The sequence below is a fragment of the Acinonyx jubatus genome, chromosome C2 (assembly GCF_027475565.1).
Source record: "Acinonyx jubatus isolate Ajub_Pintada_27869175 chromosome C2, VMU_Ajub_asm_v1.0, whole genome shotgun sequence".
NCBI classification, from domain to species: domain Eukaryota; kingdom Metazoa; phylum Chordata; class Mammalia; order Carnivora; family Felidae; genus Acinonyx; species Acinonyx jubatus.
This window is the reverse complement of record NC_069384.1, coordinates 71,888,272-71,959,382: the sequence shown is the minus strand read 5'-3', so window position 1 is coordinate 71,959,382 and position 71,111 is coordinate 71,888,272. Positions and strand designations below refer to the sequence as shown.

General features: G+C 46.8%; 1 protein-coding gene across 3 annotated transcripts; it reads left to right on the top strand.

Annotated features, from left to right (window-relative positions):
- The first annotated feature begins 16,580 nt into the window (after window positions 1-16,580).
- BDH1 (3-hydroxybutyrate dehydrogenase 1) lies at window positions 16,581-61,080 on the top strand. 3 transcript variants are annotated; one of them, XM_015073789.3, is made up of 7 exons: window positions 16,581-16,822; window positions 30,269-30,395; window positions 37,382-37,454; window positions 38,078-38,188; window positions 51,935-52,076; window positions 58,854-59,006; window positions 60,251-61,080. In XM_015073789.3, the coding sequence occupies exons 2-7, from the start codon at window positions 30,313-30,315 to the stop codon at window positions 60,718-60,720; spliced, it is 1,032 nt and encodes a 343-aa protein (XP_014929275.1). In that variant the 5' UTR covers window positions 16,581-16,822; window positions 30,269-30,312; the 3' UTR covers window positions 60,721-61,080. The 3 variants fall into 3 exon arrangements, with proteins under 3 accessions (XP_014929275.1, XP_014929274.1, XP_026916950.1); XM_015073788.3 differs by lacking the exon at window positions 16,581-16,822 and adding an exon at window positions 21,715-21,850; XM_027061149.2 differs by lacking the exon at window positions 16,581-16,822 and adding an exon at window positions 28,496-28,650.
- The last annotated feature ends 10,031 nt before the right edge of the window (window positions 61,081-71,111 follow it).

Here is a 71,111-nt window from a genome sequence, read left to right as displayed (position 1 = left end):
AGGTAGGGCTCTATCCTATGATCATGAGATCAGGACCCCCAGTCTCAATTAAGAGCTGGACACTCAATGGACTGAGCCACCCAGTAGCCCCTATATTCTTTTTTTTAAGGAAGATCTCCAAATTATATAACAATCAGGTCCCACAAATCTTAGATCTACTTCTGTCCCCCAGATATCTGCATGGTGTGCTACTTCACATCCTTCATATCTTTGTTCAAATATCACCTTCAGGGGCAACTGGCCGGCTGAGTCAGGGGAGCATGCGACTCTTGATCTTGGGGTTGTGAGTTCAAGCCCCACGTTGGGCCCAGAGCTTACTTTAAAAACGCAAACTCTTAAAAAAATCACTTTCCATGCAAAACTATTTTAAATTGTACCACCATCCCTTCATCTCTGGCAATTTCGCATCCTCTTTTCCTACTTTGTGTATATCCTTTTCCTACTTTGCACTTATCATCATTGGTAATACTAATGTTTGTCTTCTTTCCTGTGTCTCTCACTAGATTTTAGTGAGAGCAGGATTTTTATGTGTTTTGTTTTTAGATATATCCCCAGCACCTAAAGCAAATAGTGAGGGATCAATAAATTTTCCTTGAAAATAGAATAAAGTTCTACTTTTTAAAAAAAAATTTTAATGTCTGTTTATTTTTGAGAGAAAAAGAGAGAGAGAGAGAGTGGGAGAGATAGAGAGAGAGAGAGTGAATGAGCACAAGTGGGGGAGGGGCAGAGAGAGAGGGAGACACAGAATTTGAAGTAGGCTCCAGGCTCCGAGCTGTCAGCCCAGAGCCTGATGTGGGTTCAAACCCATGAACTGTGAGATTATGACCTGAGCTGAAGTCGGACGCTTAACCGACTGAGCTACCCAGGCACCCCTGAAGTTTTACTTTTAAAGTGAAAGGGTGGAATAAGATAGTTTGCATTTCTAGACTCCGAAAGAAAGGCAGCAGGACCTTGGGAGGAGGACAGAAGTAGGAGGAATGGAAAAGACAGGCAGCTCTGTGATCACCAAGGGCTGGATGCCCAAGTCCCCCTGACAACACTCCTAGCCTGGTGTTTGGTCTGGAAGTGCAGACCAGTAGCATAGGGATATTTCATAAGGGGCAAATGCCCAGAAGCAGGAGCAGGATCGAGGACCCATTCCTTCTCTATTGTCTCTAAGGCACCTCCCTGTGGAAGGATGCTCCACTTCTGAGCAGTGTCCCTGAAGTCCCTCTGCTTCTTCCATGATAGGAAGCCCCTGTTCCCAAGTAATGCTCCATGACACATGCTAGGACCACTGAACACCTAAAACGAACGAGGGTAGAATGAAAACAAAGATAAGAGAGTGTCTGCATTAGATTTATAAGGGAGGCAGATTAGCCCGAAGACAAGGGGAAAAAGACACAGTAGGGAAGTCCAGGACAGGTCAGGGTGCACTTGGAGATGGGCCAAGATTCCTGGTTCTGGACAAATGCCACGAACATGGAAGAGTTCTCCAGGCTCAGCAGGAAGTGGTATGAGCTGTGTGGTTCAGGGGCCAAGTGGCTTGGTGGCAGCTGGAAACACAGGTGCTTCTTGCAGAAGGAGCTGCTAAGGCCTAAATCTCCTGCTAGCTGTCCCTGCCACCAGGAACCTGTCATCAGCTGACCTGGATCTTTGACAGAGTCACTGCCTTTCCAGGGCAGTCATTTGGCCTGGGTCTCAAAGACCTGTATCCAGCTTGGATCATCCAAAGGACTTGAGAGACAGAGCAATAGGCAGGAAGGCAAGTTTCCTTGCTCTAAGGACTGAGGTTGCTACTGCTTTAAATGCCATTGAGCATTTGGGAACAAAAAGATGCATTTTTTATGTAGTAGTTTTATTAAGAGAATAAATATGTGCAACTTCATGGTACACAAAATGTTCAGCACTAGATTTGAGAGGGATCTTCCAAAATCTTTTATTTTAATTAATTATTTTTTTCTTAACTTGTTTTACTTTTAATTTTTTTAAATTTACATCCAAATTAGTTAGCATATAGTGCAACAATGATTTCAGGAGTAGATAATCCTTAATGCCCCTTACCCATTTAGCCCATTCCCCCCCCCCACAACCCCTCCAGAAACCCTCAGTTTGTTCTCCATGTTTATGAGTCTCTTCTGTTTTGTCCCCCTCCCTGTTTTCATATGATTTTTGTTTCCCTTCCCTTATGGTCATCTGTTTTGTCTCTTAAAGTCCTCATATGAGTGAAGTCATATGAGTTTTGTCTTTCTCTGACTAATTTCACTTAGCTAATACCCTCCAGTCCCATCCACGTTGTTGCAAATGGCAAGATTTCATTCTTTTTGATTGCCGAATAATACTCCATTGTATATATATAGCACATCTTCTTCATCCATTCATCCATCGATGGACATTTGGGCTCTTTCCATACTTTGGCTATTGTTGATAGTGCTGCTATAAATATGGGGGTGCATGGGTCCCTTCGAAACAGCACACCTAGATCCCTTGGATAAATGCCTAGTAGTGCAATTGCTGGGTCGTAGGTGGTTCTATTTTTAGTTTTTTGAGAAACCTCCATACTGTTTTCCAGAATGGCTGCACCAGCTTGCATTCCCACCAACAATGCAAAAGAGATCCTCTTTCTCCGCATCCTTGCCAACATCTATTGTTGCCTGAGTTGTTAATGTTAGCCATTCTGGCAGGTGTAAGGTGATATCTCATTGTGGTTTTGATTTGTATTTCCCTGATGATGAGTCGAAATCTTATTTTAATTAATTTAAGTCCATTAGATTGAATGTCTTAGTGTTCTGGCCTAAACTAAGTTGTCACACTCAGATTAATTACTCCTAGAAGAGAAGAAGGCAACTAGGATCGTAGACATGGTAAATCACTCATCACTGGCAGAGGCTATTGATTGATATTTGAGGAGTATTATTTACCTAAAATGTTCAGTGATACACTGTTGGATGATAATATTTAATTAGACCTTTAACTCAACACACAGTTTAATTCTTTCTCCACTAAATGGAGAGCTCCACCTCTAGCCGGTTTGATTCACTGCGGTTTTTCACAAGTGATGGTACCAATGTAGGGAAGAGATGTTGGGCTCTTATCTGGCTCTCCACCCTGTCTCCTGCTTGTGTGCCCTGGATCACAGCTCTGAACTTGAAAGAGCAGCGAAATTCATGGAGGAGTCAGGAGAGCATCACACTGGATAAAAATAATGGAACATCAGGACTCTTAGCAATCTTCAGCATTACCCAAGCCTCCCTTGTCATTCTACGTATGCAAAAATGAAAGTTCAGGCAGGAGAGGTTTTTTTCTTTTTTAACATTTATTCATGTTTGAGAGACAGAAAGAGACAGGGTGTGGGGGGGGGGTGCAGAGAGAAGGGGGAGACACAGAATCCAAACCAGGTTCCAGGCTCCAAGCTGTCAGCCCAGAGCCCGACATGGCGCCTGAATCCACGAACCATGAGATCATGACCTGAGCTGAAGCCGGACGCCCAACCAATTGAGCCACCCAGGCGCCCCATGATTCAACAATTCTATACATTACTCAGTGATCTTCATGATAAGTGTACTCTTTAAGCCCCACCACCATTTTACCCATCCTCCCCTCCCCCTCTGGTAACCATTACTTTGTTCTCTATAATTAAGAGTCTGTTCCTTGGTTTCTCTCTTTCCACTCTTTTTTCCTTTGTTCATTTGTTTTGTTCCTTAAATTCCACATGAGTGAAATCAAATGGTATTTGTCTTCCTCTGACTGACTTATTTCTCTGTCATACACACACACACACACACACACACACACATATGTATCTCTTCTTTATTCATCTATCGATGGACACTTGGGCTGTTTCCATAATTTGGCTATGGTAAATCATGCTACAGTAAATATAAATATAGGGGTACAGGCATCCTTCTGAATTAATGTTTTTGTATTTTTTGGATAGATACCCAGTAGTGCAATTACTGGATCATAGGGTAGGTCTCTTTTTAACATTTTGAGGAGCCTCCACAGTGACTCTACCAGTTTGCGTTTCTACCAATAGTACATGAATGTTCCTTTCTCTCCACACCCTTGCCAACACTTGTTGTTTCTTGTGTTTTTTATTTTAGCCATTCTGACAGGTATAAGGTGAAATCTCATTGTAGTTTTGATTCACATTTCCCTGATGCTGAGTGATATTGGGAATCTTTTCATGTATCTGTTGGCCATCTGTATGTCTTCTTTGGACAAATGTCTGTTCATGTCTTCTGCCTGTTTTTAAATTGAGTTATTTGGTTTTTGGGTATTGAGTTATATCAGTTCTTTTTATATTTCGGATTCTAACCTTTTATTGGATATGTCATTTGCAGATATCTTTGCCCATTCCATGGGTTGTCTTTTAGTTTTGTTGATTGTTTCCTTTGCTGTGCAGAAGCTTTTTATGTTCATGTAGTCCCAATAGTTTACTTTTGCTTTTATTTCCCTTGCCTCAGGAGACTCATCTAGAAAAATGTTGCTATGAAGTATGTCAGAGAGGGGGCATCTGGGTGGCTCAGTCGGTTAAGCGGCTGATTTTGGCTCAGGTCATGATCTCGCAGTCCGTGAGTTCGAGCCCCACGTTGGGCTCTGTGCTGACAGCTCAGAGCCTGGAGCCTGTTTCAGATTCTGTGTCTCCCTCTCTCTGACCCTCCCCCATTCATGCTCTGTCTCTCTCTGTCTCAAAAATAAATAAAAACGTTTAAAAAAATTAAAAAAAAAAAAGAATGTCCGAGAGATTATTGCCTGTGCTCTCTTCTAGGATTTTTATGGTTTCAGGTCTCACATTAGGTCTGTAATCCATTTTGAGTTTATTTTTGTGTATGGTGTAAGGAAGTGGTCCAATTTCATTCCTTTGCATGTAGTTGTCCAATTTTCCCAACAGCATTTGTTGAAGAGACTGTCCCTTTCCCACTGCATCTTCTTGCCTCTTTTGTCAAAGATTATAACCCATATAATTGTGGGTGTGTTTCTGTGCTTCCTCTCCCGTTTCATTGATCTGTGTGTCTATTTTTGTGCCAGTACCACACTGTTTTGATTATGACAGCTTTGTAATATAACTTGAAATCTGGAATTGTGATACTACTAGGTTTGTTTGTCTTTTTCAAGATTGCTTTGGCTATTTGGGGTCTTTTGTGGTCCCATACAAATCTTCGAATTATTTGATCTAGTTCTGTGAAAAATGCTGGTGGTATTTTGATAGGCATATCAAACATATCAAACAATATTTGTTCTTCTAATCCATGATAATGGAATGTCTTTCCATTTGTTTGTGCCATCTTTAATTTCTTTCATCAATGTTTTATAGTTTTCAGAGTTCAGCTGTTTTACCTCCTTGATTAAGTTTATTCCTAGGTATTTTATTATTTTTGGTGCAATTGTAAATGGGGTTGCTCTACTATTTCTTTTGCTTCATTATTAGTATATAGAAATGCAATGGATTTCTGTACGTTGATTTTATATCCTACAATCTTACTGAATTCATTTATTAGTTTTAGTAGGCTTTTTGTTTGTGTATGTGTGGAGTCTTTAGGATTTTCTATATTTAGTACCATTTCATCTGCAAATAGTGAAAGTTTTACTTCTTCCTTACCAATTTGGATGCGTTTTATTCCTTTTTCATATTTTATTGCTGTGGCTAGGACTTCCAGGACTACATTAAATAAAAGTGGTGAGAATGGACATCCTTGTCTTGTTCCTAGGTGGGAGAGTTTTAAGGTCACATGACAAAATAGTAGAAGAAACTGGATGCTGGTTTTTTGAACATTGAGAAGTGACTTGCTGAATTGCTAATTTCTAATTAGACTCTAGAGGAAGGGTTCTTCCCAGCTTTGTCATCTTGACACAGGCTGCCTTTGAAAATCCTATCTCGGGGCGCCTGGGTGGCTCAGTCAGTTAAGCCTCTGGCTTTGGCTCAGGTCATGATCTCACAGTTTGTGAGTTCGAACCCCACGTTGGGCTCTGTGTGGACACCTCAGAGCCTGGAGCCTGCTTCGGATTCTGTGTCTCCCTCTCTCTGCTCCTCCCTGCTCATGATCTGTCTCTGTCTTTCTCAAAAATAAATAAACATTAAAAAAAATTATAAGAAAAAATAAAGAAAATCCTATCTCTAAGAGCACTTTAAAAATGGAGAAAACCAGAACAAAAGTGGGCATCTGTTTTTCAGGACTCTCCTTTGGCTCTCTGCTCTCAGGACAAAGATAAAATGGCAAATAAAAGCAGAAAACCCTGCTTTTTGTTCCACCAAAACTCAGGAAGGAGAAACACTAGAGAGAACTCAGAAGATGAAGTAAATATGGACACAGATGTGAGTGGCTGTCCCCAGGGACCTCTCCATATTAGCTGTCATCATAGCGTCCCTTGGGTGATTCCACTTCTATCACCTCAGGAATCAGGCTACCTGATATCTCATGGGGGAAGTTCCCTTCAGTTTACTCTCTGCCTCTGGCTAAGACTGAGCAAACATTTCAAGCTGGTTTCAGAACAACTCTGCCCTCTTGGCCCCCATTGGAATTAGGGGAAAAGTCTGTGCTCATGCCCAGGTGGTAGGGTAAAGGGGAGTAGCTTTGAGGATACCCACGAAAGGAAGCCTGGAGGCAGGAGATGGGGCTGTGAGGAGCAGCTGCCCTCTAGAATGTTGAGATTCTCCCTTCTCTGATTACCTTGGAACGTCTTATTGGAATTTTTAGTGTGGAAGCAAGCAAGGGTAAACGGGCCTACTCAATGTAGTTATTCCTTCACTCATTTATGTAGCAAATTTCTATGAAGTACCTATTATGTGTCCAGAACTGCATATAATATCCCCTCCTATTCCCTCCAGTTGGCTTAGCCCTTCAACTAAATCTAGTACGTGATAGGTACCACATACTGCAGTGTGCTGCCATGTGCATTGGCCACATCTCTAGGGTTGCTCTTCTCTCTCCCTTTCCCCTACCTCCACTTATCTGCTTTTGGGACTGTGTCTTGCCCACCTCCACTTTTGGTTCCATATCTTAGTTCCTTGGATCCTGTAAGCTTTGTCTGTTTTTTAAAATATTTAAGTAATCTCTACATCCAACATGTGGCTCAAACTCACAACCCTGAAATCAAGAGACGCATGCTTTTCTGACTGAGCCAGTCAGGCAGCCCTCTGTTGTTTTTCAATCTACTGTACATTCAGTATTAGTCTACAATGTATGTTCCATAAGAGTGAGAATTTGCTGTATCCAATGTCTGCATCAGGGGCTAGCAACCCACATAGCAGGGGCTCAATACATATTTACACAATAAATAAGTTAATATTGGAGCAATTTAAAAAAAATGTATAGGGCAGCACCTCTATTCTCAGAAGTCTCTTTAATTTAAAAAGTAGTACACCAGGACTAGGAGATTAATTTCCTCCCTTTGAGCATGAGCTAACATAGTGACTTGCCTCCAACGAATGAATCTGGAAAAGAAAAGGCAGAAACTTTACAGGGTAGAAGAAATCTGGCAGACATTTCCTTAACCAGGTAATCAAGGTTAACGTCATCAGTGTTAAGTTATGTTGATAATATATATCCTTGATCTGATATGATGAGGAAGGCGCTTCACCTCTGGAATTCTCCCCCCAAAACCAAATCCCAGTCTAACCATGAGGAAAACATTAAACATTGAGGAGTAATCCACAGAATACCTGACTGGTACTCCTTATTTTTTTATTTTATTAAAAATATTTTTTAACATTTATGTATTTTTGAGAGAGAGAGAGAGAGAGAATGAGGAGGCAAGGGGCAGAGAGAGAGGGAGACACAGACTTCAAAGCAGGGTCCAGGCTTTGAGCTGTCAGCACAGAGCCCAACGCAAGGCTTGAAGCCATAAACCACGAGTTTATGACCTGAGCCGAAGTCAGACGCTTAAGTAACAGAGCCACCCAGGCATCCCGTGACTGGTACTATTTAAAATGATCAAGGTCCAGAAAGTCAAAGCAAGACTGAGAAGCTATCAAAAATTAGAGGAAGCTAGGAGACATGACATGTAAATGTGATGTGGTATTTTAGATTAGATCGTGGGACAGAAAAAGGACATTGATGAAAAAGATGGGTGACATCCAAATAAAGAAAGCCTGGAGTTTAGTTAATTGTGATGTGCCAATGTTAGTTTCTTGGTTTTGACAAATATACTATGGTCATGTAAAATATTCAAATTAGGGGAAGTTGGGTGAAGAGTACATGGGAACTCTCTATGCTATCTTTGAAACTTTCCTGTACCTCTAAAATTATTCAAAATAAAAGCTTATTAAAACACAAAAGAAGCGGGGTGCCTGGGTGGCGCAGTCGGTTAAGCGTCAGACTTCAGCCAGGTCACGATCTCGCAGTCCGTGAGTTCGAGCCCCGCGTCGGGCTCTGGGCTGATGGCTCAGAGCCTGGAGCCTGTTTCCGATTCTGTGTCTCCCTCTCTCTCTCTGCCCCTCGCCCGTTCATCCGTTCATGCTCTGTCTCTCTCTGTCCCAAAAATAAATAAACGTTGGAAAAAAAAATAAAAAAAAAAACCACAAAAGAAGCAATATATTCTCACTATAAAAAATTCAAGCAATTTGGAAGTGAAGCAAAAATAAAAGTTCCTCATCCCTCTGCCATCCTAATCCTTTAGAAATAATAACTATTGGGCGTTCGGTATCTAATATTCCACATCTTTCTCCATGCCTAAACATTTGTAATTTTGTATATTGCACAAAGAGTTCTCTTAAAATTAAAAAAAAAACCAAAAAACAAAAAAACAAAAACCTATAGAGAACAAATTGATGGTTACCAGAGAGGAGGTGGGCAGAGGGGATGGGTGAGATATGTGATGGGGATTAAGGAGTGCACTTGTTGTGATGAGCACTGGGTGATGTATGGAATTGTTGAATCACTGGATTTTACGCCTGGAACTAATATAACAATATATGTTAACTAACTGGAATTTTTAAAAAAGGATATATAGTAAAAACACTTTCTATCTATCTATTTACTTATTTATTTTCTTTTTAATTCAATTTATTTTTTAAAATTTACATCCAAGTTAGAATATAGCGCAACAATGACTTCAGGAGTAGATTCCTTAATGCCCCTTACCCTTTAAGCCCACCCCCCATCCCACAACCCCTCCAGTAATCCTCTGTTCTCCATATTTAAGGGTCTCTTATGTTTTGTCCCCCTCCCAGTTTTTATATTATTTTTGCTTCCCTTCCCTTGTGTTCATCTGTTCTGTGTCTTAAAGTCCTCATATGAGTGAAGTCATGTGATATTTGTCTTTCTCTGACGAATCTCGCTTAGCATAATACCCTCTAGTTCCATCCATGTAGTTGCAAATATAAAAACACTTTCAATGGAATCATGGTATCATGTTGTTTTGTACCTTGATTTTTTTTTTCACATTATATGTCCTGGATATCTTTCCTTATCTTAACATATGTTGGACTCCAATCGTTTTATTGGCCACACAGTGTTCCGTGGTGGGAAATCACGGTAGTTAGTACTACTTTGGTTGTATGTACATATGACTGAATGCAGGTGCGAACTAGCTTCAGCGAGAAGGATGTCTCGTGGAACTCATGAGAAAGAGGGACACCAGCAGCCAGGGCAGGACTCTCTCAGCTTCTCTACGTCCAGGTCTTCTTTGCATCTCAGCTTCACTACTGTGTTCACACTCCCCATGCCCAGGCCAGCCGTATTTGTCAGGTTCGAGGTGTCAGAAATGTGGCTTGAGAAAACTCCCCAGCTACCCCCTGAAGTTAATATTTTACATCTTTAGACTGTCTCTCTTTCTTACTTTCAGTTCCAAAATTTCAGGGAATGTGTCTGATTGGCCTGTGGATCGAGTGAACGCCATATATCAATCAGCTGTGGCCAGGAAGGCTGATTTGTTTTAAAAATTTTTTTAATGTTTATTTATTTTTGAGAGAGAGAGAGAGAGGCAGGCAGAGTAGGGGAGTGGCAGAGAGTTAGGGAGACCCAGAATCCGAAACAGGCTGCAGGTCACAAACTGCAGCACAGAGCCCAAAACGGGGCTTCAACGCACGGACCATGAGATCCTGACATGAGCTGAAGTGTAGGCTTAACTGACTGAGCCACCCAGGTGCCCCAAGGCTGACTTGTTCTCACAAGAATTGTGTTTCAGGGGATAGAGAGGCCAGGTCACGAGGAAGAGGGATTCAGAAAAGTAGCCAATCTGGGCAGACAATGTTTTTGGTATAGGTGGACCATGATTTATTTAAACATTCCATTATTAGATTATTTTTTATTTTTTTCTGTTACAAATAATGTCGCATCAAATATCCACATACACACATCTTTGTGAAGTGTGCAAGTATTTTTGTAGGCTGGAGTCCTAGAATGGAATTGCTGAGTCAATGGGTATCATGCATGCTGCCACATTATTTTTTAAAAGATTGCAATTTTCACTCCTGTCAGCAGTGTATGAGGGTGCTGCTTCCTCATTTCTCTCCCATATTTTAATTTTCACCAATGTGATTGACAAAAATATATTTCTGACTTGCATTTAAATGTTGATACATCATCATAATTGAGCACAACTTTTTATGTGTAATGGCCATTCAGTTTTCTTTTTTGTGATTTATCTACCTTTGTCCATTTTTTCGATTAGATTGTTTATCTTTTTCTTATTCATATGTAGGAGCTCTTTACAAGCTGCAGATTTTTAGCCCTTATCTGTTATATATGTTGTAAATGTTTTCTCTCAGCCAGTCACATGAATGGTGGCTCTCCTTGTAGAAACGTTTAAGTTTTTAAGTAGTCTAAGCTTTCAGTTTTTTTCCTTCTTGTCTCCTGGGCATTGCGATAGGGTTAGGAAATCCTTTTCCAACCTCATGATTATTGAATTGGTCTCATATTTTCTTCTAATATTTTTATAGTTTTAGTTTCCATATTTGGATTTTTAATCTACTTAGAATTTATTTTTGTGTATGGTATATACATAGGTAATTGTCCCCATGTCATTAGATAATTCATCTGTTTTGATTGGAAATGCCCCTCTTATGGTATATTAAGTTTTCATTAACTTGTGGTTTTGTTTCTGGACTGCCCATCTGTTCCATTAATCTGCCTTTTCTACTCACGCACCAGCACCATACTTTGTAATTAGCTTAGCTTTGTAGTATGTGTTCATCTCATGCAGCATTTTTCAAAATGATCCTGCTTAATTTTACATATGTACTCATTTAGAATCAATTTAGAATCAAGTCCCTCTCTCCCCCTAAACTGCAATGAATTCTAGATAAATGTGGGGAAACCCCATCTTTTATAATGTCACCTTCCTATCTGGAAACATGATATGGCCCCTCAATTTTCAGCTCATCTTTCATATTTTTTAATAAAGACACACAGCTTTTTTCTTTTTCTTTTTAACAAAGACTTTGCAATTTCTTGTTATCTCCAGGTACTTTACTTTTTATTGCAATGTGCTTATCATGAGTTTTTACCGTTACATTTTCTAAGTGGGAAAGCTTTTAATTTTCTCTATTTGTCTTATATTCAACCAATTTACTGAACTCCATTATTATTCTAATAGCTTTTATGTGAACTATCCAAAATAGTCTAGATTAATAATTATAGTGCTTGCAGTAATGGTAGCTTTGATTCCTTTTACTTATACTCCATTTCCTTTTCTTGCCTTTTGGCCTTGCCATTGGGAGTCTGGGCACGGTGTCTCTCTTTGGCACTCCTTCGGGCCATGACACTGGGTCTCTGCCTTCCTACTGCAAGTCCTTCAACCATGGATGAAACTCTATTACTATTTTCTATGTGTGTGTGTGTGGGGAGGCCCATACCCTGAACCAGCCTCTACTTATCAGAACACACCCTCCCTGCAAACATGGCTCTCACCCTTCTCATCTGTGGCTGCTGAAGCCTCACATTGTACAAGAAAATGAGCAGCCATTTGAGGAAACACCTCTAAAGACGACCTGCTACACCCTGAAGGCCAGCAAACGTCTGGGCCCCATCACAGCTCACTTCCCTTCATGCTGCCAGCTCTGCCTTTGCTTCTGGCTTGCTCAGTACTGGAAGACTGGGTTGGTCAGTCTGGTATCCTTTGTTTCCAGCTTTCCCTCTTCCCCTTTGGGCATCTCCTCATGTCTATGCTCTCTTTACTCGACTCTCATTGACCCACGAGGACCCCCACTTATGTGTCCATCCTCTGCCACCGCAGACCTGAGCCAGGCATCGGACAGAGAATGCTGGCACAGATGCACTGGAGGCTGGCTGCAGAGCCTGGGCAAATGGGAGGGATGGAGAAGCAAGGAGAGGTTCCATAACTCTTGGTCTGCCTGAAGTAGTCTCCAGCTATGAGGAAACATTGTGCTAGGGTAACCAAGAGATACCGCATGTGACCATGATCCCCTAAAAAAAAGACATGTTGCTGGGGTAGTTGTATAACCTTAAAAAACACACCCATCATCAGGGGTGCTTGGGTGGCTCAGTGGGTTGAGCATCCAACCCATGATTTTGGCTCAGGTCATGTTCCAAGGGTCGTGGAACTGAGCCCCGTGTCAGGTTCTGTGCTGAGCATGGAGCCTGCTTAAGTTTCTCTCTCCCTTTGCCCCCTCCCCTATTCATGCTCTCTCTCTCTCTCTCTAAAATAAAATTAAAAAATTAAAAAAGACCACCCTATCATCACCTAGTGAATCTGCCAGGAGTCGGAGGGACACTGCAAACATCAGGAAATCCAGGCTTCCTAGCTCTCCACATCACCCCATCTCTTTAGACTCTCTTCATTTCTACAAGCTCTTCCTTCCGGTTTGGCCACTGGCTTGGCCCATAGCTTCCCATTTATGGCTGGCCTCTCCCTCCTAAGTCAGGGCCTTTGGGCATAGCTCAAGGCCCTCAAGTGGAGCTGCCGTAGAGGGCAGTCCTGCCAGCCAGTACCAGGTGACCTGGTCCTCACCTACCTTCCCTCATCCTCCCCTGCAGAACCAGGCACAGAGACTTGGGCCAAGCAGGCTGGAAGTGAGGGGCAAGGGGAAGGCACTGGGGGAATCCCAGGTTTTCAGCTTGGGTGACTAGGAAGGAGAAAGAAGGGAAGGGAAAGGATGGGGCTGAAGGAAACATCTCTGAGGAAAATGGCATATGACAGAGCTGGGAGATAATTGTGAAAGAAAGAGGAATGACACTAAAGGTAATTATGCTCCCTTCCATTTGAGATTTGCTCTTTTTTCCAATTAATAATATGTTGTGTACTGGTGAAAGGTTGGTAAGGTCCCATTATTCAAAATATCTCTTCTACGGGCTGGGACTCCACCCTTTGAGACTCATTTCTTTGGGTCTTGAGGGCTTTTTGGTCCTTGAGGCTCTTTTATGAAAAGCTAATATGCCTCTAGAGGCTATGATTCCCCACTGCCCTCTGAACAAATGCCAGTGAACAAAGACCAAAATTCCCCGGCCATCTTTGTCTCCCATCACTTACCCTTCTCCTGTCCTCTGCTCACATGCCCCAAGCCATCCCAGTGTGACTCCTTGGGACCAAGGCTATTCCCAGACATGCTGGGCTTTCCCGCACCTAAGGGACATAAGTCTTGCTTTTCCCTATGTCTGGTGTACCCCTCCTGAATGCAACCTGTCCAAATTCTACCTGAACATCACCTATTTAGTTTTCCTACTGAAAGTGTTTAGCCTGGATCCAATCATGAGGAAATGATCAGACAAATTTAGATTTGGGGACATTTTACAAAACAACTAGTCTGGACTCATCAAACTGTCAATATCATGAAAGACCCTGTCCCCTCAGAAGAAAAGGCAGGGTCCTGTTCTAGATTAAGAGAAACTAAAGAGACACGATAACTAAATAGAAATCATTTTCCTCAGTTGGAATCTTAACTGAGAGAGAAAAAAAAAAAAAAAAACCCTAAAACTACAGAAGGACATAACTGGGACAACTGAAATAATCTGAGTCTGGATTAACAGTATCATACTATTATCATTGATGTTAAATTTCTTTTTTTTTTAAGTTTATTTATTTTGAAAGAGACAGTGTAAGCAGGGGAGGGGCAGAGAGAGAGGGAGACAGAGGATCCGAAGTGGGCTCTGTGCTGACAGCAGAGAGCCTGACGTGGGACTTGAACTCACAAACCATGAAATCACGGCCTGAGTTGAAGTCAGCCACTTAACCGACGAAGCCACCCAGGCGCCCCAGATGTTAAATTTCTTGAATGTGACAATAGTGCCATGATTATGTAGAAGAATTGCCTTATTTCCTTCTTCTTTTGTAAAAGATTCTGAAATATTTGGGAGTGGTCTGTGATGATGTCTGCAACATACTCTCCAATGACTCAGCAAAGTTATAAATGTAACTGCATGTGTACATAGGGAGGGCAAATGTGACCAGCTGTTACCAGTTGTGACTCTAGATTATAGCCGTATGGGTGTTCATTATAACTCTTCATCTTTTCTGTAATTTTAAACTTTTTCAAGATAAAAATTTGGAGGAAAAATCTCCTGCCTTTGAATCTGCGATCCAAGGCGGTCACCTCCTTTAGGAAGCCTGCTTCTCGGCCCTGATCTTTAGGAACAGCTCTCTCTACCATGGTCCCAGAGCCCAGGGTTTTGCCTGTTATATCACGGAGCCCAAGCTGCCCTGGAATGGGTAAGCTGCAGTTGTGCCTGCGTCCTTCTTGGGCTGTGAGCACCTGGAGGGCAGGGGCTGAAGGGGCCTCAGGGGATGGAGAGGGTGAAAAGCAAGGCTTGCCACATCCCAGCTTGTCCTGTGAGCACCCTCTTGCTCTGACCTGTGCTCAAGGCCCCTAAGTAATGGCCCTTCCTGCTCCTTTGGGGTCCTGCCCTCCCAGACAGAGACCAATTCCAGAGTAGAGGGATCTATTTCAATGTTGTATCAGGGTCCAATTAGGGAAGAGACCACTCTGAGTGGGTGTATTAGGGTTAGGTTTCTCCTGAGGAACAGAAGGAACAGGATGTATATGAAAGGAGGGGTGGGAAGAGCAAGGGTGGGGGGTGGGGAGAGAGAGAAGGGGAGAGAAAGAGAGAGAGAGATTTTAAGGAATTGGCTCACATGTTTATAGAGGCTTGGCAAGTTCAAAATCAGCAGCATAGTCTAGCAGCATAGGCTCTTCCCAGGGAAGAGCTGAAGAGAAGGGTCCAAAGGTGGTCTACGGGCAGAATTCTCTCTCCTGAGGGGGTCAGTCTTTTTCTAGTAAGGCCTTCAATTAGTTGGACGAGTCCCATCCGCATTATGAAGGGTAGTGTGCTTTACTCAAAGTCCACTGATTTAAATAGTAATTTCATCCAAATCACCTTCACAAAAACATTCAGAATAATGTTTGACCAAATACGTGGGCACTATGGCCTAGCCAGGTTGACATATAAAATTAAACATCAACACCCATTCCTTGTCAACTTGGCACCCGTATACATCTGCTTAAACCATACTTAATCTCCAAATAAAGACAATAATAAGGTCATAATTCTGCCTAACATGATATGACTATCCTGTATACAACTGAAAATGCATGAACTTTTTCCCTGGAAGAGGATGCAAAGTCCTTGGGTGATATTTACTCTTCTCCTTGATACCCCATAACTTAAATACTATGATGTAAAGTTAACAATACCGGGGTGGCTGGGTGGCTTCAGTTGGTTAAGCGACCAACTCTTGATTCTGACTCAGGTTATGATCTCACGGTTTTGTGGGTTCAAGCTCTGCGTTGGGCTCTGCACGCTGAGCCGTGTGCAAAACCTGCTTGGGAATTCTCTGTCTCCCTTTCCCTCTGCCCCTCCCCTGCTCCCGCTCTCTTTGTCTCTCTGAAAATAAATAAAAATACAACTTAAAAAAATAATACTATGTATGATATATACGATATAAAGTCAAAACATCTTACATTACTTAAGGGAGTAATAGAGGAAAGAAAACAAAAATATGAAACACACACACATAACAAAATAAGGAAGAAATACTCATGACAATCACAGTCCTTGTTTTCTGAAACTGGTCACACAGTTGTAGCTGGTATTTGTAATTACCTTTTCCCACTGCCCATTCCATATTCCCTTTGTCCTTGGCTGGTTGTCCTTCTTTACCCGGTAGGGTGCCCCAAACCTTCATTCATGAAGGATCAAGGTCATTAGCAGTCCTGCCTGAATTTGATTGTTGTAATTTTCCGCTGACTTTAATCACAGGGTATGGTAGTACTAAGAAACACCCTTAAGGGATCTCCTATATTGCAGACATACTCTTCCTTACCCCCATTGTGATGTTCAAGGGGTATGTTTTAGCCCCATCTTCTTGTAGCTAATCTGCCCAAAGCTACTTGGCCATCTTGAAATCTTTCTCAAGTCCTGATTTGGGGTCATGCTCAGGACATTCTCCGCATCTTTCTTTCTGTTCAAGCCAGTTCCTGTGTTCATTTACGTCCACATATACCTGGCAGCGAGAGCTCAAGATGGAGGCAGTTGGAGTTGCCCTTTCGCATTATTTTTTTTCTCATGTGTCCCTAAGCAATGGCATTTACTCCTGATCCTCTGCTTGTCAGAGGGCCAAACTCGCAGACATTTTAAGCCTAAAACAAACATTTACAAAGCTGAACTTTGCCTATTTAATGACAAACACACAAACATCCAGAACTCTAAATACTGTATTTTGTCATTAGCTGGCTTTATCATACGGGTGTGAGAATTTCCCTTCCCAGCTAAAGGCAGGCATTGAAATAATACACATACATTTTGGGAGACGTTTCCAGGGGTGTGTATTATACCCTATTAACTGAGCATTAAGAGGATTCCAGGTGTATCTGCCTTGTAACTTACCTGGAGAGTACCCTGCATGTGGACAGTGCTGAGGGGGCATTGTTACCCCACCACCGGCTAAGGTGAGTGGACACTGAATGTGAGAACTATCTAGGGGGGTAAAAACTTCAGGTCTTGGGAAGAGACTGGTTGAGGGTAGCGAGTTGCAGAGGAGCTGATACGCCTTGGGAAAGAGGTGCTGGCAACCCAAAACAGAGAGGCAGCAACTTGGCAATTTGATTTTCCTTTTGAAATAGTAGGCTCTGTCTTTGGTAGCAAGAGGCAGAAAATATATATATATATAAAAATACACATTCATTGGAAAAAAGTTGAAAAGATATCAATAAAAAGGAGCATATGGTTTTGTATCCTGATTTTTAAGAGTTTACTGTAACAAATATTCTTTAAAAAAAATAGAATTTGAAGGTCAGAAAATCAGATTTAAGGGTTTAGAATCTTGTCCCATACTCTTGTATTTCAAAGTTCATATAGTCAATTAGAACCTGTAATTACTTTTCAGGGGCACCTGGGTGACTCAGTTGGTTAAGTGTCTGACTTCAGCTCAGGTCATGATCTCACAGTTGGTGAGTTCGAGCCCTGCATTGGGCTTTGTGCTGACAGCTCAGAACCTGGAGCCTGCTTCAGATTCTGTGTCTCCCTCTCTCTCTCTGCCCCTCCCTGCTCACACTCTGTCTCTCTCTCAAAAATAATAAATAAACATTAAAAAAAATTTTTTTAAAAAAAAGAACCTATAATTACTTTTCCTAGTTGAGGGCATCAGATCTTGGCATCTGTATTGTATTTGTTGACAGAAATTTCCATGTAAACCAAGCCCGATGAGGGTCTTGATCCCACAAACTGTGAAATTATGACCTAAGTGGAAATCAAGAGTTGGACACTTAGCCGACTGAACCACCAGGGCACCCCTCATCCTTTTTTTCCTTTTTTCTCTTTCTTTCTTTCTTCTTTCTTTTATGAAGCAAGAATATTAGAACAATTGGTGGTATGCTTAAAGAAAGTCTTTGGAACAGGGCAGACTTGTGTGGGACCTGACTCTGCCTCTTGCTAGTTGTGCTGCTGGGACCAATTATTTGACCTCTCTAGGCCTCAACTTCCTTAGATGAGAAATGGGGATAATCTTAGGTCACTTTTAAGATTGTTGCAGAGATTAAGTGAAATAACACACAAAGCACTTGACATAGTATCTGGTACATAGTGATTAGCTGCTAAATTGTGTTGCTGAAGGCAGGGACCCAGCATTTGGTTATCGTTGCATTCCCAGAACAAAGCACAATGCCTGAGATATAAGGGCTAGATGTAAACTGAAAGAAGGAAGGAAGGAGTTTTATAGCATGAGGTGAATGGGCAGAGGTGGGGACACTGTTTTTTATCTTCTCATACTTTCCCTCTTTTAAGATCCCAATTACCTGAAAGAAACTTTGCTTAAATTTCCAAACTACTGGAGAACCTGGCTGGATCAGTTGGCACAGCATGTGACTCTTGATCTCAGGGTCCTGAGTTCAGGCCCCATGTTGCGTGTGGAGCCTACATTAAAAACAACAACAAGAGGGCGCGTGGGTGGCTCAGTTAAGCAACTGACTTCGGCTCAGGTCATGATCTCACGGTTCATGGGTTCGAGCCCCACATCGGGCTCTGCGCTGACAGCTCAGAGCCTGGAGCCTGCTTCCGATTCTGTGTCTCCCTCTCTTTCTGCCCCTCCCCCACTTGTGCTCTGTCTCTCTCTCTCAAAAATAAAATGAAAAAATTTTTAAAAAAATTTAAAAACAACAACAACCAAACTACTCCCCACACCAAACTGTGTTTAAAAAACCAAAGATTTAATTAAATACATAGGAGTCAAGAGACAGAAAGAAGGTGCGGATATGGGTGCCTGATACCACCCTTCTTTTTCCAGAAAGGTCCAAGCTCTTGTTTTACTTGCTCATTCATGGCAGGGAAAAAGGCTGGACCTCCAGTTCTCATTCATGGGCAGAAATCAGTATTATAGTCACGTCAGGATCAAAGGCTCTTTGCAGCCCATTAGATTCTGAGCACCACAGCTTTTAGAATAATCCATTGGGCTTTTTCTTGGTTTCACTATCAATTATAGAAAAAAAGCTGCTTGATACTTTTAAAATTCTGAATTAAGGGCATATCTAGCACCACCACCGCCCAGCCCCCCCCCCCCTTCCGCCAATATTTTTTTTTATTTAAGAAAATTCAATTGTATCAAAACAAATAGAAGACCTTCAGGGTTTGGAATAATAAACGATGTTATTCTTCTCTCTTCCCCAGAGGAATTCAGCATAGAGGGCTGCACATGTGGGCTTCCGGAGGAGTTCAAGGTAGCTGGCCAAGGGCAGGATTAAACCTGCACCATTTGGCATTTAACACTTACCACTGAGGGCAGAGAAGACCAAGGGCATTCAGAGATGGGACGGGGCCAGATCTATAAAGGGAGGGCTTGGGTCTAGGAAAATGAGGGAATGATTAGCATGATTCAGGAAGGGTGTGAACCAGGAGACAATTAGGAACTGATATGGACAGGAGCAAACACTGTGGCTTTCTGGGCAGTGGGATCTCTTAGGGGACTTCGTTCCAACCTGAGAGTCTTTCAGGATGCTCTTCTACAAAGCCCACCCTGAAGCCCTACCAGTACTCCCACTATACTTCCATGTCCCTCTTTTAGAAGATCTCCAGGACTTCCAATGATTCATTTAGCTTAGGTACATGTCTCATTTCCCTCCTTGAAGGCAGAGACGAAGGGCTGTTTCCCTCCCAAGGCTAGCTTTGCAATTTGCAACAGCACCGTTGGTGTTGAAATGAGATGATATGTACTAGGTGCCAAACACCCTGGCCTGAGACCTTGTATCTGGGTAGAGGAACTGGTTTTACAAGGGAGTAAGGGGAAGAGGAGGGCAGAAAAGAGACAGAATCTCAGCACACGCTGTGTGGAGAGTGATCTGGGTCTCACATGGTCTCTGCCTCCATGTTCAACTGAGAGTTTCAACAGTTTCAGAGTCCACAGCAAGGACCTTGGAAACAGGGGAAAGGTTCAAGTGGTCTGAGAATGGCTTTGTCAGACTCTCACTTAGCCTCAGCCCTTCAACTGGCCCTACCTCTTGGGAATCCCTGATACTTCCTGCCTGTCTCTGAGAGCTTACTAGTGATGCCTCAGAGGACAGGGCAACTGGGAAATAAAAGGAGCAAAAGCTCAGGCCGAACAAATTGATTCCTTGTTAGCAGACTTGGGAAAGGTCTGTTGAGAAAGGCCGTGAAAGGTGGGCAGAAATGCCTCTTTTGGGTTCATGATTGGCTTAGTCTGGGTTCTCCTGCAAAATAGACTCTGAGCAAGAATTTTGGTACAGGTAGCTTATTTTGGGAACAAATCCCAAGGAACAGGAATGGAGGACTGGAAAATCAGGCAATCAAGAAAGAACAGAGAAAAGCAATCCAAGAGTGCAGTACTGAACTGCAAGTTGGGCACCACCATGGGCCACCAGGGCCCTATCATTTTAGGAGTTACCAAGAATGCACCTCAGAACTGCCCACCTGGAGGATGGAAGAGTGGAGTATTTCTCTACCAGCTCATTTCTGCCTCAAAGGTTGTCCCATGAGGTGTTAGTTCTTTTGCACTTGCAGGTATATGCATATGTCAGAGTGGGCAGTGGTTTCTGCAGGGGTCCCTAGCTGCTGTGACAGAGATCTGAGGCAGGAAAACACCAGGTGCAGTTGTTTGCCATAGCAAAGCTGGATTAAAAAGACAGCCTGGGAAGCTGTGAGGTCAGCCACAGGTGCAGTCCGATATAACTTCTGGTCAAATATCCTTTCCCTGTTTTCCATACATAGAACTACATTTCCATTTAATTCTGAGTCCAAAATCAGGGCCCAGGTGGAAATATTAATTCATCCTTTAGTTAACTGCTTATCTAGCAAGGCATAACTCCCAAAGTGTAACCAGTGGCCCAATATAACGATTTATGTTTTGGCTGTGGCAAGATGTACAGACTGACTATTCTGAAACACAATACTGAAGAAAGTATGCTTGCTTGAGTTTGTCCGAAAATTGGGTGTAGAGAATCAAGTGCGTCCTACCTTTGTGATCCAAAGGTAGGATCTTCAAAATTCTGTGTGTCAGGAGCTGGGGATAAAGAGGGAAGAAACAGCAACTCTCAAGAAGCTCATGGAACTGAGCTGACAAGTTTTTGTTTTTTGTTTTTTTAAGCCCCACCAGGCCAGTACTTTCCCCAGTTTTCATCTGCCTCATCCATTTCCATCCGTGCTTCTCTGTAATTTGACCTAAACATAGTTCTGCCACGGATTTGTCCTGATCGCTTCCTTCTCTCCTCAGCCGGTTTTTCATCCTGGAAACTTGGCGAGGGCATCCTGATCTGTGGCCAATTGGCCCCTGATGTTCGATTGTTGAAACTCTGGGGGCTGTGCTATTCTTAAAGTACTTTTAAAGATCCGTAGGAGTAATTCTTTAAATGCATTTCATCCGATCAAAAGGCAAACTGAGAAATCATCCAACCAACCCGGATGAGTTCTAAAGACAGAAAACATACACAGAACCTGGAAAGAGCCTCATTCCTCACCAGATTTCCTCAGTTCCCAGTGCGGCACCTTCTCCTGTCAGCCCAAGCCCCGCCCCCCCCAGCCCCCCAGCCGCTCCAGAAGGGGGCTGGCGGTGGAGATCAGCGCCCGGCAGAGGGTTCATCTCTGGCTGGGAGCTCGGTAGGGGGTACGCAACGCAGGAGGACGGCCAGGCGGGACAAGGGAAGACTAGGGAGGTTGAAGGAGGACGAAAGAGGACGAAGGAGGACGAAGGAGGAAACGCAGGAGCACTCCCCGCCCCGGCTACGCCCGCCATCCGCCCCGCCCCGCGCAGCCCTAACGCGCGCACCCAGTGTCTAGGCTTGTCCGTATCCGGTAGCCCACGTAGGAAGCCGTGGTAGCAGGAGCAGGTAGAGGGGCTTCGAGAAGGAGACGGCGACAGCGCCCCCACTCGGCGGTTCAAGCCAGGAGCGCGGGTACCCGCGAAGCGCAGGTCTCTGGGGAACGCTCCAGCTTGGCCCTTCGCCGCCCGAGCCCCTCCGCCCATTTGGTTTCGGGTAAGAGGAGGGGTACGCATCTCTGCGGGGGTTTCTGGCGGGATGCGCCTGCGCCCTTGCTCACTTTGGTTTGGCCTTGCGCGGCCCCTTAGCCGAGTCGCCAGGATGCGGGTGCGGAAGGCGCCACAGGTTCCTGTAGGTCTGGCCCTGCAGCTGCGGCCAGAGTCTAGGTGGGAGGGTGGACTTGCCCTGCCCAGACCCGTCTCAGTCCCAGCCGCCCTACCGGGCTTTCTGTCCGCGCTCTGGGAGCCTGCCTGGCATTTATTATTTGGAATAATGTGCTCAGTAGGAAGAGGCCCGGGTTGAACATGCCACCCCGAGGCTCCCAGGGGAAACCCTTGGCACTCATCCTTCCCCGCCGCTGAATTTTACAGAAGACCACTTTGGCTCCCAAAAGGGAAGGAAGCGGCCCAAGGTCACATCGTAGTCAAGGATGGTGGCCAGTGGTTAGGCTGCCGGTCCTGCTGCCTTGAGCACGAGCTGAGACTGTGGTTGCTGGAGGACCTGACAGGCAGCAGGACTGGAGGAGGAGAAGGGAGCACGGTGGAGGCGCCATGGGGGGCAGTTTGGGGATGTTGAGGTGGTGGCGGGCCCGGGAGTACGCTGAGCCGCTGGCGTGGACCGCCGGGCTCTGTCTGGGCGGAGCCGTCTTAGCCAATGGGAGCGTGGCTCGAGCCGAGCCCCCGTGGCTGCAGCCTCCTGCCGGCGGGTGAGAAGTGTGGCGCTGCCATTGGCTGCGCTGACTCCGCGGTGTGTCGAGAGAGGGGAGGCTGCGCCTGCGCGTCTCAGGCGTCCCGCGCTCTGCTTAAGTGCTGGAGCGAGCGGGAGAAGGCGTGAGGCTGGCTGTTCGCCCTAGGCCATTTCGGGGAGGGTTCGGTGCTGCCCGCGTCGTTGAGCTCCGCGCGTTTTTTTCCAGCCAGTCGGCCAAAATTGGCTTAGAGGCAGCTGATGCGGAGTCATCGGCTAACCTTGCGAGGAGTTAGTTGCAGGGGCACGTATATAATTACGGAGGGCCGCCTGCAGGCCTCCTGCTGCCGGGATCCTTTACGATGCAGCATTTGTCCTATTTTCTCCCTGAGCGTTGGGAGCCTGGCCCTGCACGGGTTTATATACACCCCAGGCCGGCGAGGAAACTGACCTTTGGAGTTTGTGCAACTCTCATACTCTCTCCATACACATTTGTATAGTGTCTGTTTCCTACCGGACACCAGCGTAGGTATTTCGGACGCAGAAGTGAATGATAGAACACGTGGATCCTATCTGAGGGGCGCTCACAGTCCAGGTGGGAATTAGTAGTTAGATAGGGGCTTGAATGCTTCAATACCTCTATTCCTACTCGTTTAGGTAAGTGCTAGTCTAAGTGCTATTACAGAGGCACAGAAGGAAGCGACGAAATGCAAATGTAGGCGAGAGATTGATTTTTTAGTTAGGGCACCAGAAAGGCATCCTGGTGGAGTGTTATTTGAATCAGGACTTGGTCATATGAAGAAGGCACACGTGGTATAGGATGAGCAAGATGCAGAAATTGGAGAGTTCAGGGCTTGCCGAATGATGGTATCGCAAATGGTAATGAGTAGATGGAAAAGGATGACTAGAAACATGATTTGGAGCGGCCAGGTGAGGCCCAGTTTGTGTACCCTGATTTGAAATGTCTTAAGCACTTATGAATAGAATGGCTCTTTAATCTGTCAGTTGTGGTAATATTATTTTTTTAATATCTGCACCAAAACCTTGGGAATATTTTTATTTTTCACTCTTGCACATCCTCTATTAAATTTGCCTGTTAAATCATATTGGGCTCTTCAAGATGTAGCCAGACTCTGACCACTTCTAATCACCTTTGTGGTTTCCCTTTTATGTATCTCCAGAGAATACCTTTCCACATTTCACTGGAGCTGTGCAGTGCACGACCTTTGTGGCTATAAATTGTGGCCCTTGATTACTGCCATAGCATCTACATGGTCTCCCTGCTTCTGCTTTGGTTCATCCTCAGTTTATTGTTAACCCAGTGAGACTTACTGTATTATTGTATTAAGTCTGATCATAGTATTCCTCTGCTGAAAACCCTTTTAAGTAATTTGCATATTATGTGCCTACTGTATACAGGGCACTGTTAGGTGTTAGAGATAGGACAGTGACGAAAGCAGACCAAAACTCCTGCCCTCAGAGTTTACATTCTAATGGGACTGAGAGCCAACAAGATAAATAAATGCAATGTGTATAACGTTCTAATGTGATAAGCCAAGGAGGGGGAAAAAATAGAAGCAGGGAAAGGGATAGAAAATGTCAGGATGGGGTGGGATTGGTGGGGTGGCCAGGGAATGTTTTACTGAGCAAACATTTGAGTAAAAGACTGAAGTGAGAGAATGAGCTTGTGGACGGTGAGGGTGAAGAATGTTCTAGGTAGAGGGAAGAGGAAGGGCAGAGTTTCCAAAGCAGGAGCTTGCTTGTCATGTTCTAAGTATAGCCAGAAAGCCACTGTGACTAAGGGCAGTGAACAAGAGGGATGAGGCCAGAGAGGTCATGAGAACCCAGATCATGGATGGTCGTGGGGGCAATTCGTAGTGATTTTGGCTTTTAGTCCGAGCAAGAGTTTGGTGCAGGAGTGACATGATCAAGTTTGTATTTCACAAGGTCATGTAGACCTGTGTTGAGCCGTGTCTGAAGAGGGGAAAGGGTGAAAGCAGGAAGCCTGGTTGGGAAGTGGTTGCAATAATCCAGGCAAAAAGTGATGAAGGCTTAGACAAAGATGTTATCTGAGGGTCCTAGATATATTGTGAAGGTGGAGTCAGGATGTGCTGACAGCTTCGCCGTGGAATGTGCAAAAAAGAGAGGGATCAAGAACGAGGAAGATATAGAGAGGCAGATATTCAATGCCATAGCACAAGCTCAGTTTTGGACAGGCTCAAGTATAAAATATACCTATTATAATTTATAATAATAAATTAAGTTCATAATATATAATATATACTAATATAAATTAAGTTCAAGTATAGTATATGCCTATTAAAATTTATAATAATAAATTAGATACATGTTAAACATTCCAGTGGGGATGTCGGTTGGGCAGGTAGATACATAAGTCTGGAGTTTGGAGGAGAAGGCTGGGTGGAGATAAACATTTAGGAGTTGATAGCATGTATATCTTATTTATTTATTTTAAATTAATTAAGTGAGAGAGAGAACGGGGGAGGGGCAGAGAGAGAGGGAGAGAGAGAACCCCTAGCAGGTTCTGCGCTGACAGTGCAGAGCCCGATGTGGGGCTTGATCTCCCAAATCGTGAGGTCATGACCTGAGCCGCAGTCTAGAGTTGGATGCTTAATCGACTGAGTCACCCACGCACCCCTGTAAATCAAATTTAAAGCTATGAGAGCTCATCATGGTGGTGCAAAGAGCCCACAAATGGAGCCTTGAGCCTCCTGTCGTTTAGCGGTCTGACTTGAACTTGATAGGCAAGTCCTATTCTCCTAGGGATGGAACACCTGCTTAATCTGGCATTTGTGATTATGGCAATTTTGATAGCCCTGGTAACACTTTCTCTCAGGGCAGGACAGATGAGAAGTAGAGAGGAGGACGCACGTGTTGCTGTTGTCATTGCAAGATCTACAGTGTGGCAGTGTCAGAATATGGGGCAGGCTTAAGAATTAGTAATAATGCTGAGGGGCGTCTGGGTGGTTCAGTTGGTTGGACGTCTGACTTTGGCTCAGGTCTTGATCTCATGGTCTATGGGTTCAAGCCCTGCATCGGGCTCTGTGCTGACAGGTCAGAACCTGGAGGCTGCATCAGATTCTGTGTCACCCCTGTCTCTTTGCCCCTTCCCGGCTCATGCTCCATCTTGCTCTGTCTCTCAAAAATAAATACATGTTAAAAAAATTTTTTTTAAAGAATTAGTAATAATGCTGTGCAGAAAGAACCTGCTTTCAGTGTATTTTAGCTAGTATTGTTTCGGGTCCAAGGAACAGGGACTATAACCATACTTAAATAACATGGAGAATAAGCATCTTGTGTGCCTTACAGAGCTGGAGGACTGGAGGGCAAATGAGTCTCAGAAATAGGCCTGTCCTGAGGCGGTTCTGTTGTTGTGTTTCTCTTTTTTCTCCACGTCCATTTCTCCTCCTTCCTGCATGTGTGCCTGCCTCTTCTCTCTGCAGACTGGCTTTCTCCCTGTCCCTCTCTGGCTTCAGGCCCCGTGTAGCTTGGCTGTCCCCCTCCCCACTGCTGCATCTAGCTCACTTGTCCCTGCCCCACAGAGGCTGATTTGCATTCTTTCCCAGTGCCCGGGGACAGAAGGATGGGTTTTCTCCCAGACCCAGTCCTCTGCGGCCAGAGGTGAGGTCTCACTGTTGGGCTGCAGCTGCAGAGGCCAAATCCTGTGTGGGTCTGAGAGGGCAGGGATCAGGTGAGCAGGACAGATACCCCAAAAGATGACGACTTCAGAGAGTGGTGGTGCTTTATTATCAGAGGAGAGTTGGCATCACCTCAGTTTAATCAGGTGCCTGGAATGTCTCTCAGACTAACTAAAGTGCCTGTGTTAGGTTTGCCTTCGCTGTACTGGGCTATGAAGTTAAGTCCTTGGCTTGTACCGAAGGGCTCTGTCACACATAGCCATATGAGTCACCCCTGCATTTATGATAAAATGGTGAGACCATCATCTACTATATCATTTAATGTTCCATATAATGCTTTTAGACTTTGGTTCCAGAATAGTCCTATCTCTAAGGAATAACAGGCATCTTTTTCAAATTAGGTCTTTAAACCTTGTCAGGTTTCCCGGTTGTATGGCCTTAAGGAAGTCCCTGTTAACTATGTAGTTAGCATGTGTAGCTGAGCTGGGCTGGAACTTTTAGGCAAGGCCATATATACTAAGTAATCAGAAGGGAAATAGCCAAAGGATAATATGTCTCTATCTGCATAGGGATTTCAAACTCCAATGCCCATGGAGTCCAGGAAGTTAACAAAGGTGATTGTAGGTAGGCTTAAGATAGACAGTAAGTGTAAACTTTTATTGAGTTCAAGCATAACTTAGCGGCCTAGATGCATTGCCCTAGTTGCATTGCTTTTTAAAACACAAGGCTGGCCAAACAAAACAGCCAGGTAGGACACATTGGAGGCAACCTGCCAATTGTCAGAACTGGAATCTCACACAGAAGCTAACTGGTCTTAAAGCTGCTCAGTGTGGGGTCCCCTCCTAGGAAGATTCCTGCCTAAACCCAGCTTGCCCTCCTCAGTAGGACAGGGCTTTCCTTTCTCACTTGGTATTGCCACGGCCCATCCAGACTTCATATCTCGAATCACATATGTTCTTTTTCCTGCCTAAGCCCTGCCTCCTGTGTTCCTGTTTCCTGCTGATTCCTCACCTTTTTAAAGGATGTCAGTATAGGGAATGTCTGTCCCTTACAAGGGAGACCTTGATCCTGACCCACAGGAATGCAACCAGCTGTGTCCTCTGCAAGATAGTCCTGTCAGAATGTGACAAGGGAGCCCAGCATCGGGGCAAGGATGCACACACTGTTTTTTTTAGACAGGAGGTACATTCTGCGGGTTATACATTGAAAATGGAAAGGAGGTGTCCTTGAGAGTAGACTCAGGTGTTTTCAGCATGAGGAAAGATTCTCCCAGATTACAGATTGACACATGAGCATCTTAATTTTGTGACAGTATCTTAGAAATTTGGTCACTGGCGGTCAAGCTGCCTGTGCCAAGTTGCCCTGGGGCAGCTGACTGAGCTCAAGGTTCAGGAGACTGTCCCCACCGCCACAGGTACTCTGCTTTCTTGTAGCACCCACCTGTCACAGCCACCTCTGCTTCCAAGCCAAAAGACAAGTGAGGGCTCTTCAAGGTTGAGAACTCCATATTTACAGAGAAGAAAGATCAGCACAAAGCATTAAGATGGCAAACGTCCCCAAAGACTACGTGGGAATCCCACTGCCTATAGCACTGTGTTTGGGTGAAAAAAGCAACTTGTTTAAGAAACTTAAAAAAGAGGGGCACCTGGATGACTTAGTCGGTGAAGTGTCCGACTTCGGCTCAGGTTATGATCTCACAGCTCGTGAGTTCCAGCCCTGTCTTGGGCTCTGTGCTGACAGCTCGGAGCCTGGAGCCTGCTTCAGATTCTCTGTCTCCCTCTCCCTCAACCCCTCCCCCACTCACACTTCATCTCTCTTCTTTTGAAAATAAAGATTAAAAAAAAAACTTAAAAAAGAAGAGATCTAAAATTCTACCATTCTGTGTGTAAGAGACTACATTGTGACTAGTGCCTTATTCAAGGGGCTGAGTTTTCATGTTCTTTAAGCTATTTTTGACTCCAATCCTTTTCCATATTGCTGACTCGAGGGAAAATAAAATTGAAAGCAGCCCTCTGTTTGGAGATAATACTACCACAGGCACTGAGCAGAAGGCATGGAAGTGTTTTAATTATAGACAACTGGATTTGGAGTCACCCAGTGGTGGTGACCTCAGACTCTAGTCCTGACGGGAGAGGTGGAGATGTGTGTGCTCAGCCAGCTCAGCCACTTGGGTGGGGGAGGGAGGCACCCAGGTAAAGAATATGAGCCACATGGGCTTGTGCCTTCTATGAAGGGCTAGTTTGGGCTCCATTTTGCTGTTGCCTGCCAAGTACTTGCCATGGAATCTTCGTTTGGGCTACAGGCTGACCTTCTACACACAGCTCATCCCCACTCAGCAGAGACTCACCGAGTGCCTCCTTTGTGCCAGGCTTCTTTGAGGCATGAGGGAGTCAGTGGGGAACAAAACGGACAAGGCCCCTGGTCCCACTGAAGAGGATAAAGTAAAGAAACAAGGTGATTTCGTATTAAAGAGTGATCTTACAGAGAGCAACCTCTGTGTACTGCATAGGGGATCACAGACAGCCTCTCTGATGTCCCAAGGGTCAGAAGGACTCAGCCATCTAGAGTGAGGGAGGAGCAAAGGCTAGGGTCCTGAGGCAGGAAGGAGCTTGGCACACATGAGAAACTTTCAGAAGGCCAGTGTGGCTACAGAGCAGTGAGCAGAGGGGAGGGTGGTACCAGACAAGGTTGGGAAGGGAGGCAGAGGCCTACTCCAACAGGCATGGAGAGGCTTTTAGGCAAAGGAGTCACATAACTTCACTGTGTTATAAAGATCTTTCTGGCTGCAGTGCTGAGAATAGAGTGCAGTGAGCAGGGGCCAGAGTGGGAGCAAGAGTCTGCTGCAGTGTCCGGGAAAGATCACGCAAGCCAAGGGATCCCTACGTGTTTTCTATTCTCGAGGGTTAAGCAGATTAGATACCTCTACCTGCTGCGGCAGTGAACAGCGCAGTGGCTGGCCAGGTAGTGAATTTATTACAGACCTAGTGACCCAGGTGGCTGGTAATCAGTTAGGTTTGGGTGGCAGCAAAAGGGCAGGGAGGAGCTGCCTCCTAGGCAGAACCTCATTCCTGATAAGAATGGCCTAACCCCAGGCAGGTGTGCAAAGGAGGGGCTAGAGAGGTTCACCAGGAAAAGACCCACAGCTCCTCCAGCTGTCGTTCCCTTGCTCAGCTCCCTCCTAGCCTCCCTTCCTTCCTTTGGGCCAGGAGGACTCACTGTTAGCCAGAACGGGAGGGCAACTAATGCACACACCAGTCAACTGTTAATAATGCACAACTGGTCATGATGTGCATGACATGCTTATGGTGTTTTGTCGATGAGTAGTCTTAAGGTGACGCCACGTGGTACATGGGCTTGTTGCAATAAGGTTGCTTTGACTTCAGAAGAAGGTGGTGGGAGAGACTGGGTGTGTATGTGTTTTAATTTAGGTCGATGGAAGTGTGTCTCATTTTCTAGCTCCAGTCTCCATGTGCTGAGAGCTACTGATGAATTGAGGCTCAGAGCCAGACCCTGTTTTTGGTGGGGTGGGGGAGAGAGGTGGAGAGTTGAGTCCGGTGGTACGTGCCATGGGCTGGAAGAGCTGCCTGTGGAAGCACGGGACCAAACAGAGTGCAGGCTGGTGTCCTGGGTCACCACAGATTGGTGATCTGCAGGTTGTGGGGAACACAGACATGAGAATGGGACTCATGGAGTTGGAATCCCCAAGGGGGTAGGTCCCCAGGTCCTTCCTGCGGTTGCTACTTAGCTTGGTTTTAGGATCACTGGCCTGGTCCATCTTTCTCATGTTACAAATGGGTGATGGCTTGCCCAGGGTTGCCCAAGGAGTTGGTGGCACAGCCAGAACCAGAACCAGAACCCAGCCTCCTGACTCTTTCTATCCTATGAAGCTGCAGCTTGATGTAGGCGGTGCAGGAGGACACTGTCTGGTGCCCTGAGCAGACCTGGGCCAGACAGACAGGCCCAGTTGGGACTCTCACAACCTGGAGTGAAAATGGCCACTCCCGTCTAAGCCCCTGAAAGGTAAACGCAGGAAGGCAACAAGGCAATGCTGAGTATACATTTTGCATTTCAGAACCCCCCGGGAGGAGGCTGACCATTCTACCTCTTGTGGCCATAATGCTGACTGCCCGCCTCTTCAGACCCCTGTCACAGCTCCCAGGGAAAACCCTGAGTTTGTGTGATAGAGAAAAGGGAACAAGGTAAGAAACTAAAAGATGGAGGTGCCCTCGAGGGTCACACCTTCTAGGCGAAACAGAGCTCTTCACACACGGATGATGCAGGAGGTGTTAAGGCCTGACCCTCAAAGATGTCTGCCAGCCCCTGCTGTCTACCAGCAAAGGAAACCCAAAGGTGTCTGCAACAGACAAAGACTTTCACAGGGCACAGAAGAGTATCTTTCAACACTGCTTTATTCTCTTCAACTTTTTTATTTTGAAATAACTACCCTTATACAAAGGTTGCAAAATTAGCACAAAGGGTTCCTGTGTCTTTCACCTAACTTCCCTTGCATTGTGCAATCAGCAAAACCAGGAAATTACCACTGATGTGATATGATGGACTGATCTAGAGACCTGATTCAAATTTTACCAAATAGCCTACAAACGGACCTTTTCCTGGTTCCAGGTACAAACCAGGGTCCCACAGTGCATTTAGGTGTCATGTCTCCTCAGTCTCTTCCTACTGGGGATAGTTCCTCAGTTTTTGTTGTTCATGACCTTGACACTTTGGAAGAATGCCTGTCAGTTTGCATTTGTGTGATGTTTTGTCATATTTACACTCAGATGTGTATGTCTGGAAGAGTCCTACCTAAGTGAGGTGATGCCCCTCTTGGAACATAGAATGTTCTATGTCTATGGAGACATAGAACGTTGATGTGTCCCAATACTTTGATCTCCTGGATAATTGCTCTTTTTAAGTCTTATACATGGAACCAGTTAACTAAAATGTCCTGAGGCTTCACTGAACTGTTTGTGTGATTTAGAGAAAGCATTAAGTACAAATTAAACAAGCAGCTCTTTGAGAACTTCTGGAATTGCCTTTTCCAAGGGGGTTCAGAGTGCTCTGTTACCTCATTTTTGTCTTTTGCAGCACAGAGGCAAGGAAAAAATAATACGTTCTGTTCCTTTATATTTGAAAGGAGAGAAATTAGGTGTCAGGTTAAATTCAAAGTCTCAGCAGCTAGAAAATTGATGGATATTTTCTATACTGATTAATATGTCTGTCTAGAAGAACATGCATTTAGGCTTTTAGCACCATTTTCTTAAAGGCATTTCCTTGGGCTACAGAAGCTTGGTTGGAGATGGGCTTCAACTAGCAGAAGACCTCATATAAGAAGAGTATAGGGGCATCTGGGTGGCACAGTTGGCTGAGCATCTGCCTCTTGATTTCGGCCCGGGTCATGATCCCAAGGTCATAGGATTGAGCCCCACGTTGCACTTCATGCCGAGTGTGGAGCCTGCTTAAGAGTCTCTCTTGCTCCCTCTGCCCCTTCCCCTGCTCATTCACACGTGCTGTCTCTGAAAGAAGGAGGAGGAGGAGGAGGAGGAGGAGGGGGAGGAGGGGGAGGAGAAGTATAAAATGGCCCTTCCCACAAAGGCAGCATCCCATTGAAGAGAGAATGGAGCCTGGCTCTTTTGAAGGACAATGACCTGATGACCTGCCCTGCCCCAGGAGAGGTGACTTACTGGTGCTTTCCCCACCTCCTGGACACCACCTCCTGGATCCTGGTTATACATACCGGTTGGCTTAAACTCCAGTGCTCAGCACTGCCTGCCTGGGCATGACGTGTAATACTCCAGGATAGCCTGACCCAGGCAGAGTGGAGAAGGGCTTCTTTATCCTTTCCAGCCTTGGCGCACATTAGATTCTTTTGGCAGTCACATCACTTGTGATTCATGGTTGAGCGGACTACTATGTTTTCACATATGCTGCTGTGTGAGGCCATATTTCTCCCAAGCTGCATTGTGTCCCTGACATTTGTCCCTCCTAGACTCCATCTTGTTAGCCTATCAAATCACTTAGTCATGACTCCTCTCAGCAGAAAGCTGGGTTACCGGTCATTGTGGCTGATTCATGATGGAGGAACAAAAGGGATAGAGACACAGACTGGTAAGATGGAAAAGAAGCCAGGATTAATGCCCTGGCCAGCATGGGGTGGCATCTCAAATGTGGCCTGGCAAGTTCCCAGATGACAGTGCTCTGGGGACCAGGGGCTTCTCCCACAGGCCCTCGGGGAAGTGCCTGCCCCATCTAATGGCACTGGTAGGTTAGGACAGCAACCAGCCAGCTCTTCTTCTCTGAATCTGGCTGCTACCTCTTTGGGATTCTACCCCTCAGAAAGTTTACTGACTGTCCCGAGTTGAACTCGAACCGCCTGTGAGACTGGAGTAAGGGGTTTGGGTGACCCTCAGTTTGCTGCCGTCCCTTCCTGCTGAATCAGAAGGTCAATGGGAGGGGCCTGGGAGTCTGCATTGTAACAAGCTCCCCAGGTGCTTGTCAACTAAAGTTAGAGAATTGAGGTGTTAAGGCCTTTCCAGGCCCAAGAACCCTCAAATTGAGCAGTAGCCCCAAGCTAGGGACCCACAGCAGCTACAGGAGCCTCCCAGTGAGAGAATAGGAGCAGGACCAGGCGATCCCAGCAATGGCCAAGGGGGAAAGGCTGAGAAGCCACGCAGTCCCCAGGAGGGTACCCTCATGTTGCTGGAGCTTCCTCATGCTAATCTTGGCCCCACTCCCCCACCTTGTCAAGGTTGTGCCTCTTGGGAGGTGAGTGTGGAGGGATGGAGCCTTGTGCTGGGTAGAGAGGAAGAAATACACCACTGACAGCTGGGTCTGGGCGGTACAGCCTGCTACAGTACACACAGAGAGAGTCAAGTCTGGGTCTGAATATATTTGAGAATGCGGAAGTAGAGGAGAAAAAATCTGGCGGCAAGTCCGTTTGAAATAAGTTCTTTCTCTTGCTGTGACCTTTCTGTTACTTCTCAAAGTATCAAGTAGTACAAAGGAACTTGCGGGGGGGGGGGGGGGGGGGGACACATATAATCTGGTCCAGACGGACACCTTGTTCTTTTTTTGCAGATTAACCTCTGGGGTCTTGGAAAAAACAGTGATTCTCTTTGGATAAAATCATTTAACTACCTTTGAGCATTCTAACTGTACCATTCTGCTCATGAGACCAGCATGTACTAGGATTTAAAATCCAAAGAGACTCTTCTATGACAGTTCAAAAGGACAGGAGTTTACTCTGGCAGATTCTCTACTGGACCCTTGTTTCTGGCTAGTGAACCCATTGTTCTTGAAGAATGTTGGATAACACATTTTTATGAATATCTAAAAAACTTTGTTTTGAGTAGATAACATATTAACAGAGTACAAAATTCAAATGGTAGAAAATAGTACAAGTCTATCTCCTACCTTCTCTCCCCTGTTACCAGCTGCTCACTTGCCTCCACCACCTCCATTTATCATTTCTCGTTTAATATTCGTTTAAAAACTAACTGCACTTCTCCTTCTGGAAAGATGGAGTAGATGTACTTTTCTCTATTGGCTTCCAAAAGGTACGACTAAACCCCCCGGGTATTATGTAAAGCAAGCATAGCAAGTTTCTAGAAGATGGAGAGAAGAAGGCAGATCAGCTAGGGACCTCGGGGACTAAGAAACAACACAGTGATGAGCTCTCTAGGTTTTCTTTCCCCTTCATCTATCCCACACTTGGAGCTGAAGAGGCTGGTGACCCAAAAATGCCAGTGAGCCTAGGCACAAAAAACCCCAGCAAAAGCTTGCCCTCTTTAGCCAAAAGACCAGCCTAGCAAGACAGGAAACTGTGGGCAATAATCATTGCACTCTAGGCAGCCACCACAGAAAAAAGCTGTGGCCTCCCCCCCCCCATGGTGAGGTGTTGAGCCTGCACCTCCACCTTCACCAGGCTGTAGTGAGGTACCGCACTCCCTCCATCAGGGGTAGTGTCCGAGAAAGCCAACGAGGGGCCAGGACTTTTGTTCTCACCCAGCAGTAATCAGGCACCCTGCCTGTGTGGGTGGGAGTCAGGGAGAGTCAGGACTTTGCCAACCTCTCAGCAGTAGTGAGACCACACTCCCGTGCATGTGGGGAGCAGTAGTGAGACATCCCGACCCCTCCCAGGCAGGGAGTATGAGTGGAGACCTCATAGGGAGCCGGAACTCAATCCCTACCCAGGGCGAACACTTTGTTCTTTAGGAAGGTAGTATTACCCTGATTCCAAACTCGACAAATACTGTACAGAAAAAGAGGGGTTGCCTGGGTGGCTCAGTTGGTCGAGCATATGACTCTCGATTTTGGCCGAGGTCACGATCTCAAGAGTGTGTGAGATCGAGCCCTGCGTCGGGCTCCACACTGACAGTGTGGAGCCTGCTTGGGATTCTCTCTCTCTCCGCTCTCTCTGCCCCTCCCCCGTCCCTGTGTCTCTCAAAATAAATAAACATTAAAAAAAAAAAAAAAAAAAGAACCACAGACCAATATCCCTCATGCATACAGATGCAAAAATTCTTAAAATATTAGCAAATAGAATTCAGTAATACACAAAAATATAAACCATGAAAAAATAGGTTTCTTTCAGGAATCATGATAGCACACAAAATAAAAGAATATAAATAAAGTGTATTTTTATATCCTAGCAATGAACTGTGGATATCAAAATTTAAAACAATACCATTTAAAAAACTCAAAAAAATGAGCTACTGAAGCATAAATACAGTAACCATGTACGGGATTTGTATGCAGGAAACTATACAGTGCTGATGAAAGAAATCAACAATCTAAATAAACCCATACTATGTTCAGGGGTCGAAGAACTCAAAAAAAGTAAAAATGTCAATTTCCCTCAAATTGATATATAAGCTTAGCACAATTTGTATAAAAATCCTGGCCAGATTTTTGTAGATAAGGATAAGATTGTTCTAAAAGTTGTATGAATAGGCAAGGAAAATAGGATAGCAAAAACAGTTTTGAAAAAGAAAAACAAGATGGGAGCACATAGCTCAATGAAACAGAAGAGAGAATCCAGAAATAGACCCACCCAAATATGCCAAACTGATACTTGACAAAGGTGCAAAAGCAATCCAATGCAGAAAAGACAACATTTTCAAAAAATGGTTCTGGAGCAATTGGACATGCTTAGGAAAAAAAAAAAAAAAAAAAAAAAAAAAGCACTTTGACCTAAGTCTCACATTGTATACAAAAGTTAACTCAAAATGGATCATGGACTTTAAAACACAAAACTATCACACTCTTAGAAAAAAAACAGGAGAAAATCTTTGGGTTCTGGGGTAGACAGAGTTCCAAAACTTGACACCAAAAGCATTACCCATAAAAGGAAAAACTGATGTCAGACCTCATCAAAATGAAACACGTTCCCTCTGCGAAAGAGCCTGTGAAGAGGATGAAGAGACAACTTCCAGGATAGGAGAAACTATTTGCATACTATATATGTGACAGAGAACTAGCGTCTAAAACATGTAACAAACTCTCAAAACTCAATAGTGAGGGGCAGTTGGCTGGCTGAATCAGAGGAACGTGCGACTCTTGATCTCGGTGTTGTGAGTTCAAGCCCCATGTTGGGTGTGGAGGTAACTTAAAAATAAAATCTTGGGGTGCCTGGGTGGCTCAGTCAGTCAAGCACTGACTTCAGCTCAGGTCATGATCTCACGGTTGGTGAGTTCAAGCCCTGCATCGGGCTCTGTGCTGACAGCTCAGAGGCCTGGAGCCTGCTTCAGATTCTGTGTCTCCCTCTCTCTCTGCTCCCCCAACCCCAGCTTGTACTCTCTCTCTGTCTCTCAAAAATAAACGTTAAAAAATTTTTAATAAAAAAAATAAATAAAAATCTTAAAAAAAGAATATAGACAAAAGACATGAAGAGACATCTTACCAAAACACATATACAGATGGCAAATAAGTACATGAAAAGATGTTCAACATCATTAGCCATTTGAGAAATGCAAATTAGAAACAGTGAGATTATCTTTTTTAGTCATCAGCATGGCTAAAATAAAAGTGGTGAGACCACCAAATGCTGGCGAGGATATGGAGAAACTGGATCAGTCATCCGTTGCGGCTGTAACGTAGAAGGCTTCAGCCACTTTGCAAAACAGTTTGAAGGTTTCTTAAAAACTAAACATGCAACTACCATATGACCCAGCAATTGCTCTCCTGGGCATTTACCCAAGAGAAAAATAGATTTGCACAAAAACTTGTACAGGAATGTTCATAGCAGCTTTATTTGTAATAACTCCAAACTGGAAACATTCTGGATGCCCTTTAATAGTTGAATGGTCAGGGGCACTTGTGCTGGTTCAGTCAGTAGAGCATACAACTCTTGATCTCAGGGTGGTGATTTCCAGCCCCATGTTGGATGTGGAGCCTACTTAAAAACAAACAAAAATAGTTGAATGGTTAAACTGTGGTATACCCATGCCATGAAATACAATGTAGCAATAAAAAAAGAATATTGGTACATGCGACAATCTGGATGAATCTCCAGAGAATTATGTTCAGTGAAAAAGCAATCCTAAAAGGTTATATATACTGTGTGACTCCATTTATATAACATTCTTGAAATGACAAAATTGTAGCGATGGAGAACAGATTAGTGGTTAAAGAGGCTATGAGGTGGGAGAGAAGTGGGTGTGGCTATAAAAGGGTAACATGAGGGATCCTTGTGGTGATGGAAATCTTCTGTATTTTCACTGTATGTCAATATCCTGATTGTGATATTGTGCTATATAGTTTTGCAAAATGTTGCCATTGGGGGAAATTGGGTAAAGGGTTACAGGACATGTCTCTGTGTTATTTTTTAACTGCATATGAATCTACAATTGTTTCAAAAACAAAAGTTTAATTGAAAAATAGCTATCAGGAAGCAGCGTAACACCTAAAGGTTAAGACATTGAATTTGCAAAAGACTTTGTTAACAAAGCTGCATTACTGGAGGACGATTCCATTCCTTACACAGTGGCAAAAATGGCCGCTGCAAACTGCTGGCTTACTTTGTCCCAGCCTAGCAACCCCGGAGGAAAAAGTTCCTCTTCCTCACTAGTACCAGCAGATTGTCCTCAGGGGCTTGGGGTGGGGAGCAGTGGGGTGCTCACTGGTACCCAGGAACAGGGCCAGGTGTGACCACAAACTTTACTCATGGTTTCCTTCTCTCTTGCAGACGCATGCTGCTGCTTTACTCCGCCTCCCCTGTCCCTGTCAGCCTGCGCACTTACTCTGATGAGGTGAACCCGGTGAGTGGCAGCACAGCTGAAAACCAGCCAGGTGGTCAGAGCCCTTCCCTTCCGACCCCCGGGCCCCAGGCCACCCTCCGAGCAGGGCCTCAGTGCTTCTGAGGCAGCTGGAACCACTTTCCACTCTCTTAACTGCCCCCCCTTTACCCCCATCAAATGAAGTTAGGGGTTGAGTTTAGACTCTGGAATCTCTCATTCCTGGTTTCAGTTCCAGCTCTACCACTAACTAACTACCTTGGGCATTTAGAAAATATCTATTTCCTCACTTGCGACGTAGTATAATAATCATACGGTATGGAGTTACTATGGGGATTAAATAAGAAAAATGCGTGCACAGTGCCTTGCATATGGTAAGAAACGATCAATATACCATAATGATGGGGATGGTGGTGTTGGGGATTATAGATTAGGGAACTGATGCCAGAAAGGTTAGAACCTGGTCTGATTCTGAGTCCAAGCATTTCCCACTATACCATGGTGCTTCTCTAGAAAGCTAGAGGCGGGTGGGCAGGGCCAGGACTGGCTCACTCAGGAAGCACTAATCGTTACTGCCCAGAAGAGGCTTGATCACTATGCTCATAGGATCTTGGGTTCCTAATGTGGGGTATGACCTTCTAAAACAGGTTGGCAGTAAAGCTGTCCTGGTCACAGGCTGTGACTCGGGATTTGGGTTCTCGTTGGCCAAACATCTGCATTCAAGAGGCTTCCTTGTGTTTGCTGGCTGCTTGATGAAGGTAAGAGATGGGTCACCTTTGTCACCATTGTCCTTTACACATACTTATTGTTTTGTAGCGTTTTTAAAATTGTAGTAAAATATGCATAAAATTTACTGTCTTAACCATTTTTAAGTGTACTCTTCTTCAGTGGTATTAAATATATTCACATTGTTGTACAGAAATTACCCCCATTCATCCCCATAACACTTTTCATCTTGTAAAACTGAAACTCTATACCCAATAACAATAACTGTCCATCCCCGTTTCCCCACTCCACCCCCTGGCGATCATCATTACAATTTCTGTCTTTATGAATTTGGCTACTCTAAGTACCTCATATAAGTGGATTTTACAGTATTTGTCTTTTGGCGACTGGCTTATTTCACCTGGCATAATGTCCTCAAGGTTTGTCCGTATTGTAGCATATTACAGAATATCTTTCCTTTTTAAGCCTGAATAATATGCCATTGTATGTATATGTCACATTTCGCTTATCCATTCGTCTGCTGTTGAACACTTACTTGTGTTGCTTCCAAGTTTTAGCTATTGTGAACATGGGTGTACAGATGTCTCTTTGAGACCCTGCTTTCAATTCTTGTCCGTGTATACCAGAAGTAGAATTGCTAGACCATATGGTAGTTCTATTTATTTTTAAGTGTTTATTTACTTATGAGGGAGAGAAAAAGAGAGAGAGCAGGGGAGGGGCAGAGAGAGAGGGAGACAGAGGATCCGAACTAGGCTCTGTGCTGAAAGCAGACAGCCTGGTGTGGGGCTCAACCTCAGGAACCGTGAGATCATGACCTGAGCCCCAGTTGGATGCTTAACTGACGGAGCTACCCAGGCGCCCCATATGGTAGTTCTATTGTTAAGTGAGGTAGTTCTATTTTAAATGAACTGCTTTCCACAGTGGCTACACTATTTTACCTTCTCACCAATGGTGTCAACAGTTCCAATTTTTCCACAGCCTCACCGATATTTGTTTTCTGTGGCTGATGTTTTATAGCAGCCACCTTAATGCCTGTGAGGTGATATCTCATCGTAGTTTCGATTTGCATTTCCCTGATGATTGGTCACGTTGCGCATCTTTTCATGTGTTTATTGGCCACTCATTATCTTCTGTGGAGAAATGTCTGTTCAAGTCCTTCACCCGGTTTTAAACTGGGTCATTTGTTTTTTGTTATTGTTGTTGAATTTTAGGACTTATATATTCTAGATATTGAATCCTTATCACATAAATGATTTGCAAATATTGTCTCCTATTCTGTGAGTTGTTTTTTTACTCCATGGGTAGTGTCTCTTAATATACAAGATTAAAAAAATTTTATGCCAATTTTTTCTTCTGTTACCTGTGCCTTTGATGTCATATCCAAGAAATCATAACCAAACCCAAAGTTAGGGTGGTTTTGTCTTGTTTTTCTCTAAGCCTTTTACTTTGTAACACTTTGGGGTGTTACATTTAGATCTTTGGTCTATTTTGAATTAATTTTTGTATATGGTATTAGATAAGGATCCAACTTATTTCTTTTGCATGTGCATTTCCAGTTTTCCAGCACCATTTGTTGAAAATACCATCTTTTTTTTCATTGAATGGTCTTGGCACCCTTGCAAAAGTCATTTGACCATACGCGTGAAGATTTATTTCTGGGCTCTTTCTTCTATTCTGTTGTTTCATATGTCTGTCTTTATGCCAGTACTAGACTGTTTTGACTAATGTAGCTTTGTAGTAAGTTTTGACATCAGTAAGTCTGTATCATCCAGGTTTGTTCTTCTTTTTCAAGATTGTTTTAGCTTTCTGGGGTCCCTTGAGACTTCATGTGAATTTTAAGTTGTGTTTTTCTGCAAAAAAATCACTAAGATTTTTACAGGTATTGGATTAAATCTGGAGATTGCTTTCAGTAGTATCTACAGTTTAACAATATTAAGTCTTCTGATCCATGAATGTGGGATGTGTTTCCATTTATTTATACCTTCTTTAGTTTCTTTCTGAAATGTTTCACAGTTTTCGTTGTCCAAATCTCTCACCTCTTTGGTTAAGTTAATTCCTAAATATGTTATTCTTTTTGATGCTGTTGTAAATGGAATTGTTTTTGTGATTTCCTTTTCAGATCGTTCATTGTGTACAGAAATGCAACTGATTTCTGTGTGTTGACTTTGTATCCTGCTACTTTGCTAAATTCGTTTTCTAGGGGCGCCTGGGTGGCTCAGTCGGTTAAGCGCCCGACTTCGGCTCAGGTCATGATCTCACAACCCGTGAGTTCAAGCCCCGCGTCGGGCTCTGTGCTGACAGCTCAGAGCCTGGAGCCGGTTTCGGATTCTGTGTCTCCCTCTCTCTGACCCTCCCCCATTCATGCTCTGTCTCTCTCTGTCTCAAAAATAAATAAATGTTAAAAAAAAAAATTCGTTTTTTAGTTCCAGTAAGTTCTTCAGGGAATCTATAGGGTTTTCTATGTATAAGATCATGTTATCTGAAAACAATTTTACTTCTTCCTTTCCAACTTGGATGCCTTTCATTTCTTTGACAGACTCCAGAGTTCCAAAATAGTTACTTCAGACAGATTCTGCCAGTACACTTGTCTGGGGCAGGGGGGCGGGGAGAGATTCCTGGTGCTTCCTACTCTACCATCTTCCCAGAATCCTCCTTCAAGCTGAGTATTTCATACCAGTACTATGGGCCAAGATTTGTAGTTGTTTTTTAATTGCTTTCCTAACAACTGGTTCATCTGTTGCTTAAAACAGCCCATACCTTTTCTATTCACTTCATTCTCACTTGTTCTTCATGGCTTTGTTCATTCATTCATTTATTCATTTGCCAAATGCCAATGATGTGCCTGACACCTTGATAGGTTCTCTAGAGGAATAAGACCTGGTCCCTGCATCTGAGGAGCTCACTGTCCAGTGGTAAGGGGACAGCCATGCACAGACACAGCTGGAAGAGTTAGAGCAAAGAGGGCTCTCAGGGTTGTGCAAAGAGTGTTTCATGAGATTGAATGGAAGGAAGGGATTGATTCTGGCATCACGGCAGAATTGTTCTGGGCTATGGAGAATGAATAATGCTGTCCCAGGTGGAGACTGAATGATGCTGTTCTGGATAGAAACTGAGGATCCTTTGAAATTCCTCAAGTGGAATTTGGGGGCGTATGAAGGGAAGCATTGGGACATGAGGCTGCAAAAGTAATCAGGGACAGTTCTCCTGATTTGTAGAGTTGTACAACCTCATCACAATCCACTTTTAGAACATTTCCATCACTTAGACATTTCCCTCCTGTCCATTTTCACTTAATTCCCACACCTTTCTCTAGTCCTAGACAGCACTTATTTCTGTCTCTTTAGATTTGCCCTTTCTGGACTGCTCATGTATGGAATCATACAGTGCATGGGCTTTTATGCCAGGCTTCTTTCACCCAGCATAATGTTTTTGAGGTTCTCCTTGTTGTAGAATGTATCAGCAGTTTACTTCTTCTTATTGCTGGATAGTATTCTATTGTATGGATGCACCACATTTAAAAAAATTAATTCACTAGTTGGTGGATATTTGGGTGGTATGTTTGGATTTTTTGGCCATTATGAATTATGCAGCTATAAACATTCATATACATCTCTCTGTGTAGAAATGTTTTTACCAGATTCCTTTTAACAGAATTTAGAAACCAACAGCTGTGCTCTTTGTCTCTCTCAGTGGACAGAACTAGAAGATGTATAAATAATCACACACACATATACATACACATGCACACACTGTATATATTTATAACTATCTCCTATCTACATTTCCTATAAATATCACACACACACACACACACACACACACACGCACGCGCACACACACACATTCACGCACGTATAATTCATGAGGTTATACTGACCTTCTATTCCAGTTCAACACTACAGCATTCTTCTTTGCTTCCCTCATTCCATATTTCTTTTTTTTTTTAATTTTTAAAAATGTTTATTTATTTTTGAGAGAGAGAGAGCAGGAGCAGGGAAGGGGTAAGAGAGAGGGAGACACAGAATCTGAAGCAGGCTCCAGGCTCTGGGCTGTCAGCACAGAGCCCAGCTCAGGGCTCAAACCCATGAACTGTGAGATCATGACCTGAACCAACGTCGGATGCTTAACTGACTGAGCCACCCAGGTGCCCCCCATATTTCTGTCTTCCTTTTCCTGCAGTTTGAACCTTAATCCCCAACTATGCCAATATATTTACTCATTTGGTTAATACTATAATACACACACAATTGCTTCAGAATACTACATTCATACCATTACAAACAAAAACCTACTAAGTTGTGTCAGCTCAGTTCCTCCAAGAAGCAGATGCCACCATAGGATAAGATGTGCAAGAGATTGATTTGGGAAATGCCTGTAATGGCTAAAGGGGAATAGGGCAGGAAAAGGCAGGAAAATCCTTTAGAGTGTGGTGCCATTCTGTGAAAAACAGTGAGAAGGAAGGAGGGTTAGGTAGGCAGAATTTCTGACTGCGGTCCAGTCCGAGAGTCTCATTTGGGATGATTAGGCGTCTCCAAGTAAAGTATACCAGGAATGGCCCAGTATTCCTGCCATGCTGGGCCACTGGCTGAGAGCAGCTCAGGCCAGCATGGCTGTGGCCATGGCATTCATGCTACAGTGGATCTGAAGATGAGGCAGCCAGAGACCTTCAGTCAACTGCTCCTGCAGCAGATTGTCCTGAAGGGAGGTCTACTGCAGTAGAGCTTAAGATTTCTTTGAAGTGTTTTTATGTATTAACTGTGTTTAGAAGTTACCTGGACCAGGAAAAAAAAAAGTTACGTGGACAGCATCCAAGAAAACAGTCATAAAGAAATGATAAGAAATATAGCCAAAGATTTATCTATGAAGACCATAATCGAAGTACTATTTGTAATAGTAAAAACTTGGGAATAACCTAAATGACCAACAACAGAGAAATCAGAAACTAAATGACAGTAGAGCCCTAATGGGAACTATTAGGATCTTCATTATAAGTGAGTGAATGAGGGGCTCCTGGGTGGCTCAGCTGGTTAGGCATCTGACTTGGGCTCAGGTCATGATCTCGTGGCTCATGGGTTCAAGCCCTATGCCAGGCTCTGTGCTGACAGCTCAGAGCCTGGAACCTGCTTCGGATTCTGTGTCTCCCTCTCTCTGCCCCTCCCCTGGTCATTCTCTCTCTCTCTCTCAAAGAATGAATAAACATTAAAAAAAATGAATGAATGTTACTTGGATTAATTTCTTATTTTCTTTGTCATTATTTTATTTTAAATGCAGTTTGATTCATTTATTTGTATTTTGTTCCTTTCATTCTTGTTAATTTAATTTTGGAATATGTAAAACATTAAGGTTCTAACATCAAATTATATTAAAAATATATTCAAAGTAGTGTTAGTCTTCTACTTCCTATCTTTCCCACCCCATTCTTTCATTTTCCCCTTCCCACACAAATGTTTGTATCCTGCATGGACCTTTTTGAGCTTTTTTTTTAGAAAAAAAACTTTATAATATATCAGAAATCACTCCATGTGAGTTCATAGAGATCTTCCTAACTTTTTTTTTTAACAACATTGTAGTACTCCATTGTGTGGTTGGACCATAGTTTACCCCACCAATCTCCTATATATGAACATTTAGAATATTTTTCAATATCTTGCAATTGTAAATAATGCCACAATGAATAACTTCGTGCATGTGTATTTTTGTATTTGTTGGGGGTTTATCTTAGGGTAAATTCTTAGGAATGAGATTACCCTTATGTCAAGAGTTAATAAAATATGTCATCATTTTTTAAAGATATCTCCACATTTGTCATCATAGGGGCTGTGTAACTTTACATTCCCACCAGTAATGTATGAGAAGGTCTGTTTCCACACAATTTCACCAACAGTGTACTTGAAGTTTCTTTTATTTATTTTGAGAGAGAGAGAGAGTGCAAGCAAGGGAGGGGCAGAGAGAGAGAGAGGGATCCCGAACAGGCTCCTCACTGTCGGTGCAGAGCCCGACACGGGGCTCAAATCAGATCATGACCCCAGCCAAAATCAAGAATTGGACTCTCAACCAACTGAGCCACCCAGGCACCCCATGTACTTTAAGCTGTTGATTTTTGCCAATCTGATAGGTGAGAAATATATCCCAGTACAGTTTTAATTTGCATTTCTTCTGTTGTGAGTTCTGCCCTGGTATTTAAAGGCATGTGTGACCCAGAAGTTGCCATTTAGCAACCTTCACGCTCACTATTGACCAGAACTTAGTCACATGACCTTACCTAGCTGCTAGGGAGGCTGGGAAATGTAGTCCATATTCTGAGATAGTATGTACCCTGCTTAAAGTTAGGGGTTCTACTGCTATAGAAGAAGGGAAGAATGGGTATTTAGAATAATTTGCTGCCTCTTCTCAGTAGATGAGATATTTTTCTTTATTTTGAAGGCAGTAAGAATCCAGAGAAGGAATTTTTTTATAGTAGGTTTAATATCTGTGAAAACAATACCTGTCCAATGTAAATGTTCAATAAGATAAACAAACACAAATAATACAGTAATTTGCATGGCCACGGTTTGAACATATTTCGAAATCAGAGAGGGTTTCCAGACTTCAAGCTGTATTACAAAGCTGTAATCGTCAAGACAGTATGGTGCTGGCACAAATCAGAGAGGGTTTATTTGTCTTTTTAATTTTTCCTTCTTTTGAATTATGAAAGTAATACATATTTATAATAGATTCAAACCAGACAGAAGTGGATGATATAAAAAAGGGAAGTGTTTTTACTGCAGTCTCTTGCCCCAGAATAACTAAAACGTATGTGTGCACATTATTTGTGACTTTTGCTATTAAAATCAAAGCCACAGTGAATCGTCTTACACATATCTTTGCATGCTTTTCATTAGTCATTCTTAGGAAAAATTTCTAGATATGAAAATATTGGGTAGAAAAAGGTGTACAGATTTTAGGTTTCATTCAAATCTGCCAAACTGCTGCCTCCAAAAGCCATACCAATGCCTACTCCCTGTGATAGTGCATGCAAAAACCTGTTTCAGGATGGATTTGGGGATGATGGGTGGGGCATCTTTGGAGCTGGGTTCTCTGCATAACGTGGACCTGCTTCAACAGGTCCTGGCAGGAGCTGGTGATGCCACAGAATGTTTTGTGCCTTTGAAGTTCCTTCTCCATGTCTTAAACACCCGTGCCATTATGGTGGCTTACCCAGTGACCCAGAGGCTGCACCCTGACTCCACATTGCAGGACAGAAGCTGCTGAGTGCTGAAGAGGAGCTTTTGAGAGAGAGTCATGACCTTGGATTCTAGTGCCGTATCAGCCAGTAGCCCGGGACTAGGCACTTCCCCTCCCCGAGCCCCTTACTTGTAATAAGGGGGTTGGACTGGGTTCTCTTATTCCGTCCACCCCCACAGCAGTGATTCTGATATAGTGACTGGTATTTTCTTCAAAATACCGGACAAGGTCATTGCCAGATTATGTCTGTTGGAGCTACTTCTTGACTATTTTGATGTCATGGTCTGTCTTTTCTGGTCAAAAGCTAGAGGAGACAGAAGTCACTAGAGGTTTGAATTAATTATGCACAGCAGAAAGCAGTCAGAGCCACCAGAGACCAGGGATGAAGTGCTATAGGAATTGAAAACAGGAGATCAGTCTTCCAGCCTGCTTCTGCGATGTTAAGCCACATGGTAGATTCTGACTACATCTGTGCCCAAACACTCCACATGCTCTTATCTCAGTCCCTGGGCCAACTCAAGGACTTGGCTCCAGAGATGTTTCTCCTCTCCTACATCATTAACTCCTCGCTCTCTACTGAATCATTTGGTTGCATGTGCATGCACACACATACACACACACACACCCACTCTCTCTCTCTGACACAACCCCATATCCTGTGTCTGCTACGACCTTATTTCTCTGCATCCCCAGAGGGTTGTTTGTAATAGATATTTTCGCCTATTTACTTCCCATTTTATTTCCAACCCATCTAGATTAGACTTTGGGCCCCACCACTCTGTTTATTTGTTCTTTCACCCAACAAATATTTATTGAGTACCTACTATGAGCTAACAATGTTCTCCTTTTGAGATACAGCATATACCCATTCAGGGAGGGTAAGCTCCCTTGTGGAGCTTATGTGGAGGAGGGGAGATGCACAGGGAGATAGAGGAGACAAATATGTAAATTGCTTTTCTATGGGATATTGAAGCTGTGGAGAAAAATAAAACAGGAAAAGAAGATGGATGGTGAGTTTGGTAGAGCGGGTGTTGAGTTTAAAGAGGGAAGAAAGTCCTTACCGAGAAAGTGACATTGGAAGGAGGTAAGGGGTAAGGGAGCAAGGCTTGCAGGTTTGAGGGGGAAGAAGGGATGGCCAAGCCAAAGCCCAAGCAGGGTGTGTGCCTGTGTGTATTAGACAACAGCAGGAGGCCTCTGTGGCTGCAGTGAGGGAGGGAGGGGGAGTGGTGTGAGGTGAAAATGGAATTGGGGGTGGATCTTGTATCAGAGAAGGGACAGATTGCCTCTCTCTGGGAGTGGGAGAAGGCTTGATAGGCCAAGGTGGCATCTCATTGCCTTCTGGAAGGACAAACAGGAGTTCCTGTGATGGAGTTTGCATACTTAGACACTGTCAGTAGTTTGAGGTAGATGAAGCCCAGAACCCTCCTGGAGGGAGAGGAGACCAGCTGGGAAAAGAAGGCAGGGAACCAGGAAGGCTCCTGGATGCCTCTGAATAGCTTTTATCGAGGATGCCGGCAGCCCTCATTTTGCTGGATCCATTGGCCACTTCTCGGATCGTATCATACTCAACCCATCAGCAGCTTTGACCTAACAAACCACTCTTGTTTGTTACACATTGTTTCTTGCCTTTTGGACACCTGCTCTCTTGGGTTTTCTTCCATTTCCCTTGCGAGCTGCTCTTGCTACCCATCCTGTGATTATTACAATGCCCCAGGCTTGCTCCTCTTCAGTGTTTCTAATATGTGCGTTAACTGCTCCCATTTAACATGCTGAGTGTCCTCACTCCTGCCTTGAGGTGCTAGAGCACCTACCGGGACATGCTGAGAGTCTGTAAAACCTTCCTGCCACGATTAGTCCATCACTTGCCTCAAGATGGTAATAAGTGGAGGTAGAAGAGGTGGAGAGGTTGGACAGAGTTGTTAATGTGCTGTGATATTTTCCTTCTGGTCTCCAGTAAAATGAGGTGGACTTCAAGAAAAGTACTAGGAAAAACAGACTTTTAACCATGGAGAACAAACTGATGGTTACCAGGGTGGGGGGACAAGTGATGGGGATTCAGGAGGCCCTTGTGATGACCAGCAGGTGATGTATGGAAGTGTTGAATCACTGTAATATACACCTGAAACTAGTAGAACATTGTATGTTAACTAATTGGAATTAAAATTAAAAAAAAGCGGGGAGCCTGGGTGGCTCAGTCAGTTGAGTGTCCAACTTTGGCTCAGGTATGATCTCATAGTTTGTGAGTTCAAGACCCACATTGGGCACAGAGCCCGCTTTGGATCCTCTGTCCCCCCTCTCTCTGCTCCTCCCTGCTCACGGCCTCTCAAAAATAAACATTAAAAAAACAAAAACAAAAACAAACTTAAAAGCTACCTGGAGAGCTTACCATTTATGCTCTGGAGTCTGAGGGTATCTTATTATTTACCCACCGAAGTCTAGAGCCCCAATAATGAAGCCAGAGTGGCTCATCTGGAGGCAGAGCAAAGAAAGCTGTACCAGGAAAGGGCCGTCCTTCTGCCCGGAAGGACACGCTTGCCTGGACCTGATGTGGACAAGGGGGAGGGCACCCCCGAGTCATCATAAGGGTGCCCATCCAGTGAGACTCCTAGGAGCACCCATGTGGCCCCAGCCAAAGGGCTGCCTCACTGAAGCCGAGGCTGAGGGAGGAGAGGCACAGGAGATGTCCAGGGGAGGGATCCCTGCAGAACCCACAAAAGCACCCCAAGAAGGGAGGGCCAGCTCTTGTGCACCTGCTGTCCCAGGGCATGGACAGCAAGACAGCAGGAGTACCAGGCTCTGAAGACTACAGTCTTGCCCCCTAATTTGCCAGCCCCTGGATCCCACCCCAGAAAGGGTCAGAGATTAAGGCACAGGTGAGGAGGAGCTAGAAAACAGGGAGAAAGACAATCTTCACCCCTATCTGCATCCTGTGGGTTTTCTGCACTCCCTCAGGCCTGGGTCAGGGCAGGTTTTAAATTGGATACAAGTTTGAGGGTTTGGGTCTTCAAACCAGGCTGGGCACCCTAAGTCAAACAAAGAGGCTCTACTATCTGAGGGTGTGTGGAATCGCTACAAGAATTGCCTGAGATTTCATCCAGGGGTAGAAAGAGAGCTGACAGATGAAATTTAAAGGGATAGTGAGAGGGGCACCTGGGTGGCTCAGTCGGTTAAGTGTCCGACTGTGGCTCAGGTCATGATCCCACGGTTGGTGAGTTCAAGCCCTGCGTTGGGCTCTATGCTGACAGTTCAGAGCCGGGAGCCTGCTTCAGATTCTGTGTCTCTGTCTCTGCTCCTGCCCTGCTCGTGCTCTGTCTCTCTCGGTCTCTCAAAAATAAATACACGTTAAAAAAATAATAAAGGGATAGTGAAAGAAGTGGGTTTATTAGTAAACCAGTTACATAGGCACCAGCACAGCAGGACTGAAAGCTTGTCCCTGAGCAGCAGGACAGATGAAGACGAAGACACAAAAACCCTGGAGCCAGGGAGGCAGTGCAGCCCAGGCAGTGTGGCCTTGGACTAAGGACAGGTGGATCTGGAAGGGGACCAGCTGCCCTGGTCTGCAGCCCTTGGGCTGAAACAGCTCCAAACAGCTGGAGGTAAGCTGACGGTCGTGGTGTCCCTGCTGACGTGGCTGTCAGGAGCAGGATGTGAAGGCTGCTCAGAGTGATGAGAACTCTTGGGGACATCTGTCAGGTGAAGGTAGGAGGTGGGTTTCTCTCCTGGGGTCCTGAATGCTGAGCCCAAAGCTGTGAGCAGTGAGGTTAACCCCCAGTTTCTCTGGGGGAAGGCTCTTAGCTGCTCTGTTACCAAACTAAGTTCATGTGGGCCCCCTGACACGGATGAGGAGTCTCCCCTGGGGATTTCAGGGACATTGGCTCAATGCTGGCTAGAGGCTCAAGGAGAGGTCTGGTGTGGGGTCTGAGAGTTGCTGGAAGGTGGTGGCAGGGTTAACAAAGCCCAGGAAGAAGACAGGACTCATGGGTGCCTCTCCCGGCGGAACTGGCGTCAGCACCCCTTGGACACTCAGACCACTTGGGCTCTGCTCTGAGGGGCATTCGAGGAAGCATGACATGAAGACTGCATGAACACAAGATATGTGTTTTTGTGGTGCCTGCGTGCTGTCTGGGGAAGAGAGAGGTGTCTGTGGGCACCAGCCCCTCCCACCTCCAGGCCTGAAGATGGCGTCGTCCCAGGGAGTTCTTTGCTGGTGGAGCTGTCTGTGGGAACGGCAGCAGAAGCTCTACCTGTAGATGGAACACCTGTCGTGTTGTCTAGGAAGGGCTACGCATGTTGCTTCTTTCAGGGGAGGCTCCCTGTAGAGGGTGACTGTTTCGGGGTGTAGGAGATCTTAGTGGGGAGTTGGGGGGGGGATCAGCCTGGCCTTCTGTCTCCTGCCTGGGTTTTCTCTGCACCACGTTCCGCCCCATGACCTCCACCCTCACTGTCTGAGCTCCTGGGCAGTCTACACCATCCGTGGACTGTGAAAGTCACTTCTTGTTTGGGGCTGAGTTTCTTCCTGGCCCTGCTTCTGTTTTGTGGGCTGCGTAGGACAAGTCTGCTCCCTCACTGTCCTGTTCTCCCCAAGTCTCTCTCCAGAGTGATTATCTCCAGCACCTTTGGCCTCATTTGACATAGTCCCTTCGCCATTCTCTCCTTTGTCCCTCTGACATGCATGTGCAGAGTGTCCAGCCTTGGGGTTAGGGTCCTCGTGGTTCAGAGCACTTAATGAGGCTCAGCCTAATTTGTAGAGAAGTTTTCACTGCTGACATATGCTGACATCCTTGTGCTTCCTACTCTTGCCCTTGCTGAGGATGTTTGCTTCAGTACTGCTTGTAGCTGAGGCAAGCCCTTGGCTGGGAGTAAGGATAGCTCCCTCACGTCAGCATCTGGCAGCTATGTAGTCCTCTTATAAGATGTGATACCGTTTCATGCACCACTAAGAAAGTCACTGTCAATCAAATTGTAACGGACAGTGTTTGACTTTCACATCCATTGTATCTGATCCCTATGGTGGAAAAAATGTGGATTATAGAATAGATGAAATATGGTAATACAACCGGCCTCATGATGTGAGGGCTAATGAGAAATGCACGGCAAGTGCTTAGCACAGTGGGAAGCAGGGTAAACACTCAGTAAATGATGCCTGCTTTTATCCACACCCTCCAGCAGCTCACCACTGCCCCCAAGAAGACCGCCACCCACCTCCCCAGCCGCATGTGCAACCGTTTCCTTATGCCTCTGCTCTGCCTGAAAAGGACTTTCCTATGCCTGAGATGTCCCATCCCCAGGGCCCCTCTGGCTCATGGCCTCAGCTGTCACTGCTCTTGAAAGGCCTTCCCTGTCTGTCCCACCTTCTGTGCAGTCTCTCACCTCTTGCAAGGTTTCAATGCAGCAAATACTGCCTGTGTTGTTTGCTGACGCATCTGCTCCCTTCCTTACAAGGTGCCTCTTTGACAACAGGGGCTGAGTTATTTATTTTTGTGTCTCCAGTTCTTAGCACAGGGCTAAGAACATGATGGAGGCCCAAGAAATGTTTGCTTTCTCGTGTTTAAGAACACCTGGATTTGCATAGCGCTTTATAGTTTAGCAGGTTTTAAATAAAGATGATTTCCTCATTCTGTTAACCTGAGCAGATCAGGACAGGTGGCAATGTCCTTATTTCTAAGCTGGAAAAACTGGGCACCTGGTAAAGGATGCACCAGAGTACCTGAGCCTGAGTAGTGACTGAGCTGGAATTAGAGCCTGCTTTGGCCTCTGACCATCTTGGTGGTGACAGGCCTTTGTCTTAGAACAGAGGTGACAAACTGGCAGCCCACTGGTCACATATGGCCTGTGGATGTGCTTTCGCCTATGTTGTTTTGGTTTTTTTTAATGTAAGTTGCCAACACTTAAAAAATTAGGAAATCCTGGGCACCTGGGTGGCTCAGTCGGTTAAGCATCTGACTCTTGGTGTCAGCTTAGGTCATGATCTCATGGTTCGTGGGATTGTGGGATTGAGCCCCATGTCAGGCTGTGCACTGACAGTGAGGAGCCTGCTTGGGTTCTCTCTCATCCCTCTCTCTCTGCCCCTCCCTCATGTGCACACATGCCCTCTCTCGCACACTCTCTCTCTCAAAATAAACTTTAAAAATTAGGAAATCCTAATCTGAGCATCTGGCAACTCTATGTTACATACATACCCACATGGGCAGCCGCTGGCAGGGGTTGAGAGGAAGGCACATGCTTCATTCCCAAATCCCCACCCTCCCCATTATCTGATACCCACATGCCTGGCCGGGGCAGGTACTGAGTCTGCAACCTTTGCTTAGAGAAAGACTCCTGCCGGTGAGTCTTTCTCCTTGACTTGAGCTAGGGCTTGAGCTAGGGCATTTGGTGTGGCCTGATTTGTCTTCAGTACTAGGGTTGAATAGAACCGCCTGCTGGTTGAACAGCCCCAGTGGGTCTCCAGAGACCGTTTCCTGCAGTTGTTAGTAAGCCCAGGCCTTGGCCCTGGTCCTCATCCTGCAGGCAGGGTAGGAAGGAAGTTGTTGAAGCAGCTCCTCTCTCCTCCTCAGGACAAAGGAAATGATGGGGTCAAGGAGCTGGACAGCTTGAAGAGCGATCGACTAAGAACTGTTCAGCTCAATGTCTGCAAAAGCGAGGAAGTGGACAAAGTGGTGGAGATTGTCCGCTCGAGCCTGGAGGACCCTGAGAAAGGTAAGAGGCACCTTGGGGCAGCAGGGGTAGCGCACTAGCCGTCCCAAGGGTACCTTTCCTAAAAACTACGCCCCATTTACTTGTGTCCTGCCAAAAGCCTACTTTCCCTGTTGTTTAAGCTCTTCCTCTTGCCCAGTGGGAGGCAGTGGGTTAAATTAAACACACACATGCAATAAGGCAATGCGAAATAAAGCCAGAGGTGGTTTAAAAATCTCTAGAAATGGGGCTCCTGGGTGGCTCAGTTGGTTAAGTGTCCGACTTCGCCTCAGGTCATGATCTCATGGTTCGTGGGTTCGAGCCCTGTGTCGGGCTCTGTGCTGGCAGCTCGGAGCCTGGAGCCTGCTTCGGATTCTGTGTCTCCCTCTATCTCTGCTCTTCCCCTGCTTGCGTTCTGTCTCTCTCTCTCTCTCTTCCTCAAAGATAAATAGACGTTAAAAAAAAATTTTTTTTTTAATCTCTAGAAGAGATGAATGGATGAGTGCTGGTTCAGGTCCGTTCAGACAGTGCTCATTGGATGCCCACTCTGGGCCTGGTGCCAGACCAAGTGCTGGGGACACAGAGATGACCAAGGCATAGTTCCTGTCCCCAAGGACCTCACAGTTTATTGGGGGGCTAGCCCAGATGATTTCCAAATCCCCTCTCAGGGAGCAACACACAACAGAAGGACACAGCCCAGTCTTCAGAGGGGTGGGGAGCTGGTTGTTGAAAGCAGATTGTGGTAGAGCGCAGGAGGGCGTTCCAGGAGGAGGGGAGAGCGTGAACGATGGTGAGACGCACACGGCATGTGCCAGGGGACGAGCCAGGGGACAAGTCTGGTGGAGGCGGGAGCAGGAAATGGGGCTGAGGAGGGAGGTCGTCCAGGGCCTGGGGTCCAGGCAAGGGAGCATGGTCACTCTCTTGAGGCCTGTGGGAGCCACTGAAGGGGATTTTCTGAGGGGAATGACCTGGTCAGTCTGGGAACTGTGACGGCAGTGTGGAGGGTGGATTTAAAGGGAGTGCAGGAGTGCTGAACAAGGGCAGTGGGTGTTACGGATGAGGAGGGATCAGATTCGGGAAGGCACAGCTGTCTGGACTTGGTGACGGATGCATGTGGGGATGAGGGAGGGGCATGAGGCCTCTCCTGTCACCTGGTGCCCCCCACTGGAGGAGCAGGTTGAGGGATGGGGAGTGCCCATGGGACACCCTGGGGGAATGTCTGGGTGGAGACCAGATGTCCAGGCCCGGAGGTGAGGCTGGGGTTGGGGGGGGCGGTGCAGATACAGAGGGACTCCTGGGAACATAAGCAGTCAGGGGACGAGAGGGGGAGAGGCAGCTGGCAGAGAAGGTGGGTACTGGGCACTGGAAGCTGAAGGAACAAAAAGTTTGAGGGCCAGTAGCTAATAAGGTCACATGGTACAGAAAGTTCCTGTAACATAAGGACTTAGCTGTCCTCCCAGTTCGGCTCATGGAGGACCTAAGTGGGAGGAGACACCATTCATGAAGTACACAGCCGTGATGGTGCTGCATTCTGGGATACTTGCTTCATTTAAGACATTTACCTTTTTTTTTTTTATGTTTATTTATTTTTGAGAGAGAGAGAGAGAGAGAGAGAGACAGAGCATGAGTGGGGGAGGAGCAGAGAGAGAGGGAGGTACAGAATCCGAAGCAGGCTCCAGGCTCTGAGCTGTCAGCACAGAGCCTGATGTGGGGCTCGAACTCACGAACTATGAGATCATGACCTGAGCCGAAGCCAGACGTTCAGCCGACTGAGCCACCCAGGCGCCCCTAAGACATTTACCTTTGAGTTTCCTGGTAGACCATGCAGAAAGAGAACCTCATTCAGTTCTCTGCTTTTCCACAGAATGGGGTGGGGGCAGCTCTTCTGAATGGTGACTTCAAGCACTAGTAGGGAGGAGGGGAGGGCACCAGGGCCTGTGCTGGGCCCCGTTGAGCATTTATCAGGCAGGTGGAGATGCTGAGGCCAGAAGCTGCCTCAGAAACTCCTGTGCTGTGTGGCTATCGGAGAAGCTGTTGCTTGGCCTGCCAGCCTGTCGCTGATGTGTCACCTTGTCAGCTCAGTGCTGCCCCCACCCCAAGGCAGGCCATGGCCAGGTCTCTCTGCTTTCTGAGGAGAGGCCTGTGAGTTCCCTCACTCACTGAACATCTGTTTAATAATTAGCAGGCAAAGCCAGGGCTCCTGTCCCATTGAGAAAAGGCAGGATATGGGTCCCACTGGGATGATTATCAGCTTGAGAGGAACAGCCTGCCTCACCCCTCCCCAGTGGTAAATCCTCCTCATGCCCACCTTCCCCGACTGCCAGGATGTTGCCTTCATAAGCGATTAGGCAGGAAAACAGCTGCATTCAGCACCATAAAGCCACTTCATTGCAGCCTGAGGGTTTGTGGTGATTTAAAATGCCCACAGAAAGAAATCATCACTGTAGACCTGAGCACAGAGTGGGGCTGCACCAGATCTGGGGGCTGCCCAGGATCCTGATCTTTGTCCCCTGCCACCAGGGCAGGACAGTTTCGGTTCCCTGTATTAGTCTGGCCGTTTAGCTTAACAGGCAAGGCAGGGTAGACCCGGAGCCACATTGAGCTCAAAGCCTAGTACCGCCTCGATGCGTAAACTTTTCCCTACTGCATTTTCCCTCATGACGCATTTCAGTGAGGGCTGATAAACCACACCATGACCTTACTTAACCAATACTGCATTTTCTGGAAAAAGATTTGAAGATTTTTCGGTCTGAAAAAGGTAATAAATCTGTCAGACATGTGGTTGTCCAGGTCTCTCTCTCTCTCTCCCTACTTCCCCCTCCACCTCTCTTCCTTCCCTGTGGCCCCCACCCCTACCCCAAGGGCCATTTTTTTCCTGGTAAAGCCGCTGCAATTCTCCCCTTCTCTGGCAATGCTGTCCTTGAGCTCCAGGTGGCGCCCTCTGGGGCTTTCAGATCAGCCTGCGGTTCCTAAGTGGGTGGCTGCTTCCAACTCACCACCCAGACAGGATCCTAACCGGGACAAGTGGAGCGTACATTTTGATGAGGAGTTTGGTGCCCTTCACGTTGGCTCCGTGGAACAGTATCTGTCAAAGCCACGGGAGCCAGGCTCAGGGGGGTGAGATGAAGGGGATTGTGTGATCAGGGCAGGTGAGCCATCTGCCAGCAGAACTCTTGAGTGACTGCATAGACACCTGGAGCCTGTAACCAGCACCGCCCACCTGCACCCCAGGGAAAGGCTAAGTCAGTGAGCCAACCGGCAGGCCCGATCTTGCAACCATCACTTAACCTCACAGTGCATAGATACTTATTGAGTACCTGCTGTATGCTTGGTAGTGTGCTGAGCACCAGTAAGGGTTTGACCTGGCAGGAGGAGTTTGTGGTGCAACACCAGCCAAGCGTAAGTTGGTGGCTTCACGGCAGGACCTATTTGGAACAGTTACAGCACCGGGGACATTATGCCGCAGATAGAGAAGACCCTGTCCTCCATCTGGGACTCCCTCAGTCTGGGAGTGAGAAGACTGGAGTTATTGTGGGCTTCATCTCTTATTAGAAGTGTGACCTTAGGCTTGTATGTTCCTCTGTGTGGGCCTCAGCTTGCCCATCTGTGAAGTGGGAGAAGTGCCTGTGAGTGATCCAGTGCTCACACCTAGATCTGACTGCCGCAGCACCATGGGCAGAAAGTCAGCAAAAGCTGCTCTCATCTCCGGCTGAGGGACGGGGCACTGAGCAGAGCCAGGGAGCAGCAGGGCGGGGTGGAGCATGAGGCAGGAGTGTAGGTGGCTCAGGCTTCCAGAGGGCAGAACAAGAAGCCTGGCAAAGGAGGCCTCACATACCCCCTCTGGAAGGGAATTATCAAGAGGGGGAAGTGACTGATAGAGGACAGTCTGGCTGACCGGCCTGTCCGGATGGAGGTGGAGGACAGAGGGTGTGACAAGGAGACCTGGGAGAGTCTTCTCCAATTATACTGGAGGGAGGCCACCAGGACCCAGAGTAACGCTGTGGAAAGAGGAAAGAAGACACCGATTCTGTGACAGCAGAGGAAGCCAACAGCAGCGCAGAGTTGAGCATGAGGGCTGTGTTTTCTATCCTGTCTACCTGTTAGCTGGGTGACATTGAGCAGGGCACTTAACCTCCCTGAGCCTCAGTTGCCTCATCCAGACCTGGGACAACTTAGTATCTGAATGAATGCATGCAAAGTGCTTATTCAGGGGCTGGCAGCTGTCCTTTTGATCTTGATCAATAGTATCAACTGATCAGTAATATCAACTGATACTCTTGATCAGTACTCATAGATGGGGGGAGAAGTGAGGAACCAGATGAAAGTGAGGCTGTTAGCAAAGAGGAGGTGCGGGCTGGAGCAGCTGGAGAGTGACGTGTTGCTGTGGGTTGGGGGTGCTGGGGCCCTGGGGAGCATTGAGGTGAAAATGCCCATCAGGAGGAGGAGACCGGGGTTAGGAGAGAGCCATGAGTGCAAGGGGTACATGGGAACCCTTGACGCAGAGGCGGTGATGTGACGGGGCTGTCGCAGGAAAACAGCAGGAATATTCACTGTGAGTGGGTTTGGAATGTTGGCTGAGGACTCCAGAGAGCTCCTAGGTCCGCAAACTGTTACTGCTTATCAAGTCAGCAGAGCTGTAATCCAGGAGCAATGTGCTTCCACAGGTCAAGTTCAATTACACTTTTTTGGATATCAGTGTCAGATGTAATTAGTTTTTCGTTGGGAAAAAAAAAATCCCTGTATGCATTTTAAGTGTGATACTGTCCTGTGTGAATCAAACACAAAGCAGCTGGAAATTTCCATGAACATAAAGAAGACGAGGCTGCCTGAGCACCAAGTGTAATTTGAGAGAAGGTGGTGTAGGACAGGACATTGGTGGACACCTGTATTTAGGGGGCAGGTAGAAGAAGGGTGTCAGGGAGGATGGAGGAGTGTTTGGGTATCATTAATGCCAAGGGAGGAGTGAATGTCAGGCACCATGAGTCGTGCTCATACTGTGGGAGGTTGAGGGGAGTGAAGATGGGAGGGAGGGATGAGGGGGGACGGTGACATCCTCAGCAGGTAGCACTGCAGACACCACGGAGCAGCAGCAGGGCTGGGGCCCAGGGGAGCAGAGAAATGGGCCATGGAGGGAAGGAGAGCAGACAGCGGTGTGAGGAGGTAGCATGGTTAAGAGAAGTTTCTTTAGAGTGTTGAGACATGGTATTTGTAGACATGCACTCATCTGACAAACATTTATTGAGCATCTAATGGGTGTAAGGCTGAAGGGAGGGGGTCAGGGGCAAGGGGAGGGTTGAGGTTGCATAAAAAAGGGACAAGGAGTGATGGCTTATGGTTTGGAAGGTGGAGGGTGAAGTGTCAGCCTCGTCAGGTGGCGGGAGGCCTCCTGCCCTTCCTGGGAAGAAGAGAGGGGTGAAGACTTCCCGGGGAGGTCTGCAGGATGGGGGTTGTAGTGGCTGCGTCACTGCGAGGTCACTGGTGAGACCTGAGAGCCTGAGGCATCAGCTCAGCCGCTGTGGGGAGTGGGAGTGAGAGCTTCATGAGCACTTTGTTAACCAGCAATTTCCTCTCTTAATAAATGTCCTTAATTCTCTGTAATTGAAGGAGAAGGCACCAGAGGTCAGCTGAAGCTTTAATTTGGGTAACACGGAAGAAAAGCAGCGAGAGACCAATCACTCTGTCATTTACACAAACTCATTTCCATGATTAACTTGGAAAGTGAAGCAGGGCCAGGGTTCCCACAGGCAGCAGGAGGACAGGCCCTGGAGGACAGCTCTGCCCTGAGGCTCCAGCCCATCCAGCCCTGGCCCCCCAAAAACAGAACTCAGAGGGCCCTGCAAATCAAGGCCACCTCCTCGGTGCCACTTTCCCCAGTTCAGCTCTGCCTCTGACTTCTGGGGCACCCTGAAGCCAGTCCCTTCTCCTCGGGGCCTCTGCTTCCCTGGCTGTAAAAGTAGTCGTCAGAGCTCCAAGGATCCTTCCACCACCAGTGTTCACTGAGTCTACAGAAACCAGCTCTCCCCTAGCTGGTCTTGCCGGAAACAGTCAACCCAAGTATACTCAGAGTGTACGTTTGCCCTGATTCCGTACTCCACCTGGGACCACACAAGGCTGAGGGGGGTTCTCTACCCGCAAAGGCCAGGTGTATGTATACACTGGGGCTTACCAGTGGTAACCAGCAAATAGTGCGTGGTTCACAGAAGGGAGATCAGACAATGCAGTAATGATCAGAAGGGTCTCAGGGTGGAGTAGGACTGGGGCTCGGCCTGAGGTCAAGCCTTAGCTGAGCCTCTCACTGCTATGTGACCTTGGAGGCCGGGTCCCTCCCTTGACCTCCAGAGAAGGCTTGACCTGGAAGACTCCTGTGGTTCTCCTGGCTTCCGGCAGGAGGGTGAATTCAGGTGAAGTTGCAGAGGCAGGGATGAATACTCAGTGCAGGGTGCAGGGTGCGAGGATGTGACTGCATGATGCAGAGTGGAAACGAGTTAGCCGATGTGGGACTCAGGACTGAGGGCACCTGGCAGGGCTGGGTCATGGTGGGGCCCAGAGAGTCAATGCAGGTAGAAGCAAGATGATGATTGGACCTTTTAGACTTAAGGGAGTGTCACAGCCAGCACCTTCGTCCTCTTGGTCTCCTGTTATTCTTGGTGACTCTAGAAAGTGTCCCAAGAGCCTTGGATAGGAAGTGGCAAGTTTGGGGGGAAAGGGACAAGAGCAGGGAGGGGGATGGGCTGCAGGCTGATGGGTGAGGTCTGAGGCCAAGGCTAGGTGGTGACTGCAGTTCTGTCCCATCCTGTCCAGGCATGTGGGGCCTGGTCAACAACGCGGGCATCTCGACTTTCGGAGAGGTGGAGTTCACCAGCATGGAGACCTACAAGGAGGTGGCAGAAGTGAACCTCTGGGGCACGGTGCGGATGACAAAATCCTTTCTGCCCCTCATCCGAAGGGCCAAAGGTGAGTTGGAAAGGGATCTTCCTCTTGCCCCACCTTTTCTTCTTTGCTTAGTATGGAACTTGGTCTCAGCAGATCCAGCATCCGTTCCCCGGTGAGGCTGAGCACCTGACTCTCAGGGGCTGTGCAGGTCTTGTGGATGGTGGTAAGTGGAGGTGCCATGGCCAGGCAGATGGAAAGGGATGTGTGATTCTCAGGAAGAAGGGCCGCTAAGAGGTCAGCAGTCTCAAAGGCTGAAAAATTCACAGCAATAATCCCACTCTCGGGACCTAATCTAGAGAAATAACCACCCTTTTGCACAGAGCTGTATGTGCACAGCAACTATCAACAGAGGTGTGGTTAAGTAAATTTTGGTATATCCGTTCTATGAGTTACTGTGCCACAGTTAAAAAATAAGATGATTGTGGTTGTAAGTAAAATACAGTAATAGTAACAGTCAGGATTAGAAATCTGGAACCAGACAAAACACTCAAACCGTGTCAGTTGGTTAGGAAGTGACTGATTCATATTTTCTCTCTAGATAGCAAACAATAACGGAAAAAAGGGCACAATCCATACAGTCTATCCCAAAGTTTCGGCAGTGATAGGATGAACCCAGAGAGCAGCTGTAGGATTTTAGAAGAAAACCCCAACCCTCCAGTGACTTCCAGCTTAGAAGTTTCTGAAAGTTGCCCTCCCCACAGTGTCCAGGATGAGGCTGTGCCTTAAGTTGCTGAGTGCGCACCCAGGGCAAGCAGGTCCCAGGTCTGCTTGGGCTTACTTGGATCAGCTCCACCTGTATCCCACTACCCAAGGCTGGGTCTGTGGGAAAGCCTCTTGAGGTCGCCATTCTCTTCCGGTGCCAGAGACCCTGTCCACATGGCCTAGCCCTGAAATCAGGTGCAGAACCCTGGCCCTGCCTGCTTGCAGCTGGAGCCCTGGCAGGTGATAGAAATTTGCCCATTCTGTGTGCCTTCCTCGTATGCAGCCTGCTCTTTGCTCTTCCCGTGTCCTGCCCGGCACAGTCAGCTGCCTGGGAAATATCAGGGACGTTTATCCTGACATGTGGGCCTGAGCTGACTATAAACGAGAAGGCCCCTTGACCCTGGGTGGTTCAGAAGTCCAGGCCCCAGCCTGACAGGCAGCAAAACAGGTGTCAGGGCCAGGAAGCCAGTTGCAGCCAGGCCTCTGGAAACATGCCAGGCCCCCGGCCCTCTGCCCCACCAGGCAGTGCCTCCTGAGCAGGTGTTTGCCGTCTCCCTCTGTAGGTCGCATTGTCAACATCAGCAGCATGCTGGGCCGCATGGCCAACCCAGCCCGCTCCCCATATTGCATCACCAAGTTCGGGGTGGAGGCTTTCTCTGACTGCCTGCGCTACGAGATGTACCCGCTGGGCGTGAAGGTCAGTGTGGTGGAGCCTGGCAACTTCATTGCTGCCACCAGCCTCTATAGCCCTGAGCGGATCCAAGCCATTGCCAATAAGATGTGGGAAGAACTGCCTGAGGTGGTGCGCAAGGACTATGGCAGGAAGTACTTTGATGAGAAGATCGCCAAGATGGAGACCTACTGTAACAGTGGCTCCACAGACACATCCCCTGTCATCAAGGCCGTCACCCACGCTCTGACCTCTGCCACGCCCTACACTCGCTACCACCCCATGGACTACTACTGGTGGCTTCGAATGCAGATCATGACCCACTTGCCCGGAGCAGTCTCCGACAGGATCTACATACACTGAAGAGTTTCCCACTGGCCTCTGTTGGGGAGCCCTGGTGGGAGGGAAGGGGGGGGGGAGGGAGGGAGGATCTTGACTACCTACTTGTGCATTATCCACACACAGTCTCAGGAGGACCTATCACCCGTTTTAGCATTAGCCAGAGGGGATAGCCCAGACCTACTTGTGCGCACAACGAGTGGTCTAGGCCTTCGCAGTCATGGTATGGAGTGGTGTGCAGGGCCCCCAAACCTCAGGGCAAACATGGTACATCCAACTCTATGGAGCGGATTTCATACAAAGCGTTTGGGAAGACATGTTTATATTAAAAACAGATTTATTATCAATTCTTCACATTTTAAAGCCAAAACATCAGTTCAAAAATGTATCTCATTTGATTCTTAAACCAGCCTGATGGGTAGAAAGGACAGATATTCTTTCCTTTGGTACATGAATTTGCGGCCCAAAGAGGATACACAAGCAACCCATTTATTGCCTATAAATGGTCCGGGTTGTGTGCTCCTGCCCCTGCTGTAGAATCGCCTCATGTTTTGTGTTCCAGGGCTGCTCTGAATCCAGCTACCTGAGAATCCTGTGATGAGTTCTGTATCCTCACCTGAGCACCCCTTTGCATGTCCATGGTGCCTCTGTGTGTGACCCAGAGCCAGCAATTCGAAGGGGTGGGGACATTCTGGAAATTTCCATTTGTGATTTCTCCAACCTCTCTTAGGACTTGTGTAGAGGTGCTTGTTGGCTAAGAGGTTGGTTTGTTTCTGGTTTGAGTCTGCTTAGTTTTGCCTGGGGTGCGACCATGGTGATGGGGCATCCTTGGCAGGAACTGTGCGTGGTACATAAGCTTGCACCAAGGGTAGGTCCAGGCTCCCTGCCTGTCTCATGTAGTACGTGTATACACACATACACACAGTGGAGCCTTCACACACACAGACACACACAAACTCAGGGTGGCTTTTACTGATGGCTTGCTTTCCCGCTATGGCCTTATTTTTAATCAAAAGCCAGGTCACTGATAGGCAGAGTCTGTATTATCACTTCTTGGGTTTGGGTTTGCAAGTCGCTATCCCTGCAATTGTCCAGAGCCTGGATGTTTGGATCAAAACCAGGCCCCACTCTCTCCTCCAGGTGGCTGCCCCCCCCCTCCCGCATGGTAGAGTCCTGAGCGCTAGCCCTTCAAATCAAACCGGCACTTCCGCCTCTCCCTGGAATGGCTAGGATGGCCGCTAGAGGGCGTTCTGCCTCTTCTGCAGCCCCTGTGGCCTCTTCTCTAGACTTGGGTGCTTCCACCCATGCTTGAGGTCTCAGAGGGTTCCAGATCCCCACCTCCCAGACAATCTGGGCACAAAAACGCAAGACCCTTTTAGAAACAGCACTCCTGCTCAATAGCTGTCTGGCTTAAAGGCGGAGCCTGGCACCAGGAGAAGGCAGAAGAACAGCTGTGCAGCTGGGCCTGGCCTCCGGCGGGGCTCAGGCAGTGCCAAGGAATAGGGGGTTGGACAAGGAGGAAATTCAGCCTGCCTTTTGGGCCTTGGTCCCCTCTGTCTTTAATCAGAGATGCCCTACGCAGCCACCTGTCAGCAGGGTAAGGCCTGAAAGGGCCTGTGGGGATGATGGGGTGGGCAGACAGGGCTGAAGCCTTTTAGAGACCAGAGGTGGACTTTTGATGGCCATCGTGTTCACATAACAATCACATCCTTTTTTTTTTTTTTTTTTCAACGTTTATTTATTTTTTTGGGGGGGACAGAGAGAGACAGAGCATGAACGGGGGAGGGGCAGAGAGAGAGAGAGACACAGAATCGGAAACAGGCTCCAGGCTCTGAGCCATCAGCCCAGAGCCTGACGTGGGGCTCGAACTCCCGGACCGCGAGATCGTGACCTGGCTGAAGTCGGACGCTTAACCGACTGCGCTACCCAGGCGCCCCGTCAATCACATCCTTTTAAATCACAGAGCTTACCTTTCAGGATCTCATTTCTACATCTTGGGAGATTTTGTTTTCGTGCTCAAATTTATGAAAGAGAGATGGACACGACACTTGGAGTTACATGTGTACGTGGACACCCGGGAACCAGAGGGAAGGGGAAGCGGTCAGGATCAGCAGTCACCTGAGCATTGGACAAGCCATATCTTCATCGGCTGGGGTCTCCAGGAGTAATACAGGACTGCTAGACTGGCCTCCAGGCTTCCCGGAATTTTTATTTTTACCCCAGTGATTGAAAAGCGCAGACACCTTCTTTCCAGATAATCTCAATGGTAATGAAAACCTCACAATTACCTTTCACCCTGGCAGCCTTGAGCCTCCTTGGGTGCACGTCTCGTCCTCATCCTTACAAGAGACAGCTGAGTGGGCAGAACAGAGGTGGTTGTTCCCATTTTACAGATGATATAACTCAGACCCAAAGAGGGAAAGTGACTCACCCAGTGTCACAGTGGATCTGAACGTCTCCTGAGTGGTGCTGTTCACCATCATCTCGCCCCAACAGCCCTGGGAACTAAGCAGATCAGGGTCCCCTGGCACCTAGACCCTCACTGCTTGTCTGTCCGCAGAGAGCTGCCCCTTCTTGGGAGTGGTGACGGGAGGGAGGAGGCTCCAGTTCTGCTGGGTACAAATGGCATCCACTCTCTAGGGTACTCTCCTTGATGGCCGGAGACTGGGTGAGAGCTTTTTGCAAGATGCTTCTGACAAGGTGCACTTACCATTCTACTTGGGACCAAGAAGCTTATGAGCAGGTGATGGGCCAGCCTGGCCCTGCCAGCTGCTGGGATGGTGTCCCTGTTGTCCTTGGTGGTGGGGCGGGGGGGGGGGGGCAGTCTGCCAGACTCCCCACCTGTGAGGCCTGTTCACTTCCTGCATTTCAAATAGAGCCTGGCTCTGCAAAGCTATGTGAAGCCCGTCTGGTGCAGGTGCAGACATGAGCAAGCAGAGGCTCCCTTGCTTGGGTGGCACCAGGCTCAGGCTGCCAGATAACCACCGGGCAGAGCTGTGCAGTGCTGGGTGCTTTCCACAGCCAGTTCACTGCCGCTCCCCTGAGTCTCACAGTGGCCCTGGGAGGTGGCAGGGTGGGGTTACTATCTCATTTTACACATAAGGAAGCAGATTACCCCAAGTCTTTTGCCAAGTGAGGGATAGAACTAGGTGGCCAAGCCAGATCTAACCTCTAGCCCAGAGCTAGTGATGCATGAAAAGCAGGGCAGATGGCACCAGGATCTAAAATAAGGAGGGGAAAAAAATACCTCAATTACGTAACAGTGAGAAAAATCTGTAAGCATATACACAGTAACAGCCACAGAGCACTGCCACATGAGCCATCCCCTCCTTCCCTTCCCCCTTTGGGCTCCGGGTGCCACTCCCTAGGAGAGCATATGCCAGAGGAGCCCATTAGTGTCCCTCCAGTAGGAAATGTGCCCTGACTGGGCCAACACTGCCCCCATCAGTGGCATTTCTGAGGGCATGCTCTAGGAATGCCGAAACCCAACCTTGGGCAGAGACAGATTCTGTAGCTGCTCCCAGTGTGCTCGAGGGTTGTATGAGCACAGGGCTTGAGAATCCACAGATAAGGATGTAGAACAAGGAGAGCTACGGGGCCCTGGTGCTCTGCTGGAGACCAAACAGACAAGGCCTTCCTGATGTGTGCAGGCACTACGGAAGGTGGTTTGTGAGTAGCAGCTTCAGAAGTGTAGGGTGAGACTTGCTGCCCCAGGGACCAGGGCCTTGGACTAGGGCTGGGACAGGCTGCTAGGAGCCCCCAGAACCTCAGAGGGGAAAAGGAGATTCAACCACCATCAAGCCTGACTCTCAGCCTCCAGAGAGCTGGCCAAGCCTTGAAGTCCTCCAGTGACAAGAGGCTCATTACTTCCTGAGACAACGTTTCCTTGGTTGGGGAGAATTTATCCAAAGACTGAGCCAAACCCACCACCCCTAACATAACTCCTTTGGCAAGTGGCTATGACCCAGAACTGCACAGGACACCGGGTGTTTGGAAATGGCCGGGTCACGTTCAAGTGCCCAGGTCCCTCATTTGGCAAGGTTTCCATACTCCTCACGCTGAGTGGCCACCTGCGTCTCCTCAAGCAGCTAGAACTTGGAGACAGGTTTCAGTACCTTTGGTGAGATGCTGACAACTTTTTACGCTCGTGTGTCCGCTTGTGAGTCATCTTTTATCCGATCCTCACCAACCGCTTATGACTTAGGCGGGACCAGTATTGCCATTTTACAGATAAGGAAACTGAGCCTCAGGGAGGTGACGTGATTTGCCTGAGATCACAGGGCCAGGAAGTGGGAGAGCCAAGACAAACCAGGCTTGGATTCCATCCTTGGGGCCCCTTCCTTTACTCCCAGGTTGCCTCAGTCTCCCTATCAGGGCCCTTGACTTAGGCTGGACCCCACTCAGTCAGAGGCTGGCCATGTAGCCCGTGAGGGAGTGATGGGGGGAGCACTGAATTCAGCTCTCTCCTAGCCCACAGTTTCGCAGAGAGCAGTGTGGAAGGGAGGCTAAGGCTTGTGTCTCACTGCGGGTGTGGCCTGTGGGATCCGCCAGTGGCCTGGGCACGGGTGAGGGCCTGAGGGTTGGAGAGAGCAGGCCAGGGCCGTGCCTGAGGACCATTCTGGCTCAGCATCGATGGGCACATGTTAGAGGAGAGAGAGAGAGTGAATGGGGACCAACCTCAGGGGATGTTGGGGCCCAGAAACACCTTGTGCTGCTCTCAGTGAGACTTAATTACTCTGTAAAATTGGAGGCTGCTCCCACTTATCAAATTATAGATGAGCTTAATTACAGCGCGTTGAGTAACCACACGGGGTTCCTTCAGAAATAGCAGTGGGGCTGGCTGCTCTCCTCAGCTTCAGCCGCAGCCACCTCGGTTTCTGGAGGAGCTGCCCGTTATTCTCGGGGTCAGGGTCTCAGTGTTGCTAAACTCTGCTCTCCGACAACGAGAGTGGGCTTGGCAGACTGTTCTGGGCACCCTTCTCTGTGGGCCATCCAGCCACGTGTTCCATTACTGGGCTGTTTACTCTGCGGGGGCCTCTCTCTCTCCCCTACTTAACACTGTGTTCTGGCCAAAGGTTTTGATTCATCACGTCTCACCGAAGGTCTACAAAGTAGTGCGGGCCTCACTGTGAGAAGCGAAGAAAGAGCACTGCTCTGGATGAGAAAGCATGTGCTCTGTGAGACTCTGGGGGCACCTTCAAGGAAACCGGGTAAAGAGTGGCAGGCCACGGGGGACTAGTGATGTAATGAAGGGCATCATAAACTTCCCTGCAGGCTGGCAGGATCAACAGACTGGTTCCAGTGGAAGTGTTGGGAAAATAAGTAAAGTTCTGCACCATAAGATGGCCAAAGGGACTGCAACAAACTCGAGTTTCTAGCTCAGAGACCCCTCTTTCCAGGTTCTTCTTCCTGCCCTGCTTGCGGCGTGCGCCAAATTACTGCTAATGCGGGATGTGGAAGTAACAGACTATAAATTGCCTCCCATGCTTGTGCTCAGGGCTCAGATCTTGGGAGAAACGGTCTCCTCTGAGCCCGCCAGTGTTAAATAAATCTCCGATCCACCAAGATCTCTGAGTGCCGCTTGGTTTTTCTGCCAGCATTCCGGCCTGGTTCTATAACAGAAGAAACTGGTGGAAGGCACGCTGTGATTTCACGGGGCTTTCGTGGGAATGGAGGAGCCATTGCAAATGCCCCTTGTGTTCCCATATTCAGAGGATCAACCCCATGCTCAGTAGCGTCTGCTCCCTCTCCCTCTGGCTCCTGTATCATTTGAGTGTCTTCTTTGTGCCAAGCCCTGTACTAGGCACACAGTGTCCAAAGGCAGGCAGCCCACTGCCCTCCCGGAACTCATAGGCTAGCCCAGGGAGCCAGGAATCTTAACCCAGGATGACAGGTGCCATGATTTGGAGGAGGAAGTGAAATGCTTTATTCCACCAGAGATGAATAAAAGTATGGCCATTTTTAATCCCCATGCAACCTAATTTGGCTTCTTCCTAGCAGAGCCTCAGGGCCCCAGGCAATAGCAGATGAGGGTGGGGCATGAAGGCCCAGGGGTCCTTCCCTGCTTGGGGAGTTCCTCAACTTTCTCAAAGGAAGCATAAAAGTGAATGTCCCTGAAAAAGCACTGCTGGGCCTTGTCCAGACACCAAAAACATAAGGTAGCCGAGCCAACAGTGCTGGAACCATGTGAAGAATGACCAGGCAGGGGGCTCTGACACACAGGCTGGGCACATGATCTGGAGGCTGAAGGTAGAACCAGACCAGATGCTCAGGCTGAGCACAGATACAGAAAGGTGGATACCACCTGGAGGAATGTGACAAATTGGAGTTTTCAGCGTTGGGTGTTCATTTTCTGAGAGGTTTAAGTGTACAAGAGAATACGATAGAACACTAAAGAGATGCTCTTGGGGAAGCAGAGAAATAAGGAGCAAATCTGGGGGTCCCTGAGTGGCAACCCCTGGGGAAGGGAGCCTACTGGTGATGTCCTTTTGGAGGTGGAAGGACCTCAGAGACCGTGCAGTTAGAGGATGGGAAAGAAAAGGCCTTTCCAGAAATTTCATTCTGGGCAAGGTTGGGTAGAGAGAACACAAGTTTTAGGGCCAGCTAGACCTGACATTGAATCCTGTTCGGTCACCTTCCATTTGTATAATGCAGTCAAGTAATCTAGCCTCTCCCAGCCTCAGTGTCTTTATGTCTAAAATGGGGATAACAGTGGGTATCTTGCAGGGCTACATAGATTAGGTGACTGTGTAAGGTCCCCAGCACAGTGCCCGGCACAGGGGGAGAGACTCCAGAGGCACGCCAGCCAGCATAGCCAGGGCCTAAAAAACCCTCTCCCATCCCTACCCACCCCACCGTGGCCTTTCTGAGAAAGGCACACAGGCTTTAGTCCTAGGGTGTGTCAGTGCCAGAGACAGAAGTTGGGAAACACTCAAGGCTGAGCCACAGCAGCCTGAACCCTCCTTCCTGCTCACCTGCTCCTTCTGGGGGCCTGGGGCAGAGGAGGTAATTTCCTCCTCCCAATGCCCCTCTCCTATGGCTAAACAGAATGAACTCTGCAGCCCTGCATCACCTCCTTGCCAGAAATCCCTGAAGAGGATGTTGGTGGCCACAGAGGCTTCAGTCTGGAAGTACAGGCCACAAGTGCATCCCCGGCAGAAAAGGAGGTGTTTTCTGAGGCACAAATCCTTGCAGCTGTCCAGGGGGTGTCACCCAAATAGTTCAGCTCAGGGGAGGACGGACCAGTTCCTCCTGCCCACAGCTGTCTGTGTTTGGGCTCTTCCTGTTGCCTCTCCGTTATGTCTTAGCCAGGCCTGGCTTCCTCTCTGTCTTGTCTTTTTCGGCATTCAAGTTCGGAGGGTGAAGTGCCATCCAGAATCAGGCTGCAGGGGGTCGGTGGTAAGATTGCATTCCTAGCCTTGAGGCGCTCCAGTTTTGTGGGGCAGGTGAGCTGTGCACCAGCCTAGGGGAGCTATCCTCACCCAGGACAGCCTGTGCTACACTGGAGGTACAACCACGTGTGGGAACCCAGGAAAGGGAGAGGGGGATTCTGACTGAGCCGGTTACAGATGCTTCCTAAAAGAGGTCGTGTTTCTGCAGAGCCTTGATAAGGGAAGAGGATTTTGACAGGTAAAACCGGGAGGCAGGGCGCTTGGCAGAGCATTTCCACTGAAGGGAGCAACATGGGACAGGCCCACCTGCTTGCTGTGCCTCTCTGCCCCCTCAGAACCTCTGCTTTGCTCAGTGTCCTCTGTTTAGCCAGGAGGGAGCAGTCAGCTGCCTTTCCCGGAGCCTTCCTGCCTTTAGAGTTGAAGTCCGGGAGGGCCTGGGAGGTGATTAAATAGGATACAACTTTCTTTGACCTCTGGCTGGAAGCATGAATTCCGGTTCCAGTTCCAGGTTCTCAGCTGTAGATTGAGCCACTGAGAGTGGCTGAGAAAGCACCATGCCCCCAACCCTGTGTTTTAGTGCTTAGGTACCTGGCTTCCAGCTGCCTAGCTGGCCAAGACAAACCAAGACCCTCGGAGCAGAGACTGCTATGTCTCTGATATCCATTCTGTCCTTCTATAGGAATATATCCACCAAAGTTTATCTGGGCACATGGCTACCCATAATAAAGACCTCATTTCCCAGCTTCCCTTGCAGCCAGAGGTGGTCATATGACTATGTTCTGGCCAATGGTAGTTCAATAGCTTTCAGGAACCTTCCTTAAGAGATAGACTATAAGCATCCTTTGGTTCCTTCACCCCTTCATTCTGCTGCCTGGCTGGAACTTGGATGCTGCCATCTTGAATCATGAGGTCAAAGCCATCTATGGCATTACAAGATAGTGTGGTGATCCCAGACACTGGCAAACTACTTTCCTTCCTCAACCACCCATTTAGATTTTATGTGGGATGAAATAAACTTCTATCTTTTCTGCATTACCACTTTGCAGGCAAATCAGATCTTAACTAATGTAGGTCCTTGATGGACAGAAGATAGGGAAGGTATTGCACACACATGGGGGCAGGAAGCCACATTTGATAGTAATAGTTATGGGCATTTATTGAGCACTTCCTACTTGCCAGGCCCGGGGTTAAGCATTATCCCATTTGATCCTCCCAGTGATACTATGAGGTAAGGCTTATAATCCCAATTTTATAGATGATTAAACTGAAGCTTAGGTTTAAATACCTTGCCCAGTCAGTCAGAAAGTGACAGGATTCAGAACCAGACTCTCTTTAACTGCTGGACGCAAGCGTTGACTGTTCCTCTGGTAATAATGAGGGTCCCTGCCAAGCTGACTTTGGCCTCCCTGACCTCACCTGGGCCACTGGGGCCTGTGGCTCAACTTAGATTAAGAGGAGAGATTCATGAAGTTGTGGCTGCGCTGAAATTGACCATAAATCAGGCTGAGACCCTGGGCAGCCCAAAGCACAGTCCTTACTCTCAAACAAAATTCTTAGATTTGAAATATTTTTGAGGTCTAGTTTCTCTGCCTAATGAATGTGTCCCCTCAGGAGCAACCCCAGTGAGATCATCTGCTATGGTCTGAATGAGTCCCTCCCGCCAAATTCATATGTTGAAATCCCAACCCCCAAACATAATGGTATTGGGAGGTGGGGCCTTTGGGAGGTGCTTAAGTCATGAGGGTGGAAGCCTCAGGAATGAGATATATACCTTATAAAAGAAGCTCCAGAGAGATCCCTAACCCTCTTCCAGCATGTGAGGACATAGGGAAAAGTGCCAAGAAGAGACCCTCATTGGACCATGCTGGTGCCTTGATCTTGGACTTCCAGGCTCTACAACTGTGAGAAATACATTTCTGTTATTTATCAGCCACCCATTCTGTGGTATCTTGTTATAACAGCCTAAGATGATGAAGACACCATTTCTTGAGTGACTAAGAGGGATCAAGACCTCTCTTCTTCCCCCTCTTCCTCCTCTCCCTGCCTTCCTTTCCTTCTTCCTCCTCCTCTCTTCTTCCTCCTTCTCCCCAAACTGCCCCCCTCCTCTATTTCCTGAGGTTCATGGAGTTCGTGCCAGAGGCCCCTCATACAGAATGGCCTCTCCCAAATGGGCTTTTGTTTATCTGCAAAGATTTCCATGGAGTATCAACCTCAAAAGCCATAAAGGACTCATCTAGACAGGGATATTACTGATACTACTCCCAACTACTACCAAGTTCCCTTGTCACCTGGGCAAGTCCCTTTCCTCTCTGGGCCTCACTCTCCTCATCTTAAAATATTAGTAATGATCAGAAAAACAACAATCCTTACCACTTTTTTTTTTTTTTTTTTTTTACTGTGACTCAGGCACAACATGCTCTAAGTGCATTTATATGCATTAATTCACTTACTCCTTATGACAACCCCATGAAGGAGGTCCTATTACTATTCTCATTTTACAGGTGAAGAACCTGGGAGGTTTTTAAGTTGCCCAGGGGCATACACAACAAAGTGAAAATGTGAACTACCTCTTAAAAGAGGAACTCAGGCTTGTATTTATTAACAGTCTCTTGTTTCAATGACATCGCATGCAGTCTCAATGCAGTAAAGAAGAAAGTGGGGTCTTGGGTAGAACGGGGGCGGGGGTCTAAACCCTGAAGGCTTGGCCTCCCCTGAGCTCTAGAACAGTGTGGAAGCCACAAAACTCTAAGGGCCCCCCAGTTGGAGTATCCTGAAGAGTCTGGCATGGCCAGGGATTCTCTGGGATTTGGAAAGCCTGGAACAGAGGACGTGGTGCCCTGCCATCTGCCAGTTGAGACTGGGATTAAGGGCTTGATCAAAACTTGTCTGGGAGTCCCCTTGCTTGATGAACTCTCCAAAGTGGCCTATTTTCTAGGTGAGCAGAATATTCACATAAGGACAGCTGGGGCCCCGGGGCTTCTTGTTCGACCTCAGTTCCTTTCAGAACGCAACTCTGATTCAAAC

Bases quoted from the DNA above. Each gene is read 5' to 3' on its own strand.
- BDH1 (XM_027061149.2), top strand. From the start codon at position 28,578: ATGAGGGAGTCAGTGGGGAACAAAACGGACAAGGCCCCTGGTCCCACT. The intron at 38,189-51,934 runs GTAAGAGATGGG...TCTCCTCCTCAG, and splicing joins TTGCTGGCTGCTTGATGAAG to GACAAAGGAAATGATGGGGT. The intron at 59,007-60,250 runs GTGAGTTGGAAA...CTCCCTCTGTAG, and splicing joins CCTCATCCGAAGGGCCAAAG to GTCGCATTGTCAACATCAGC.